Source organism: Bidens hawaiensis, unplaced genomic scaffold, assembly GCF_021521415.1.
Source record: "Bidens hawaiensis isolate Kalapana, Puna unplaced genomic scaffold, B.hawaiensis_p1.1 tig00006520_1, whole genome shotgun sequence".
Classification (NCBI taxonomy): domain Eukaryota; kingdom Viridiplantae; phylum Streptophyta; class Magnoliopsida; order Asterales; family Asteraceae; genus Bidens; species Bidens hawaiensis.
This window is the reverse complement of record NW_027491437.1, coordinates 90,522-162,610: the sequence shown is the minus strand read 5'-3', so window position 1 is coordinate 162,610 and position 72,089 is coordinate 90,522. Positions and strand designations below refer to the sequence as shown.

The following is a 72,089-nucleotide window of genomic DNA, read 5'->3' as shown; positions in this document are numbered from 1 at the left end:
CTCATGGAGACTATATACAAGTGAGACTCAACGCTCCTGCCTTGCGAGAAGGTTACATACCTACCCGCATCATACCCAAAGATCAAGCAAAAAAATCGGGAATTTTTGCAAGTGACACTAGGAAACCCGCGGGAAGAATCCCCACGGAGAACCTTAAAACTAAAAAGCCTTTTCAAAACCCCTTGCTCAAAGTCCAAAAGTTCACCTCACTTTATTAAACATTCATGAGAAGAACATTGGACTGGGGGGACTTGAAGAGGTAGGTCCCAGCAGAGCCCAGTTGGTCCCGCAAGACTCACCTTGAACAGGGACGTCTGCGCAAAGGCCATCTGCTTCCGCAGGACCCACCATGCTCAGAGAACCTTACGCGCAGTACGCAAGCTGTACACGCAGGGAAAGCCTCCCAATGGTGAAGTACCCCGCCTGTTCCCGCAGTTGCGGATACAAGCCATCAGGGAAGGCTACCCGCAGACAGCAGGGCTACACGCACAAGACAATAGATACTTCAGTAGTCACATGAAGGAATGAGCAAGACGGGAACAATCCCGCCAAAATGAGCCAGTCCGTATGATTCTGAAAGATCTTCTGTACTATACCTACCAAGGTATGGATAGGACAGACAATCTGACCAGAACAGCCCATGAGCCAATCACAGGGTGACAGCTCACCGACAACAGTACGAGGAGGAGCACCCTCTAGTACTGTTTGTCACTATTAGCCGCTGCCTACTCACCAACCCTTACTGCAGGGCGTGCGCAGCCTACAGTTGGTGAAATAGTGTTACTGTTGGCCGTAACCTATTCACCAACCAGCATGGCCTGCGTATAATCCACAGTAGGTAGGACGTGCATAATCTACAGTTGGAGGAATAGTGCAGCCGACATAGTTACTGTTGGCCGTAACCTATCCACCAACCAGTATGGCCTGTGCATAGTCCACTGTTGGTAGAACAGGAATACTATTCAGCCGGCTGTACCTTCTAGGAAACCTACCTTCGGCTATAAATACTCCAACATCTTGGAATGGTAAGATCATCTGCTATCCTGTTATCTAGCAATCTCTTAATATACACTTATATTCAGAGCAACCTAGTCTGATTCTCACGCCGGAGGGTGGTCACAAGGAGGAACCCCCCCCCTTCTCAGTGACGAGCTTACGGTGTTTGTTTTGCAGGTCCCCTGAAGAACAACCGTCTCTGTTGGACCTCATTCTCGTGGGAAACATTACTTAACCCCCAGATTATCTATAATCTGCACCGGGTCACTTAGTGTTTCTTAGAAGCCATGATTTCCACCTAAAAGGCCAGCCTTGATTTGTGGAATTGTTATGACCAAGCATTTCCTGAACCATAATGATCTATAGTTAACAATCATAAAGCTGAGTAAGGCAAATTATTAGAATCATAAAACAATAATCAAATTGCCTATTTAAAATATTTTGTTTGTTATGATTGATGTTATGGTTCAATTCATTGTGACATGAAACGATCTAGATTTGAATTTTTATCTTTAATCTTTATCCCTCTTTATGCTTTGTCATCTTTATCTTTTCACCCATTTTACATGGTTTTGTTCTGTATCTTTCTTCGTTCATTATTTTTATCATACATTCAAAAACCATGTGAGAGATAGTCTTTGGTTATCAAAACTTTATATGGTTGAAAGCCAACAACATAAAATAATCCTGTTTTTAGTTGCCCGTCATATCTAGTTTAATAGTAGTTTGTGTTTGAACTTCCCTATCTAACTTGTTTAACAAACTAGTTATGTTCGGTAAGACTAAATTAATTGAGCCAACAATTACAACATGTTAATATGTCAAAAGTTAGATCTAGAAATTACAGAATACACAACTTATAAGTTCAAGCCGACACGATTAACATGCTAACCCTGCCCATTATATACTTTGTAACTTTTTCAACCCATATCATTCATAACCTCTTGCATTTATTTAATTTGTAACAAAATAAAACTTTCATATGTACCTGATTTTCACAAACAATTTCTCATTTTATAATTTACTAGTTATCGTTCATCCGCTAATGGAAGTTCCTAAAGGGGTCATAAATGCGCTTCCTATGATTTTTCCTTTACAAGACTGCTAAGTCATGTTAGTTTATTTTACTACTGGATTATTAATTATAACATGATTCACACAAACTTGGTATTTATCATCCCAAACACTAACAACACCATAACAACCTAGTCTATTAAAAGGCCTAGGAGAATTGCATCATCTTCTTACTCGACTAGGACCATCATGCACTTCGCACTAAAATTTCATACAAATTTTTGAATGGTGATCTCTTCATTGAATTATTTATCATCACAACTTCTTCACTAAACTACTTAAATATTTTAAATACAAATAATAAAACATGTTTTAAGGCCATCACCTATCGTTATCAGGCAGCTGAAACGCGTAATTGTATTTCATTGAAATTACCAACCCAAAACAAGCACAAACCATTTTTGATTAAAAAATATATTATATTTTGAATGCACCACTGTTATAAAAAAATTATATAAAAGGTCTGTTTAATATCATAAAATATAATTGTTATTTTGTAACAAAGCGTATTATATATACAAGTTTAATTTACTTAGTATAATATATAAATATTTTGTAAGAAATTATTTGTATAAGTTAAAATACTCTATAAAAGAAATGAAAAATAGTGTAAATATACACTCTAGAGTTTTTAAATTAAAGTATGATATATTATTTAATATTTTACCCGATCAAGAAATTAAAATATTATTATCTATATCTATATTCCATACTCTCTCTCCTTCAGACGTCGTAGAATTAAGTGGGTGTTTGGGATTCCTTATTTTATCTCCTTGTAACTTTTCATTAAGTTAATAAGTTACAAGAGTGTAACTTATTAACTTTTCCCTCTCACAAGTTATAACTGAGTGAAAATAAGCAATCCCAAACACCCCCTGAACTGCCCCTTGCCTAACAATTACAGCTCCGGCGATAATGTAATATAGATATCTATCTATTATCTATAAAACGACCCCTTCTAACAGAGACCCCGTAAAATTTATTGACATCACCGGCTGCGACGTTAAATTCTTCTCTCTGGCAACCTTAAATTGCAATCAATACGGAATAAGGAGTCTAAAACTGCTCCTTCAATTGCAATTGGTATTCATGGACATAACAGCCCCGTAACAATCTTTAATTGCACCACAAATTGCTCTTCAATTCAATTGGTATTAACAATCTTCAAAGGTGGTCGGTTTTTTCTTACCTCATTTCATGCTTCATGTCGGATTTCGATTGTTACATACTTTATTATTATTATTATTAGCTTTTATATTGCGGTTAAACTGTGACCTTTTTATTAATATTATTATAATTAGTAGTAGTTTTTTATATAACTGTTAAACTTTGATTTCCTTTTTTTGCTTCATACACATGTTCTTAGAGCCGAGGGTCTCTCTGGAAGCCACCTCTTTATTCCTTTGGATAGAGGTACGGTGTGCCTACATCCCACCCTCCCCAGACCCTACCTATAGCTCTGCTGTCGATGGGATTTTACTGGGTATGATTGATTGATTGATTGATTATTCGTTAACTGATTGGTGAATAATCTCATCCAAATAATGAAATAGTTGAGAATGTTTGATTTTCAGGATTGGATGTGCAGAAATTCTGTGTTTGTAAGTGCCAACCGTCTGATAGAGCCATGGTACACGATCCTTTTTTTTTTTTTCCTGTTTTTTGTAACAATGGATACAAAGTGGATGTCATGAGTTGGTATAGTGATGTCATTTTGTTTATTTATTCAATTGCAGTGTCATGACTGAAGTTCTGGGAAGATACATTTATATACTTGTTACTTGAGTTCTGATGGAGGTTTCCAGTTAAAGGTTTGTGTTTTGTGCTCTTAATGACAGAGTATGTATAATAGTCTACCTTCTACATCTCTATATGTATGGTTGTCTTGTGCTTAGTTATATAGAAACACATAATTGTTTTCATAATAATAGTATAAGCTACTACTATTGCCTTGCATTTTTATCTTCAAACAAAGGGTAAAATCATCCATCAAGGTTTTACTAGAATTGTCAGCTAGAAATGTAATATTACCATACCCCAAAAAGCAAATCTTAGATTATTTGATGAATGTTTTAGGAATAACTAAAACACCAAATTTAACTACATGTTTCCTATTGTCGGTTTCATGATTCAAGGTGGAGATATTGTTTACAGTGATGGGTAAGGAGGAAATGAACCAATATACGATGACATGTTTTGTGATGAAACTCTTATCAGCTGTCACATTCAGGTTATTCTTAATTTTGAATTTGTATTTTCATTTTATTTAAATGTTTAATTGTGTATTTTATTATGTAATCTAAAGGTGCATTTGTTTTCTATGTATGGTGGCTATGGTGAATTCATGAGTACCAGATTCAAATGGCTAGCAATTATTTGTCTCCACTGTTAAAGACTACTGGTACGATTTAAGGGCAAAATGGTCCAAGCTTAAGGCCAAAACTGTTATATTTGCTTTACGGGTAAAAATGTCCAAAGTTAAGGGCAAAAATGTTATATATGATTACCTCTATTCATGTTTTGAGTTACAGTTTTGTGAATAACATTGTGTGAATTGCCCTTTCTTTTAGATGTATAAAGATTCTGAACATATTGTCGATTGCACTACTCATTATGCGAAAGGAATCACCCTAAAGTTTGGTTAATTTACACGGCTACAGTTTTCATATATGCTGTGTTTTATACTTTTTTTTTTAACGGCGACTTTCTCAGTTAAGTGATAACGCGATCGCATTCACGGCCTCATCACCCTCGGTCCAGACTATGTTGACATTATCGGGACCCACGCTGGAACCTAAGGATCATTTGGCATTCCCGGTAAAACCCCCGCTCACCCCGCCCGAAGGCACGACAGGCTTTATGCATCAGGGAAAATCCGGTCGGCATCAGAGATTGAACTCGGGTCTCCCCGTGTCTTCCCATCCTTTGCCTGGCCAACTGGGCTAGCCCAGCTGGTTGTGTTTTATACTTGATAAACCCATTTCTATATATAATGAGTATAAAATTAGATTATCGTTGACATAATATTGTTTTAGTTTTTGATTGCAGCTGTAAGTCGAAGGCATGGCTGGAGGATAGTGGTTATTGCTACCAATGCCCGACCCACCATCTTGACGCATTATTGGTCAATCATTCCTTATGTTCTAGATTGAAACAGAATTGAACACTTTTTTTTTTAGTTTTTGATTGCAGCTGTAAGTCGAAGGCATGGCTGGAGGATAGTGGTTATTGTAAGTCAATCATTCCTTATGTTCTAGTTGAAACAGTGGTTGTTGTTTTGATAGTTTTTAGATGGTAACAATTTTTATTTATATTTTACTAGGTTTGCTTGCTGCTGCTATTGATCATTGATGCTCAGGTATTTTTTTTATCCATTAAAGTTGACTTATTTTGACGTTTTCTGTTGACAATTATATGTTATATGTTGTTTTATTAGGTTGCGGTAGAGGTTTATATCTGCTACATTCAACTTGAACTCATATTAACGTAATTTGTTTGTGTGTTTACTTCAGAAGTTTACTTTATGATGTCAAGGTCTAGGTTTGTGGTATGTCTAGCCCCTGCTCTAAGGATAATGTATCAAAGCCTGAATTCCCTTGGCAGTTTACCACATGGAACTCACATTGTAGGGATCCCTGTGGAGACAATTGGAAAGGTGTAACATGTGACAACCGCCAAAAATTAGACTAATCTGGTAATTATCTTAACCGTAATCGTGTATTAATTAGTAAAATAAATACATAGGAATAATATTTTTAGTCAAAGTTTTTGACTTTAGTTGAATTTTAAAATATGGAACCCAAAAAAAATTCAATTTTGTCGTGTAGCTGACACAGTACAGATTGACACCGGGTAATATCTAAAAAACGGATAAATTCATAAACGTGTCAAGATGACCTCGAAAAATAAAATTTTATGTTAGGATATTAGAGATAGTGTATAAACTTAATTTTAGAAGGTTCGAACCGCAAAAATTAGAAAATAAGTAACCGAAAGCCAGTAGAGGACACCGTAAGAGCCCGACATTAAGTTTATCAGAAAATTATGTTTTTAGGCAGACATTGACTGTAATCTAATTTCGCTCAAAATCTGATAAAAATTATTAGAAACGGAAGTCGTTTGGCTAGATAAATTACGAGATACGTTAAACGATAACACCTAGATATTATCACATGTCATTATTCAAAACCACCTCTCCCTCTCCCTCTCCCTCTCCCTCTCCCATCTCTCTCGGCCGCCACATACACATAACCCAACCCACCTCCCAAACCCACCAATGAAAAGCTTGCATGTAAGTATGCAATGATTGAAGATTGAGTTGGAAGCTTCCCATTTATCCACCTACACACTCTACCCCATACACCACATCACCCTATACCTCTCTTTCTCTCTTCTTATAACCGGCCACCCCACCATCACCTTACAATCTCATCTTTTCAAATTCTTATACACACAACACTTGATTAGGAGATCTTTGGTGGAAGGTTAAGCTAATAACAAGAAGTAGGAAGCCAAAGGAAGGATTATAGCCAACACAAGGTCACATTATCACCTCCATAGGCACCAAATCCGAAACCCAAGGTAACCCACTTCAAGATTTGGGTATATTAGTTGCTAGTTGATGTTTAAAGCTTGATTTTAGTATGCTTGGTAGTGTACATGTAGGTATAATATGGATATATACATGCATATGTGTGAACCGTGAGTTTACATATGAATGTATAAGATGGGTTTTGTTGATTATAGAACTTGTTATGGTTGCATTTTAGCTTGTATAGATTGTCCATATTGATGTTACTTGAGTTTGTTTAACAAATGGGTTTAGGTATTGTTTTAATAATGGAAGTAAATGTGTAAATGGTCAAAAGATTGGAAATGGATTATGGGTAAAAACACCCATTAGAACCATAGGTCTTGATTTGGGGTGTTGGATTGAAGTTGTAAGCTTGTTAAATGGTAAAATGGTTAAAAGAAGAATGATAATTTTGAAAACCCACATACTTGATTACTTGAAAAAGTTGTAAGTATTAATAATAATGGTTTTGAAAGGATCTTGGAAAAGGGTTGACAAAAGTGTAGAGATTGATTTTGTTGAAAAGTTACTTACACATGCAAGTAATACAAAAATTTGATTTTTTTTATCATAAAACTCATACTTGTCTTATATGGATTGAAAATGACAAACTAAGTGATTGAATGGGACATATGGAAAGGAATAAAATCTACTAGAAGTGCTATGATGCATGAAACATGATAACTTAGATAAACAAGAGTTTGTGTTAAACTTACTAATAAAGGAAACTTTGTAAATTGTACAAGATGTTTTGCAAAATGATTTGATAAGTGAACATAATCTTGTGTGGATGATTAAAGACTTGTGGTTAGGATTACTTTAGTAAACTCTATTGTAAAGATTGTTAGTATGATAATAAGGTTATTAAAAATTGCTACTTACTAGTAATAGAAACTTTGTTGTTAAAGAAATCAAGAATGTGTTTGTTTTAAAGATGATAATGGGATGAAATAAGAGGTTAATATAGGTTATTAAGATCTGGAAATTTTGGTACATAAACACCTTGTAGAGATTGAAGAAATAACATGTATATTGTATAGTTGAAAACTTAAGCTAAGGCTTGAGCATGTGTAGTTAAAAATTGTTTTGTGTGTATACTTGGTGCTAGATGATCAAACATGTATATGATGATATATTATTTGTAATTATATGTATATTTGCTGTACCAAATGGTTTGGTTTTGACATTGTGACTTAAATAGCTTGTCGGTGACTTTAACGGTCGGAAAGTTCGACTTTTAAGGTGAACCGACATGAGTTTTTGGAACTGAATTAAAACAGCTCCTAAAGTCATACTATTCTTATATTTAACATAAGTTAAAGTATAAGAAAAGTCAAGAATAGCAAAACTTAAACCAACACGGTTCGTGTCGCGAAAACCGACACGAAAACGTTAAAAATTGGCATTTTTAAGAAATTGGCAACAAAATAAAAACCAAAACATTTTATTGAAAAACCAATAAAACTTGACTAAAAACTATATAAAAAGTGTTCTAGATAATTTAAAACTAAAAGTTTCATAAAAATGACAACCGGTTCGTTTTTAAGCTCAAAACCAACGAAACCGACAAAACCGATTATAATAGAGTCAAAATTTTAAATAAAATAATAACATGAATTTTTCAAAACACTCCAGCAACTAAAGGTAATAATTTTTATAAATTTTAATAATTAAATTAAATTATTTAATAAAACAATTATTAGTTGATTATTACTTGTTTATATTTTTAAGTATAGAATTATAAGATTATAAGTAGTAAACTGTATGTGTTATATGTTTGTGTGGATTTTTAGAATAAGAATATATATATTTTAGTCAAACCTAAAATTAACGAACGTGCACTAATATAGGAACGAGCGTTTATTCGAACACCGAAATCAAAGGTGAGTTATTCCTCCGAAAAGCATATTGTATATCTATATTCGTATTTATATATATATGTTTTGAAAACGCATTATACTACAAATTGTCGTTATTGTGGGATGAATCAATTTGGTTAAATAACTGTTAACCGAATTGAGGGCACAGAAATGTTGGTAGATCTATCGGGGTGACGCCCCCCACTTCCATTCGCGTTGGGTTAAAAGTGGGAATATTTCGAGTATGGTACGTTTCGAGTTATCAAATTGGTAGTCATACACGCGTTGTATTCTTAGCTAGTTTACAACTAACGCTTTTTGTGCTTAAAGGTAAAATGCGGGTTTCGTTATTGTGTTATACCGTGTATGATCGGTTTTATTGGGAGTATAATGGCCGTACACCATTATATTCATGTGTTGTTTATATATAAATTGTTTATATTTATATAATAAGTTTTTCTTCTCAGGAATAACTCACCAACATTCGTGTTGACCCAAATATTATTTAAATATGCTTTGCAGGAAGGTGAAGGTTTCGAGGTGGCATGGAAATGAGAGCGTGGGGTGTTTGAACAAAAGTGATGTGTTGTAAACCGTGCATCAGCACGTGTAATAAACTCTGATGTTGTAAAATATTTTCTTATAATAAAAGATAATGCTTTTATTATTAAATGTTTATTATTGTTGACTATTGGCATCTGTCATAACCCGAACGAATTAAAGTTAAGACTTCCGCTGTGTTAAGTTAAGGTTTTTGGGGTGTGACATAACACTCGCTCTATTTTTCTGTATGTAGTAAACATCGTGTATTTTGTTGAAAATATTACTTTTTTAAAGTCAACTTTATAAATTTAGTTTCACTTTATTTATTATTACAAAATATCGTTGCTAAAGTATATTTTCTAAATCAGTATAAGTTATGAAATGTTGCAGGCGTCTCGAATAAGGGACGAGCTTAGTCAAGCCTAACGGAAGAGCTAGCATGCTCTTCATAAGAGAGGTTGACTTTAATGCCTTGACGTTGACTTACAATAATGCCCCTTAAGTAGTAATATTGTGATAATTTGAATAGGTGTTGGCGAGTCACATGGCAGCACAAAATAGACAATGAGTGTTTTATAGATGCCATCAAGGTTCTCAAACTTCATGATGTATGTTTTTCTTATTACTTATTACTGAAGAATAATATAAAAAATTACAATTTTAATTTCCAGTTACAGTTTATACCAATTGATTTAAATTTTATGTTCTAAACTTAATGAATTGTTATTATTTTTATTGCAGTTTTAATTGTTTATCTTTTTTTTAAATTCTTGTATGCGTAGACCCATAAATTTAAACCAACTATGGTTTACTCCATCGATTATTTCGGTATTAGTTCATGCATACCCGCCACAAATCGTGGGCATATCCTTGAACTCAGGGATCCCCATTACCCATTACGTTACAAACCAAAATTTGTTTGTTATGGTTGCCACAACAATGAGATTGTGGTCGTCTCCAAATTGTTAGCATGCGCCTATCACATGAATTGGTTTACTAGCGAAAAAGGAGTAGTCTTTACTGTGACCCTTGTCTCTCATGTTATTTAAGTTTGTCAATGCCTTATGCTTTTCTTAATTCCCGTCACATTCCAACATGTCAGTTTCTAATGCCACAAATAAAAACTTTTGATTTCTGAAATTAAAGTATATATTCATATGCCAGTATGCATGTGCACAACCAAATCACATACGCCCACCACTTTACCCTTTTTACAATTCATTGACCGACAACTTTGTGGCTTTGATTTGAGCATCTCTTTCATTTTCTGATTAAATTTTAACTCTAACTACTCACCAATTAAAACACATTCAATCCTTTATATTGATTAAAAATCATAAAACACATAAACCTAACTTATTAACAAATATTTCACAAAACACGATGCATCCAATATATATGCATACACTAATATTTTATTGCTCACCACCGTATAAAAACCAACATCCAACAAACCATATGCACATGAGCAGCGGTCACACTGATAACCAATTACACACCACACAAAACATTACAAAACCAATATTAGGGGATAATTTGCGCGAGCCCGCGGAAACGCGCGGGCACTTCTGCTAGTTATTATTTTAAGTGTAACAGTTATTAATTCACTCCAGATAAGTACGAAACAAATAATTGATAAAGTATTACAAAATCCCAACCCGCACGACCTACATCGTCAAATCCACCTCTATAGAAGACTATCCATCTACGGGCACTTCCCTCCAGCCGGATGCCTCTTCAGGAATTGCCATATCTAACACGGGCGTCATATCATATTATAATACATCACTTTACTACATAACATTATGTGATACGTTATTGTATTGTATTATCTCGTCTCATACTATTATATCTCATTATCATAATTATCATAGCGCATTATGTCATTTCATTACATATCATATAATGTTAATATATATTATATCAAATATATCATATCATATAAGACCATCTCGACTAAAAACATATTATATCAATTAAAAACATATCATATCATATCATATAATATTATATCTTAGCATATCACATCATATCATATCATATAATGTGTATCGTGTCATAACATATTATATCATATAATATTGGATCGTATTATATCATATAATACCGTATCACATAATATACCATACCGTAACATGTTGTGAGTGTCGTATCTTATTCGTATCATAATCATATCACATAAGATCATATTATATAATTTCATATCAAGTAATATCATATCCTATCATGTCATTTCATATCATAACATATCAATTTCTGAAAATATATAAAAATGTTTTAATTTTATTTATATTCCTAAAATGTATAAAAAGGATGTTTTCAAATGGGTTTAAGCATCTCAACATGGCCATTGAAAGTTGAGGGACCAATAGTACCTAACTATCTATCTTGAAACTTGAGGACCATCATTGCCAAAGTACTAAATTTGAAAGTTGAGTGGCTAATAGTGTCAAACTACCAACCTTAATGTTTGGCAAAACCAAAAATTCATGAATTGTTTTGACATGTAATGCCGGAGATAAGCATGGTCACGGAACTAACCTTAGCATGTAGTGCATAGACATGTGTATGCCAACTAGGGGTGTGTATGGTACGGTTCGGTTTTGGAATTTTGAAACCATTCGGTTTCGAATATTCCGGTTTCTGTTTTCATTTTAGGTTCTGTTTGGTTTAGATTTTTACGGTTTTTGCCATTTGAGCTTGAAAATTTTAAGTCGAAAAGAAAGTTGGCCAAAAATAATGAATTTAGGTACAAATAATTTTCTTAATTGTTAATTAATAGACTATTATACACTTCGCCAAAACTTTTTAAGTTACTTATTTATTAAATACTTATAAATTACTTAAAACGAAAAATAAAAATAAAAAAAATCTAGAAATTCGGTTGGATTTGGTTTTTACAAAAACATAAAACCAAACCGTCGGTTTTTGTTTCGCTTCGTTTTTTTCGGTTTATTACACACCCCTAATGTCAACTACTTGCAATAAGGAAACACACAAGAATGATCATCTCCATGACCATGTTGTATAAAATGCTCAAGCTAGTCAGCCAAAAATCATCATGTTGTGTCAAGCTTGTGCTTCACCAGCGAAACCCATGATTGACATGAATGTCGGCCATAAGTCATGGGCATGTGTCAAGGTGTTGTATGGCAACACAACCCATATTAACACAATCGTGTAAAGTGGCACCACCGTGTCTAAGTACTAATCCCTAGATTAGGATCGATATTTTCACAAAATCCGTATTGCATAATTGCCGTAGAGGTACAATTTATGAACATAATGGCGACCATGTTAGGATGTCTTCTTTATTGGACATCAGAATAATGTGGGTGTGATAGTGTAATTTTCAAGTGCTTAGCAAAAGCTAAAATGAGTTCTATGAAGTCCTTTTTGTAATGTTCGGGTTGGTAATTGTTTTGTTTGTGAACATTGCACGCCTTGTATTAAAAAAAAGCTTTTGTGAAGTACAATTATTTCAACATGTAAATTGGTTATGGTCTGATTTAGGTGTGGGTTAAAATAGGGTGATTGCACCGTAACAATGGCGAATAGCAAATTAAGCATACATAGAAGCATGTTAAAGGAAGTAACCACCTCTAAGCTAAACCTTATGTAAGGCCCCGCACCCGACAACTCTACTTTAGCGTTGGATTTGCTCATAAACACAGTTCTAAAATCAGAATTAATTAAAAATCTTTAGCGGAATAATAAAACTTTAACCAATCAATATTACGAATCATTCAAATCTATTTAAAACAAACATTCAATATGTCTTTTAAACTTCAAACATAACATATTCTTCATTCTTCCGATGCCAACTTCTTATTCTTTTATGTCATGTGTGCTCCCTCAAGTTAGCTGCCTAAACCTATTTGCTTACGTGCATACTAAAAGTCAGCTACGCCGAGTGAGTTATAGTTTAAACAAGTCACAGGTTTTTCTTACACATACATACATACACATTCGTATCCGAAGATACTATTCTTACCTACAACATGTATTTACATTCTTACCTCTTACATAGAAGGGTCTGTCACCCTAACTCTAACTTTAGAGTCTGCCACTATAACTCTTGCATAAATATTAGAAGGATTCACCGCCCTAACTCTTACACATACATTATAAGGGTCTGTCACCCTAACTCTTGCATTCTATCCATTCTACATCTCTTATAATCATATATGCAATAAATCAAAAAACACATACCACAAGTTCTTACAATATACAACTATATTTCAACAACGTATATAAATTCTTTTCTTACAAGTATGCACATAGCACCAAAAACATTTTATGGAGAAGGAACTAGAAACTCACCTAGATTCTGTTACGTTTCGAGTTAATAGTAATTCCCTTCTTCAACTGAGTGTGGCTAATTGTTTATCATAAACAAGCATTAGTTTAACTATATAGCTAACTAATAGAGCTAGGGTCAACTAAGCTAATTAAATAGGCTAACCTTGTTAGTTAGGTCTAGCTGATCTAACGGGTTACTTTAATTAACGGAGTTAGATAAACTAATCTAGCCAAAGTTAACTAGGTTAACTTAGATAACGGACCCATCCAACTTTTCTAACGAGGCAATAGGGTTAACCGAAGTTATTAACAGACTTTATCCCAATAGTGGTAATAATTGGGTTCGTTAGCAAGGTTAACTTTGTCATATCACTTGTTATTCTAACGGTGCTTGCTAACAGGGTTAACAGACTATGTTGTCTCGACTCTCGAGTTAATACTTAATAGAGTGAAATTTGTTTGTTAAGTCACAAGGATAGGCCCATCCGTTACTACCCAGGCCCAACTTTCTTTATCTTTTTAAGAGTTTGCAAGTTGGTTCAGTTCTGCTCACTGTTCTCACACTGGGCTAGGCCCACCTGCTCGCACATCAGTTGCTCGGTTGGTGGGCTCGCTGTTCGGATCACCTTGCTCGCTATTCAGATCAAATCATGGGCTTGCTTAGAGGTGCACAAATCGGGTTTTTCAAATACCCGGGTTCGGGTATGAAACCTGGTTCGGGTATGACCGGGTATTGAAAATTCGGGTATTAGCAATACCCGGGTCGGGTTCGGGCCCGGGTATTCTCTCTAAAAACCATACCCTATGCATCGGGTTCGGGTCGGGTATCGAACCGGGTATTCTAAAACCGGGTATTCGAATACCCTATTTTCGGGTATTGAAAAAACCCTATTTTTGGGTTTTTTGGGGCTTTTTTCTGGTATTTTTCGGGTATAAATTGAATTTTTTTAAGGGGTTATAATTTTTAGGGGTATTTTCAGGTATTTTTCAGGTATTTTTCGGATATAGGTCGGCTATTTGAAAAACCCGGTTTCGGGTATTGGAAAAACCCGGTTCCGGAAATGGAACTAGTTCCGGTTTTCGGGTATTACCGGGTATAAATCGGGTCAGGTTCCGGGCACGGGTTTTGGTATTGAAATGGATACCTTATCCGTACCCCTACGGGTAGGGTCGGGTACGGGTTTGCGTATTAAAAACCCGGGGTATAAAAAAAAACCGGTTCCGGGTAATTTTTTTTGGGTCCGGTTCCGGGTTCGGGTTTTTTTTTCACCTCTAGGCTTGCTTATCCAGTTGCTAGCATATGGGCCTGAAGAGGTAGGTCCCAGCAGAGCCCAGTTGGACCCGCAAGACTCACCTTGAAAAGGGACGTCCGCGCAGAAACCAACTGGATCCGCAGGACCAACCATGCTCAGAGACGTGACGTCCTTACGCGCAGTACGCAAGCTGTTCCCGCAGGAAATGCCTCCCAATGGTGAAGGACTCCGCCTGTTCCCGCAGCTTTGGATACAAGCCATCAGGGAAGGCCACCCGCGCAGCAAGGCTACACGCACAAGGCACTTAGCTCTCAATCACTCAGTGTCACCTGAAGGAATGAGCAAAGCCGGGAACAATCCCGCACAAGGGCGGGAGGGGGAATACTCCCGCCCAAATAAGCCAGTCCGTACGATACGGGAAGATCTTCTGTACTGTACCTGACGAGGTATGGGCAAAAGATCTGACTAAAGATACGACAGCTTATTGACAACAGTATGGCGAGCAGCATGCTCCTGTACTGTATGTCACTATTAGCCGCTGCCTACTCACCAACTACTGCCATACCACGTGCATAGCCGGCAGTTGGTGGAAAAGGAATAGTACACAGCAGGCCTGGTCACTATCAGCCGCTGCCTACCCACCAACTACCAGCAGGGCACGTGCGTAGGCCACTGTTGGTTGAACAGGAATACTATTGCAGCCGGCCACACCTCCTTGGAAACCTACCTTCGGCTATAAATACCACAAATGGTATGATCATCATATCTTAACATATCTCATCATATTATACCTGATATCTGCTCTAGCAATCTCTTAATATACATTTATATTTAAAGAGCAATTTAGTCTGATTCTCACGCCGGAGGGTGGTCACAAGGAGGAACCCCCCCCTTCTCAGTGACAAGCTCACGGTGTCTGTTTTGCAGGTTATCAGAAGAACCATCTTCTCTGGGTCTAACCCCTCGTGGGAAACATCTATCTAACCCCCAGGTTACCCGTAATCTGCCCGGGGTCCGGCTAGTGTTTCTTCAGGGCCGTTCGTTTAAGGGCCTTTAAAGCTGCCAGCTGCTCCCAAAAAATAAAATCTGGAAACGGGATTCGAACCAGCGACCTAGGAGTTGGAAACGACCTGCCTCACCAAAAAAGCTGCATAGGATTCTCGTATTGACATCTCCAATTTTTCATTTTTAAACCAAACCATCGCACATTCCCATTTTCCTTTCTTTTTCTTTTTTATATATTTTTCAAAAAAAAATTTTTAACAAGTTTGAGACTCTATTAACCCTTACCACTAGATCTAACCTTATACTAATTTTTATGCTCAACTGACAACAATCGACCAACCTTTAATCAAAACATACCTTAAAATGAGATCCAGCTTAGTCATGATTCTTAAACGAGCTTGATCTAGATAGATTTCTAGTTGCTTGATGAACACACAAGGGGTTGAATCTTGCTTTAAATTTCGAATCCAAAGCTATGGAGAAAGATGTGTGTGTGTTTTATTAAGTGTTGATAAATCTGGAAAGCGTGACTAGGACTTAAGGGTTTAGGATCCTTTTATATTCAAGGTTAGGACCTCAAGCCTATTTGACAAGGCCCATCTTTCCTTAACCAGGTCCATGGCCATTATCCTATTCTTAATATTTATTATTAGAGACAAATAATAGCACAAAATAATAAAATTCTTTTATTTCTGTTACACCCTAAGGCTCAACGGTAGTCAAGCTGCTATGAACAATCGACATGATAACTTTATTTTCTTGAATAACACAACCATCAAGAACCATACTCTAGTTTTTTCTATTCATGATAATTATGTTTTCTTGAATACAACAGGCTCGACTAACTAGAAATTAACACTGAAAAGAGGGCTTGATTATTGTTCACACTCTTCATTCATATTCTATGATGAAGGATCATAGCTAAACCCAATCTTATAGGGCATCAATCTCCTCCTTTTGTGCTCAATCTTCTGTTTCAAACAACCAGCCGGCGCGATGTCCTCAAACTTCTTAGCGGTTTTCTTCAACTCCATAACCTCCGCTGCAACTTTCTTGATATTCACTCGGGATTCCAAGTTTTCAGCTGTGGCTATCTGAACGGCAGCAAAATCGGCTGCATCTTCTATTGTTTCTGTTGGAGGGGGTTCCACTGGTAATTCATTAAGGTTGAAGTTTAGGACTCGTTTTTGGCTGACGTTTTGGGGCCTGGGATGTTTCACCACGCTTGACCCTGTAACGCTCATGCACCTGAATGTTAAACTGATAAAATGGCAACCAATATTTTCAACAACGGCATATATATATATACTCACCTGATGCTCAGACATCACAACTAGATCTTGGGTGGATATAGTCTGAGAAACCCATCTGAAATGATATTGTAGATCGACATGTTAGGAACAATTAAAATGCGTTAATCAACATGTAATAAAACGTACCTGTTTCCTTGTCCAAAAGGCTATGAATAATCAACATGTTGTTGATAATTTACAATCGCTCTTCAGTTCTCTGCACCATAAACAAAGAAATACTAAGGATGGCAAAGGGTTATAGATGGTGGCAGGCAGGCAGGACGGCGCTATAGCAACAGAAGATATAGTGTTTTATGTGTATATAATGTAGGGCTACCTCTATATAGGCTCACAGGATGTAAATATAATTAACTGTATTCAATTTTCTTCCTTTTTTGTTAATACTCTTTTCTTTTTTTTCCTTTTAAGTTGTAGCTGTGATATTATGTTTTTATGACAAACATTAATTCCGTCTTGGTAGGTTTTGGACTTAATTGTTTCGTTCTAGTGTCTTGCTAGTTCCGTCTTGGTTTTTTTCGTACTAGTGTCTTGCTAGTTCGTTCATTATTCGTTTTAATGAAATTCCACCTTTCAAAAAAGTGACAAACATTAACTGCATCATAGTTGATAGTTTTCTTTCTTTGACCGGCAAAAACGAACTTTCATTTAAAACATCGTTGATAGTTGTAGGCATAATATTTCACTTTTCACCGAATTCGTTTAAAACATGCATCCGTGTAATTAATTAACTACATATATATGCAGTGGCGAAACTTGGGCTTCGTCACGGAGGTGACCGAAGTCACGGATTCAAAAATTTTCGGGTCGACGATTTGGTTCGTGTCGATGATTCGGTTCGGGTTGGATCTAACAATATGACATATATATCTATTTTTATGGCAATGGCAATGGGCAGTAGGCGGTGGACGACAGATGGCAATGGCTGGCGGTCTCCGGTGGGAACATGGGCACAAGTGAGGTGAGGCAACAGGTTTATTAGTTTCCAAAATCCAAACCTTAATCAATCCCCGTTTTTTTATGTTGTTGTTTAAACAATTTTTTATTTTTATAAATAGCCCCCTCCAATTTTGAGCTTTATACAAACAAAGTTTTTTACTATTCAACTACTATTTTGTAACTTTTGTTTATAAAAACTACGAGGTTTTATAATAAAAAATCAAAGGATGTGGCATTATATATATATAAAATCAGTGGTGACTGTAGCTTTTTGGAAAAATACCTCAGAGGTGATCGCATTTAACACCTATAAAAATTTTATGGAAAAATCACGAATTTACCCTACTAACCGAAAAAATGGCAGTGACCGAGGTCACCCCGGGTCCCAAAGAGCTTCGCCCTTGTATAGAGGCGTGACAACCACGCACTTCTCCCACACAGAGTGTGTGTTTTCAACGCATATATCAATATGCGATTAAGCAGGTTGTATAACATGTATTGGCTTGTGTAGGTATGGACACTTACTCTAAAAACAACCACAGATTAAGCGCAAGAGTGAGTTACTAGATTCTACAAAAACGTTAAGATTTCAAGTCAGATTCGCTCAACATTCGTGCTTTCATCTACAGAGTGACAACGAGTAAAGATTGAATTCCATATTTAGAGCTTCCCGTTTTGTTGGTCCGCTCAAGATTCATGCTTTCATCTACAGAGTGACGTAAAGGTTAAATTCCATAATTAGAGCTTTTCGCTTTTGTTAAGATTCTTTATCACTTAATTAGAAGGAACATGTGAAAATACTTGAGGATTAGGTTTTGCTTTATAATGTACGTGGCATAACCTCCTTGTGAAAATTTCTAATTTTGAACCCTCGAGTTTTACTTTCTATATATTATGCCTTTCATTATTTATGTTCATTTACATAAGGTTAATTATATTTAGTTTTGTAAAGTATTGTTGTTTGTTACTCTATTTATTTTCTTGTTTTGTTTTTAATATTTTTCCTATTTAATATTATATGGATATATGAAAAACATATGTTCCATATATATAGAAAAAATATCGTCCTTTTTCAAATGATCACATAAATAATATTAGCTTAAGGTCTAAATAGCAATTGAGTGATCGCCTAATGATAGACGTGCTCGATTTTTGTTCAAGATAGCTAGTTTGAGTCTACGATGTTTATTTGCTAAATAACCAAAGCAACATAACATGCCATGAAGATGTGCTCGGTCATCTCCTCTGCCTTGCCACAAAGTGGACAAGAAAGTAATGGTAGAGTAATTCTCCTTTTGTTCACAGTAGTCAAAGTCGTCATCCTCGGCAATGAAAAATGTATACCTTCATAGCAAGCCACAAATTCCACCTAAAAGACCAATCTTGATTTGTGGTGTTGTCAAGCTTAAGTATAGCCCACGAGCTGTAACTATTTGTAGTTGGCCAAAGTTTGTTTATTTGTCTACAGTCAAGTTATTCTATAAAGTGAGACAAAAATAAAAAGAACATGTAGCAAAAACCCTTAAAAAATAATAAAAAAATCATAACTCAAAATTTAATAAAAAATAAAAAAATAATAACACCAACATGTTTCCACCGTCTTCATCGTTCTAAAAAAAAGACACAATGCTGAGGAAAAAAATATCATTGTGTTTTTTTGTCATTAATTGTGTTTTTTGTTTGTTTTCGTCATTAATTGAGTTTTTTTTTCTTGACATTGTGTTTTTTTTTATTATTATTATTGTGTTGTATTACTCAGTACTGTGCTATATTTTGTTCAGAATTGTGTTATATTTTGTGATCTATTGTGTCATTTTTATTTATTTATTGTGTTTTTTTGTTTATTTTTGTCATTGTGTCTTTTCAGTGCTATTATTATTATTTTTGGAACGGGAATGATGGTGGAAATATTTTGGGTTTTTTAATCTTTTCATTTTTATTTATGTTTTGAGTTATGATTTTGAATTTTTTTTAAAAGTTTTTTTGTGTGACAACATATCCTTCTCTAACTTCTCATTTTTGTCTCCGTTTGAATTTTAACTTTTCCCCATTTATCTAATAGTAATCGTCAATAGTTGGGCAAAGTGTCAACATATTTTATTCTAGTAAAAAATAATTTGTTTTGTTTTTTTTTCTTTTTAATGTATTTCTAGTTAATTATTATATGTGGTTATAATATACTTCACATTACACATGTTTACGTTACTTTTCATATCACATGGTCTCGTCTATCTCTATGTGACCGGATTTCTTTCAAACACACATTCACTTATGTAAAGGTTTACATGTATAAGTGTGACAAAAAAAGATATAATTTATTCATCAATATATGTTAGTTAAACCAAATTAAATTGTATATAATATTTGATTTAGCTTGTAATAATAAACAAATACTCTGTTAATTTTTATATAAAATATTATTGTTTGTTATTTACTCAATTATTACATCAAATTTAAAAATAGATGTCATGTACATATCAATAATGCACATAGTTTACAAACCATAATTAACCAACTACGCTTATATGACACACAAAACAAAAAAAGGAAAAAAAAAATACTCTCAACCGCTGCACTCACACACGACAGACTCCATCCTTTAGGGCATTTCACTCATGGGCACTTACTCAAGTTGGGTGCCTTTCCCACCAATGACCACCTCACCCATATGCGCCTCATGGGTCATAATCGCATATCATATCATATAAGATGATACAAATTACCTTATACTATGTTATATTACATCATATCATATAATATTACACCATATTATATACTATCATATCATGTCGTACTGATATCTTATATCTTATTGGTCATATGATATCGTATCGTATCGTATCATATCGTGTCATATCGTATCGTATTATATCATCGTACCGTATCGTACGTATCATGTCATATCGTACCATATCATATCGCATCACACCACATTACATTACATTATATCATATCATATTACATCACGTCATATTATATACATTACATCACACTGTATAATATATTGCATATCAGTTCAATTCATATCACATTACATCATAATATGCGGTCTAGCTCTAGAAACGAAAAGAAAAAACTTACACAATAATAACCAAGTTATCCAAGTAGCTAACATACATGACATGACCAAAACATGGAGGTAGAATTGAAAAACTCACCAAAACTAACATGTTGACCAAAAACATTACAAAAATGACCATAGACTAGTATTACTTTATCAAAATATACAAAAGTGTCTTTAAGGCGACTAAAATCTAGCATATGCCTTCCCATGTGGTCTCTTGGCCTTAAAGAAAAGTTTTGGCTTAGGCTAAAACTTTAGCATGCTCTCTAATTCGTAGGTAAATTTAGCCTACGCTGTTTTTTAGATGAAGGCTAAAATAGGAAGTCTAAATTTTGGTTGCTGATTTAAACAAACCTCACTCTAATTTACGTGTGTATTATTTTAATTGGTTCTTGTTATGCAACCTTCGATCGGGTTACTTTCATTACAATAGTAACACTACGCAAATGTGACCCACGATCACACTCTTTCAAAAAACGCCATGCCACACTTTCCATAAAATGTGTGGCTAGGTCATCAATAACGTTTCATAACCCTCTAGCCTACTTTTAGCCACATATATCATTGGTTCATGTGACCATTGTATAACAGGCCGAGAAATTGTGATCAAATGTGATCAACTGCCAATGCTGCCATGGCATTTGTTTAATTTTTAATTCATGTGCTAAACACATATTTTCGAACCCTTTAGCCACACTTTCACAAAAAAATATGACATTTAATAGCGACTGTCGAAAAGTGTGGCCAAATGTGACCAACTGTCATAGTATGTTTATAATCATGTGGCTAAAAGCTAATAGATATGACAACTTATATTGGTTTGTGTGACCAAATAGTAGTGTGCATTAGCCATTTACTGAAAGAAACAAATAGAGCTAAAAGTAATTGTAATATTTATTGGTCACAATTAAAGTTTGTATGTGCAGCTAAAGGTAATTGATGGTCACGATTAAAGTTAATATGTGGGTAAATTAATCATTTCCACTTCGCATTTATAATCGATCCTATCTCACCAAAGTTGATATTGGCTTGCTCAAACTTGGCTTCTTAATCTAATTAGACGTTATTATCATCAGTCCATTTGGTTCATAATGACAATCAAAGGTGTACGAAAAAAACCAGTTTGTGCCTATAAAACACCTGTTTGAGCCTGCCAACCTGGCTTATAATGCGGCTTACTTCAAAAAAGAAAGAATGCTATGCCAAAATCGGTTTGGACACACACCAACTAGTCAACCGATTTGCAGTCTCGTTCCACTCAAATTAGTTTGGACCCGATCCGATTTGAAAAACATGCCAAAAGCTTTTTTTTTCTTCTCCAAACTGGTTATTACCAGATCCAATTGATTTGATAGGTTCGAACGCTTTTACCAATAAACCCGTTTATAACCTAAACCGATTTTCATTTTTTGTTGACTAACCCGGTTTGGTTTATAACCCGAACCAGTTTGGAAAACACCTCTATTGATAATCATAAAGCTGAGTAAGTCATGTTAAAAATACATGCTCTTCTTTCAATTTTAGTCTAACTCTTGTCATCTTTCTCACTTGGGCTATTTCTTTCTTTTTGCATATGGGTGATGCGTTGGGCTTATTGCACTTTTGGGCTCTTATTGGAGTATGATGTATGGGCTTCTACTCTAGTCTCCTACTTCCCATTTAATTCGCTCCTTGTTCTCAAATTAGCTGCTGATTGTTAGCTTTCTCTAGCTCCAGGCTAGGCTGTCATCCTATGAGCTTGGTCCGGTGATTTGGTTAGTTGATTCGCTCCTCCTCCTTGAGTGTCTGCGTCTCGGCTATAACTATTGCGAGTTTGGCTACTGGAATTATCACTCAATCACAAAATTAGCTTCCATCTAATAAATTGGTGGAGAAGTTCTAACCTTTAATTTGTAGCAAAATTAGTAGCCCCCAATTACAATGAAACTTGCATATTGCAACAATAATCCCATGCATTTTAATATACAAACTAGTTTTGTGATCCAAATTCACCATCCGTAATACATTATGCAAGTTTCACGAAGTAATTAACCTATTAGTAATTAATCTATTGTGATAGTAATTAACCTATCACAATGTCTTCTTCTGCAGGCTTCTGGAGAGTTGTGTTGAGGCTGAACTTGTGTGCATGTGCAGTGACATTCTGATGGCAAAACCTAGAGGTGGTATACTCAACATACTTCAAAAAACTTTTTCTAGATATAAATTCACCGTATGGAATATTAAAAAGGGGAAAGAAGCAGTAAGGTTAAACCAGACCTTTGGTAGTACACTAAGCTCTGTAGGAATACTAAAAAAAATAGAGTATTCCTACATGCTGCAGTTGAATTATTACCAGCTGCTGCAGTTGGAACAATGTGAGAAATTGGATGGCGACAGAAGCAGATAATTGAGAGCCATGAATTAAGGTTAGAGATTTGAGCGATTAAAGTCACTGTGAATTCGGTAATTATTGGTTTTGAATTTGACAAATATTTCTTGTGGCAAAAGTCTAATGAACTAAATTCAGTAAGTTTCTTGCGGCAAAAGTCTAATATATAATTCGCACAATAAAGATGTTTTTGAATATGCTCTCCCTAATCTATTCAGCAACAGTAAGTTTCTTGCAGCAAAAGTCTAATGAACTAAATTCAGTCAGTAATTTAGCTGCTACTGCCCAATCGATCTAGGCCCGTTAGTGCTACCGAGCGACCAGAACCAAATAATTATTCCATATGGGCTAGACCTTCTGGAATTATTTCCAAGCCAGCACGTTACAATTAATAAGCAAAAAAGATTTATATGAAAGTTGAAGGTTTACCAAATATCTTATTTTTATATATTATGTTTTAAATTTTGATTATTGTAAGGTTTTCCCTTATCCCTTATTTCCTATAAATATTTTACTTTCATTATCTGAATACAATAAGTTATTTGGTTTTCTCTCTCTCTTCTATGTTCTAGAGATTAACAGTTGTCTTGAATAAACCGTATCACATACTCGGTCTTATGCCCATCGGGTATACTTGTCACGTATGTTTTGGAAATAACAGTGGACATGGGTTGGAGATAGTCTCATATCATATTATATTAAAACATACACATTATCTTGTACTATGTTATATTACAGTACATTACATTGCATCATATTATGCCACAATATTATATTTGTTGATTCAGTCCTCCCTCTTCACACACCAATTAGTTATGCATACGTGAATGTGCAAAAGGTTGAAAGTATTAAAAGGGTAAAAGTTTTTGTATTCAATTAAAGCAAAGGGGTACACTATTCAATAAAACAAATGAATATAAATAGCCTAACATAGAAAGATAATAAAATAAACTAAATTAATATCCAAAAGAGATCTTCCAGATATGCACTTCCTAGAAGATTGGTCAAAGCATTACCAGGTCCAACTAATAAACGTGCATCTTCAAACCATGGGTACGATCCCTTTATTATGCCGCCTATTATTGATATGTTCCATGACCCGTAACCCATTGACCCCTGATCCATAAACGAACCTGATTAACCCAATAATTTACACTATATTAATAATATCATATCATATCATATTATATCGTGATGGCATATCGATATGATATGATATGATATAATCATATCATATCATAATATATCACATTATACTAAATTATATCACATCGCCTCATATTAACAGAATAATGATTGGTAGATTCACTTATGGCCGGTATTATTTTAGAACAAGGAATACACTCTTACTAATCGAATCATGAAAACTGCATATATACAAAAGAAAGGAAATGAACTATGGCTTATAAAGCCTTACAAAACAACAGAAACATAACGTAAAAAAATAACTACTTATAAAAGCTATGCTAATAAATTGAACAATATGTTAAACCAAACTCATCACTTATTGAATTCACCTTTAAATCTATCTTCTTATGCACGTGTACGTTTACTTCTTTTCGATCACATGTGAATTATCCATAACATGCTTTAGTGAGTATAAGACTCTTGTCATTCATATAAATCCTATCTCAAATTTTCAATCTGTGAACTATAATAACCTAGTTTGAGTGATCTTTATAAATTTTTAGTATATTTTTACATAATTAGACCTTCAGCAGTCAGCACGACCAGTTTACCTTCTCCATTTTTCTTCTTTCTTATAATAGATCATTATTCAACCATCCAAATCAAGAACAAGAACATATATTAAGAACAAAAAAAATAGATAAAAGATAAAACACAATTCTCATTCATCAATCATCATTTTTTACAATCACGTCATTGCGGTATATAACCAACCACCGTATAGTTTCTAATGGACACAACCCTACTTAATATTCAATTTCTAATTTACAAAGGTTACATAATGACTTCCTAATCTATTAATAAATAGCACCAAACACATTTTCTAGCCTTGAACACCATATTCCTTCATCACCCAAACATCAAACTTTGTTTTCGTTGTGTGATTATCAATATCCCGTCAAGCAGAACCAAGCTCACATTGTCAGGTAAACTTGCATGGGTCTTGGTCACGTGAGCGGGCTCGGAATCTCCCCAAATTGGCCCGTTACAAAGTTGAATGACTAATGAGCCCTTGAACATTCTCGTCACCACAAAGCTAGTGACTAGCATTGCTCAAGTAGCATGGAGAGTATATAGAACGAGGGCAAAATGGTAAATTACCAAGAGCCCATCGTAGATACTCTCCCGTTGTATCACTTTCAGAATCAGGCTTCACCTATGAACAATCGACATGTTGTGTTAATTTACATGCGTTCTTTAGTTCCCTGCATAATGAATCAGAGTTCTCATAAGTACTATAACAACTGAAAACAGTATAAACAAATATAGATACGACCAAACATGAATCAAAGAATACTAACCATTAATTCCCAACTAGGCGATTGTTGTTACTCCGTAAGGTTACAGATAATTGCAGGAGCGGCGGCAGTGTAGTTAGGGTGTGGGATTGTTAAGGTATATGAAACAAAAGGAGATTGTGGGATTATTTATAATTGAACTTGGTGTAGTTAGGGTATGGGATTTTTCCTTTTAACCCCTCATTATTTACATTCTATCTATTGCATACCCCTTTCATATTTGTATGTTCATTTACATTTGAGTAATTTGATATAGTTTTGAAAAGGGTCGTGATTTTTAGTCAATTCCATTTTCTAGTTTTTTTTAAATGTTTTTCATGCTTAATTTTATGTGGTTATAGCAAACATTAGTTTTCACATACATTATCGAATATGTCACTTTTTACGGAATAAACGCATATCCACCTACATGAAGAATCACATAGGCGTCACAACCCCGCACTTCTCCAACATGATTGTGTTTACAACTCACATATCAATGTGTGATTTATTGGGAGGTGATACAACATGTTGTGGCTTATGTAGATACAAGCACTTAATATACGCTAGAAGCAACAAAGAAAGAATCACACGAACAGTTTCTTAGATTCTTCATTAATACGAGTTTTATATACGGACATTGTTGTTTCAACAACCATGAAGGAAACACATGTACAATTCCTTAGATTCTTCGCGTATTTCTAGATTTCAATTTAGATCCGTTCTAAATTTGTGATTTCATATTGAGAGTAACAAACGAGTAAAGATTTCTTAACGATGTTTGGAGCTTTTTTAGTTAATTTTGTTTACATATAAGGGTGAATTTTTCCATGAGGCATGATGTTCATGATGCGTTTTAACGTTACGATAGAAAAACATATGCATGATCAAGATGTTTTTGTGAAAAATATAGCAACACTTAATTTGAATCCAGTGTGAAAAATGAATGCGTGGTCTTTGTTTTGACAAATGCCAAATTTATCCTGAAATAAAAGTTTTATGACCTATTCTAAGATGGATCCTTTAACAATCCCAAAAGAGAATATATACATTTTGACTTTAAACTCATTGCTATCTTTAAAAACATCTAGTAATAGACAAATTTATGCTAAATAAACAAAGAAGATCACTTTTAATCTTATAAATATTGAAAGGCCAAGACAAGATAATAACTACGCCATAGCTTAATGATAAATGTGCTTGATTAGACATTCCCTCGTAACTTCTAATATTTTAATACACATAAACACCAATTTGTGCTATAAACATAAATGGAAACTTCCTTCAAGAGGAGGCTATCCGGTAACACCAAAAACTTTAATTCAAGAAAAGACAAATACTTTTATACATATTTTCATAGAAACCATAAAGGAGGTAGCTGTGTAAACACTTGTACGCAATGATGACCAAATATAGAAACATAGAAAAACAGTGCGTTATGTAATTAAGACATCATCTTATTTACCACAATTAAAACAATAATTACATGGGGTTAAGCTAATTTTCATAGTTTTACTTGATATTGGTTTAATATTGAACAATTTAATTACATATTACCTCTTTGAAACTCAGAAGTAGACATTTAGTAAGAATCGTATCGTTTCATATCATATTGTATCGTATCGTATCATATCATATCATCATGTAATCTCATACCATGTCATACCATACCATATCATATCATACCATAGCATACCATACAATACTATATCGTATCATCATACCATACCATGCCATACCGTACAGTACCATATCGTATCATATCGTTGTATCGTATCGTATCATATCGTATGGTATTATATCGTATCTATTCGTATCATATCTAATCGTATCTAATTATATCATATCTAAATATACCGTATTACACATGGTATCGTATCATAACATATCATATCATTTCGTGCCATATCATATCGTATCGTATCATATGTATCTAAATGTATTGTATCATATCATTTCACGCCTTAAGATATATCAGGTCATATCATATCATTTCGTATCTTATTTTATCACATAGGATAATATTGTATCACATCATATCATAATGTAGCATATCTTATCATTTAGTGTCATATGGTATGATTTGGTGTCATCATATTTAATACTATCATATCATATTGTATTAAAAAAAATATCATATCAGGATGTCATGTCAAGATGTGTTATGTGTAACACCCCGACTTTAAGCGGAATACGCCTGGGTGTAACGTGTAGATCACTCATAAGCTCTAATTTCCAAACAACGAGTATTATTTTTGAAAATGGTTAATGAGTTTTAAATGATTCGGGTTTTAAACTTTGGTTGGGCTTTTCTTTGATTGAACTTTTAAATTGGTTGAGCTTTAAACAAATAGGGGTAACGTCATAATTTTTCAGGGGTAACGAAATACGAAAACCTGCCCAAAAAAATAATTTTTTACACTATCGACGAAAAATTGAGGGGTAGCGGAGGCTACCCCTGCTAAAGGGCTAGATCCGCCCATGTGAAAATGGATATTTGTAAATTTGTATATGAAAATGGATATTTGTAAACTTATGCAACTTAAAGTATATTATAACCACATATAAATTAAATTAGATGATATATGATATTTTTTTTTGTGAGTATAATTAAGATGTGTTTTTTTACTTTAAAGTAGGGAATGGGTTTAATACACATACACAATGTCTCCTCCTTACAACTTTAATTGTACAACATAAAAAAGTAACACTCAATGACTGCAAATGAAAGCATGATTAGTGTTTTCGCGAGAACATCTTGATTATGAATATGTCGTTCTATCGCTACGTAAAGCACATATTACGTTCATGTAAAAATTTACATTGGGATTTAACCAAAAGTGAAGAGCTCCAAACATGGCTATGAAATCTTTACACGTTTTACACGCCGTCAATGTGAATGAATCTTGAGCAAAATCTAAGAAATCGCTCATGTACTTCTTCATGGTTGTTGCTAGAGTAAAGTGTCCCTAACTCTCTAGCTAGCATATATTTCTTAGTGATTTAGAACATAATCGTGTGTGAGAAGTGATTGTCACACGTATGTAATCCTTTATGTATGGGGAAGTGTTTAAAATATATTCGATAGGAAGTGACTTAGAGGTAGATGACTTAATTTGGAATATAAGGCTGAGGGGTGCGGAGCGCTAGAAGGGGCGCGAAAGCCATTCCGCTCGCGCCCCGGGGCGCGAGCACCACACCACCGAGGCGCGAGAGGGGCGCGAGAGGGGCGCGAGCGCGGAAAAAGAGGCAGGCGCGGATGGGCTAGCGGCTGAGAATGGCGTGAAGGTTTCTTGGGTTGCGTGAATAGAGCCGTTGGGCTCGTTTTTTATTAAAAAAAAAAATTTTTTAACATACAATTTTCCTCTATATAATAACCTATATCCAACACAAACCCACAACAATATAACATACAATTTTTTCTCTCTATTAAACCTATATCAAACCCAAACCAACACCAATATCACATACCAATATCACATACCACACCCAAAACCCAAAATAACCCCATCTTCCAAACCTTTTTTTAAAAACATGGCTGGAAATTGGTACCCAAACCTAGATTCAGATTACAGTTACGACGATTTATGGTCGGCACCGGACCAAGCGATGTTTTATTCGGGGTCGCAACAATCATCCGGCTTTCAACCATCCAACATACAACCGTCTCCTAACTTTGTAGTTCCGGAGACACAAGAACCAGAAGGTGAAGCTGCGGGACAAAGACGACGCGTCCACTGGAAAAAACAAGTTGCAACGGACGGGTCGGGTTCGGCTTCGACTGGAAGGACGAAACGGAAAACCACTCCGTGGTCATCGGATGAGAAGGAAGCCCTGTGTCGGGCTTGGATAGTCATTTCTGAGGATCGGCGTTGCGGTAATTGTTTTAACGTTTTTAAAAATGATTTTTAATAAAAAAGTTAAATAAAAAAGTTAAATGACTTACAAATTTATTTATGCATTTTGCAGCGGACTACCAAAAGAGCAAGGTCTTTTGGACAAAGGTTAGGGAGCCGTTCTATTCGCTCGTTGGGAGTACAGAGCGGAACGCCGATATGATTTCGGGTCGATGGACCGAAATCAGAAAATTTGTCGGCTTGTTTTTACTAATCTGTTCAACAGGAACGCCGGTCGTATGAGACCAAGTGGCAGTGACGATTTGGCGGTTTATAATTTCACTGTCGAAGAGTGGAAGCAGGAGTGCCTGCGGAGGTATGGGACGGTGAAGACGTGGGACGGTTTAAAGGTGTGGGAGAGGTTGAGAAGGTGTTCTAAGTGGGTTGAGCTGGTGGCGCCGGACCTTGATGCGGAAGTAGGGCCGAAACGGACTAAAACTAGTTCGTCTGGAGCGTATAGCACTTCCGCCGGGTCGGATTGCCGGGTTGGATTCGACCTAAACGTTGCGGGGGAGGAAACGTCTTCACCGCCGAGGAGGCGGCCATTGGGAAGGGACGCCAGGGGCAAAAAACCGGCTGAGGGGGAAGCCGTAAACATCAACGATCTTGTTGAATCCCTCAATAAATTCAACAAAACCATGGAGGTGGTCTCTAATGACAAAAAGGAAAAAAAAAGAATGAGAGATTTGGAATTCCTTACAAGAGACTTCAGTAACCTAAATCCGGTCGACCAAATGCTGATGGAAAAACAAAAGGAACGTATCCGGAAGAGGTTGATCGAAGAAGACCAAGCCGAAGAATAAGAATAATGTTTTTTTTTAGTACTTTAATTTTTTTTTAGATATTAATGTGTTTTTTTAATTAATGTGTGTTTTTTTAAATAATTTATGAGTTTTTTTAATAATACGTTTTTTTAATACATTTATAAAAAAATAAAAAAAAAAACCGCTCGCGCCCCCTCTCGCGCCCCTCCACACCATGTCCCGGGGCGCGAGCACCACTACCAACACCCATCTTATCAAGTTTCTCTCTCTGCCACACGTCACAATATTATTGGCTGGCGCCCCCACTCGCGCCCCCTCTCGCGCCCCCCACACCCCTCAGCCTAACTATATATTAGTGTAAACATGTCTAGTTTGAATTATATCATAACCACATATCCAATTGGAAAGAAATTACAAATAGATAGTGACATTTTGCACAACTACACATGGATGTAAAAGTGAGTGGTTTAAATGAAAAACATCACATCAACACCCATCTATAGATAGAACCTATATCAGATGCATATGCACCGTCTGTTATAACCTAATTCTTGAAATTACAAATAGATAGTGACATTTTGCACAACTACACATGGATGTAAAAGTGAGTGGTTTAAATGAAAAACATCACATCAACACCCATCTATAGATAGAACCTATATCAGATGCATATGCACCGTCTGTTATAACCTAATTCTTCAAAACAGTTAGGTTTAGGACGAAACCTAGAAATCGATCACTGATACAGTCAAATCAATTTCTTTGCAACGATTTGGTCCAATAAATTTATCCATAGATGAAATCCTTACTCAGCATCGCTGCGAAGATGAAAGCATGAATCTTGAGCCAAATCTATATATGGTAAAGTATCCCTACCTCTACCGTCTGTTATAACCTAATTCTTCAAAACAGTTAGGTTTAGGACGAAACCTAGAAATCGATCACTGATACAGTCAAATCAATTTCTTTGCAACGATTTGGTCCAATAAATTTATCCATAGATGAAATCCTTACTCAGCATCGCTGCGAAGATGAAAGCATGAATCTTGAGCCAAATCTATAAAAGAATATATGAAATCAACCGAATGCTTCTTTCATGGTTATTGCTATATATGGTAAAGTATCCCTACCTCTACCTAGCAAACGTTATATAATCGTGTGTGAGAAGTGATTGTGACACCTACACAATCCTTTATGTACATGGAAGTGTTTGAAACAAATTGGGTGCAAATTGACATGGAGATTTATAGACGATTATGTAATATGAAAACTATCGTAAACATGTCTAATTTGAAGTATACAATACAATTTGAAAAAACTATGGACGACTCATACGGAAATGGACAAACAAACAAAATGAAAGGGGTAATTAGATTAGACAGAGAGTAAAAAGGAGGGTCCAAATGAAAATTTAGCACAACTTCGGTCTATAAATATTAAATAAAACCTAGTTCTTGTTCATCAGACGCCCCAATCTGTCTTTTCTGTTACAACCTAATTCTTATCGATGGTCGTGATTCCATTGTAAGTGTTCTTAAATTCTTGGTTCGTCCGATCTATATTTTTTGATGTTATTATGGTGATGAAGCTTCTGATTTATGATGCAGGTGGTCTGAAGAACGATTGTTAATTAACGTTGACCATGACATGTTGATTATTCATAGCATCTTGACAATTAATCAGGTATCCGTTTTTAAACGAATTCAGTTTTATGTTTTGCTTAATTAACAATCACCCAAATGCATCTGATTTTGTTCATATCTAATGTTGATCTCTTTTTGCATGTCTGGGGTTTTCTAATCATTGAGGTGGACCATTGTGGGTTGTTATGCCCAACTGGGAGCTCTTGAAATGGTTAAAAGCCGCAACGTAACGGTAGCATTCGGTAGGTATGGATGTGAATTAGCGTTTTTTTTTCTAATATGTTTACGTCTAAAGTCTAAAATAGTAGATCTGGTACTAATTTGAACATTTTTTGAAGTACAGTGGTTATGTTGGCATGGGCAAGATTGATCCAAGCCGACGCATGCCTGGTCATGTAATACAATATGGTCGTTCAACCACGGATGCATGCCTGGTGATGTATTACGATTTACAATACAAGACACTCCTTTTTTTATTTTTTTATTTTTTTGGTAATTTGTGAATCTTGTTTAGATGAATCAAAGAATAAAGCAAATGAACAATTTTTCCTTTTTTAGTCACACTTTGTACATGTCACATGTAACTCTATAGAGTCATTGAATTATAGTGTATTCATAAATCTTATTTCTTTTTCTTTTTTTTATAGGCACAAAAGTAATTATTAGTGATAAATAGTATATATATAGCATGTAAATATGTGATAAATAATTAAATATGCATAATGGCTTATGCTGTGTATTGTATTACGTCAATGGTGTAATCAATCCAAAAACATCTGAAGATTAAATGTTCATTTTGCATTCACATCAATTTTACAATCTTCTAATAGTGTGATTGTAACATAAACATTTTAAATTTGAAAGAAAAACATCTTATTCAAAAACTGAATTAAAGTTCTTTAAAATCTGTGCTTAAAGTAAAATAAGCATGCCCTATTTTATATATATGTTACTTTAAATGCCCAATATAAGTTGTTTTTATCAATCCGTATATATTGTTTTTTTAATGACTAAATATTTGCACAACGTGGGATTTGAATTCTTGACCTTAACACCCTGTCACCTTACCACCCCACCCCACCAAAGTGGGAATGGCAAACCATATATATTGTGCTTTACAGTTTTGCAAAAATTTTGTAACCATTTAAACTTGTAATTGATTAATTTGGCAAACAATTTCACAGGTTTGACTTTTTAGTCAAACTTGAGTCTCCATTTTCCAAATTTACTAAAAATAAGCACAATTTTACTAGAATCTGTATCCAGCCGCCATTCAAGGATCGTTACCAGTTACCACTTATTTAACAATTAAAACATCATTATTCCTAACTAAAAGATAAAAAACTTTCACATCAAAATTGACCAATTTCAAATGAATTTACTTGCATGCAACACTTCAATCAACTATATAATCTCAAAGCCTTGAAGCATGTTAGAAACACCTATTACAATATTAATTTATATTGTATTATATAGGATTAAAGGGCTTTGCAACCCAATCCTACTTGGCTCATTTTGATTAAAAAAAGAAAAAAAAATCGTTTCAACTTGAACCTGCTGATCGCCTGATTCAATATCCAACCTGCAGCACATGTTTCTACTGGTATCTTAATTAAGTGCTTTAACTTTAATAAAACTTAACCTAAGGCTATGAAGCTACCTGGAATACACAATGAAATCTTGCTTCTAAACTTTGGCCACACTCTGATTAGTACAGCTCTCTCAGCAGCAATGATGCTATGTGTGATATGAGTAAAGTACAAGCATACCATATATTTAACAGTGACTATCCAACAAAATATAAGAATGTTTACGTATACTTCGGTAAACATGTACAATGGTTATGTTTTCAGAAAAATATGAATGCTACACACCTGAAATTATTTTACATCAAGATCTGGGATTTGTGATATAACGGGCCAGTACTTGCCTTTTCTACTATGACATTTTTTGCTCAGTTTCGGGCAGTATTTCACCCAAAAACGTGAAAGCGAAGGGAGCAGTGTTACAGGCAGATCTTTAAGCATTGGGCATGAGTAAATTACAAGTTCTTCAAGGCAAGTGAGGTGTTGCAAGCCCATTGAAATGAATTCCATGTCGGTAAAGTTAGAGACATATAGATAAGTGAGAGATGATGGAAGAAGAAATGATGTAGTGGTCCTCGTATCATCTGCCTTTGCGAATGGAATTGCTCCTGAATTTTCACCATATAAGATTAATGTAACGAGCGAGGTGGGGAAATTTTGTTTGCCCCATTCCGAAATCGGCTTCTTTAAGCCTCCTATTGAGAGGTTAGTTAAATTGGGAGGCCACAAACCACAAGGAAACGAGTAGCTCATACTTGGACAATAACTTATCCACATGTATTCTAACGATGTGAGACTTTGCAAATGCTCATGAGGAAATGACTTTAGATTCTTACAGTTATTGATTAAAAGAGATTTGAGGCAAAGAAATGGAAGAAAACCGAAACCTTGTCCGGGAATGGATTCTAAGTTATCACAACTTGAAATTATTAATGTGGTGAGATGAACTAAGCATCCTTCCGGAAGCAACCTCAGATTCGGAATTCTGTAAATCACAAGATGTTCAAGTGATGACAAGAAGTTGTCGAGAAGCCAATTCGCCTCTAGATTATCACAATCCTCAATGTTGAGAATCTTCAAAGGGGATGGAGCCTCGTGTGTTGGGAACGTTAAAGATTTAAGTGAGCCACAGCCGGATATCTTCAATTTCTCAATACTGTTTGGACAGGAGTAGGTCTCTAACTTTGGACAACTAGTGATTTCCACTTCTTTAAAAGAATACATACTAGCAACCACTTCCGCCTTTTTTTGTCCCAATGATACCAAATTTACACACCTGCTTACTTCCAACTTTTGCAAACTCACAAGAATCTTACTTACCTCAGCTTCTAATTTCCACAAGTATGTGAGTTCATCACATTGTAAAATGCGTAAATATTCTATTGCTCGAAGATGCTCTAGAACATTTACATTTAGCTGAGTAAGTCCTTTGACATCCCACACTGTCAATCTAGTTACTGATGAAGACACACTAACCATGCTTGTTAACACCACTACAGAACACTCTCTAATATATAATGCCTGAAGTGATGGTACTAACTCAACTTCTACTACATCCAGTTTTGGACAATTTATTATAGATATCTCATGAAGACAAGGAAATGAACCAGTTTTGCCAGTGCCGCTAGTTGACCATTCCTCCCAGTCCTGCATATCTTTAAATTCCAGAACTTTAAGTGATGGAAATGAAACACCACCGCAAGAGTTAGGAAGTCCAAGTAAGTCTGAACCTAGCCTTTTCAACCCATTCATGCTTTCAATGTACAACTTTTGGAGTGACGGTAAATGCCCAAGTGTTGGTAAGCATGTACATCTTCTACAACCACGTAATGTAAGTTTGGTTAAGCAAACAAATGAGGAATGCCCTACCCAACTAGGAAACTTTGTTCCCGCGTAGGATGAAATCATGAGGCTTGTCAACTTTTCAAAAGGCCTTAGCCCTTCAAGTACTTCATATTCAGTTACTTCATCCCGAGAATCAGCAAATGCATCACCCCATGTCATCTCCAAATCACGAAGACCAATCTTTTGTTGTAAGTTTGCCTCCTTCGCGTGTATTGCGTTTATCACTTTGTGTAACCCCTCAATGGTAAGTTGACCTTGAAGATGTAGTAGGCCCTTAAGATCTGATATTTTAAACTGATCATCATCTCCTCCAATAATGACTTTGGATATACTTTGTATGCCTTTTAATTTTCCGATTCCCATGGGCATCTTGTTCAACTGTGGAGTGTCACGTATGTCAAGATGTCGCAGGTTTATCAACTTTATAGTGCTATTTGGCAAGCTAGATAAGAGACGACAGCCTGAAATCAACAAGCTTTGTAAATTGTAAAGGTCACCAATTTCTTCGGGTAGACATGTGATGTCAGTGTTGGAAAAATTGAGGTACCGGACATGCTTGAGACTACCAATGGACCGTGGTACCTGTGTAATATTATAATTAGCTAGACTCAGCACCCTTAGGAATTGTAGTTGCGGAAGTAATTCTAGAAGAACCATGTTCGATAAGTAGAATCTTTGCCAAGTAAATAACCTTGTGACAGACATTGCAAAGAAAGTTCGCAAGCGTCTCGCTCTATGTAATGCCTTGAACTTTCGATACACTCCATATCTTTCACGAACAATTGAAAGGTGGTGGGACTTCTCCAAAGCTTCATTCATGTCATAAACGTCTGTCTTATCACTCAACATAATAAAGAACTCTCTTGAAACACTTGTGGCCAAGTCATTAATCAGCTCATGCATTATATATCGCGATTTATCATGGGGTGATTGCTGGAAAAACGACCTTGATTCTAGCTCTTCAAAACACTCCCTACCCAGAGTCTCTATCGGCTTGCTAGCATTTGCTTCATACAAAAACCCTTCTGCCATCCATAATAGGACTAATTCATCTTTGTCAAACACGTAATCCTTAGGAAATAAGCAGCAGTATGCAAACATTTGCTTCAAGTGTGGTGGGAGGTCATAGTAGCTTAGCTTTAGAGCCGGGAGGATCTTACTTTCATTTTGTAAGTTCCATACCTCACTATTCAACAACTCCCTCCATTCTTCATCATTTGACTTTGTTCTCAACACCCTCCCTAGTGCTCTCAAAGCTAAAGGCAATCCACCACATTTCTTTACGATACCTTCACCATATAATTTAAGGGTGGGATGTGAATCGAAGTTTTGTTCACCTAGCGCGTGCTGAGCCAATAGTGATAGAGATTTTTCATTTGACAATAGCTCAAGAGGATACGCTTGAATGGAGTCCATCACTGATGCAACCATGGTCTTCCTTGTTGTGACAATAACTTTACTTCCTAGCGCTCCAACAACAAAAGGTCGTTGGAGGAGTTCCCACTCATTGTAGTTTTCGTTCCACACATCATCTAGAACAAGTAAGAATCTTTTGTTTGCAAGTTTCTCTGTAAGGGCTAGCTGAAGTTGATTAAGAGTTTCAAATTTCTTGTCCTCCCCGCCCACATCTTTGAAAATGGCCTTGCTGATATTAAATACATCAACCTCATTGAGACACAAACCCATGACATGAGTTTAAAGTTATCCTTCACTTTCCTATCGTTGTACAATACTTGGGCCAGAGTCGTTTTGCCTATCCCACCTAAACCAACAATAGACATGATGCTGACATTTTCATTACATGGTTCACTGCCTAACAACTTCTCCAGCAATACCTCTTTATCCCCATCACGACCTACAATTCTCGATAAGTCAACCAATGAAGTTTCCTCTAATCGTTTACTTATGTTATTTGACCTCTCAACATTATTATTGATCAAACCAAGAATATTTCTCTCCTCAGCAAGATTATTCAAATTGGTAGTAATCTCATCAAGCTTAGAAGTCATCCTACTATCATACTTAATGGTATGAGGAGTGAAATTAGTACAACAATAAGTTGGATTTGAACACAATAACTTACTATTGTTGATGTTGTTGGCAGTGCCACCTGATTCTTGTTTCAGCTTGCGGCTCATAGCTTCGGTTGCCAAGTCATCGAGTATATCATCTATTTCATAAGCCAAATGTTGGAGTTTGTTTAGCCACAATTGAATCGATTTGTCTTTTATGTGCTTGTGACCCGCATCAACAAGTGCAGCTTGGATTTGGCACAAGGTGTTCTTCCATTTGTCAAGCTCAGAATATATTCCGGTAGATCATGCCAGTCTGATCGAGTCAGTAGATGCCAGTTTCTCAAACAGCACAGTGATGAATGCTCCGATAAAAATTTCAGCAACTGCCATCGGAATTTGGGAAAGGAAAGATGGAGTTGACTAGATTTATGTGGATCAAGTTAAACTTCTAACTCATAAAAATAAATAAGTGTGGCTCATTGGCTCCTTTGCAAATATGATAATAATAGATGTAGTAGCTGTCAGTCATAGGACCATTTGTAAACTAATCAAGTTGTGCAGACGAACACCACAGTGACCGGACGGTTCGTTCGTATCCACTTGGAGGAGAGAGAGAGAGAGCCAGATGGAGAAGAGGGAAGGAACCATCCACAGTGCCGGACGGTTTTGTGAGGGCGAAGAGAGGTGAGAGGCCATGATGATATCTTTCATAATATATAAACAAATTATTACAACTTCAAGTCGTAACATAGCTAGTTTTGACACATACATTCAAGCATCCTCAACATATCTAACTAATACTTGCTTAATAAACTCAACTCATACAAAAAAATATTAAACTTACAAACACCACATTTCTCATAATAACCTCTCATACTTGTTGCTTCTGAGTGGTTGGTGGCAAGAAAGGCTCCCACCAACCGTACTCGTACTTGGGATATGGTGCAACCCATTTATCCGGTTTCTCAAACTCTAGGTTAACCGGGTTAAATGCCAATGCTTCTTCAAGACTCTCGGCTTCAAAGCTTTCTAACAAAACTCGGTCTAGCCTTAATTTCATAAACCTGTAAACAAATTGGGTCCGTTTATCTTAACAAAATTAAATGGGCTAAAGTAATACTAGAAAAGGGAACGGATTGGAAGTCGCCTCAAGTGAAAAGACTGATTTTCTTTTCACCTTTGCAACCTCCTGAATCGCGTTATTAAAGAGTTTCAATATTTCATAATCAGATGTAAACAATAATAGTTGTGAACCGTTCGGTGGGAAGTTCATTTGTGTTCGTTTATTTAATAAACGAGCAAACATGAACAAAAAAATTTGTTCATTTAGCTGAAAGAATGAAGATGAACACATGGCCCGTTCGTATAATTATGTTCATGAAGGTTCGTTTATGTCATTTCATTTAAGTTGGTTTATGTCTGTGCGTTAGTTTACGTTCATTACAAATCATAATCACACATTTAAACACTATTTTTTATAAGACGTTCTAAAAATGAACAAAAAGAAAGTGTAAGTGGGTCAGCCCAACCCAGCCCGTTTCTAAAAATTTAGTGTTGGCCAAACAGAGGCTGGGTTGACCTGCCAACATTTTTTTGCCTATTATAGTTTATAAATAATCAATGTATTATTGCAAATGCAAAACTATCATATAAAAATATTATCTAATTTGGTTGAATAAATCGATTTAACAGCTTGAAAGCCTGTTTTAGTCAAGTTTTTAAATTGACCTGTTTGGGTAAAATGTTATCAACCCGTATTAAGATACGGTAACGGGCTTACTTGATCCATGTACCGTTGGTGGAAACCAAAGCAACTGCGGGTCTCTTCAGTCTCTTGGTGATGTTTGGAAACTTGTCTAAAAACTTGGGTTCAATCACTAGCCAAAAATCCTGTTCCAGGTTTCGTTCTTTAAAAAGGCGGGCCCGTTCAAACAACTGTTCTTGAAAGTGTTCTTCTTCATCCAACATGAATTTTGCATTTGCAACCACAAAATGGTATTTCTTGTTACTCTCTGTTTCCTGCATTTTGCAACATATTATGATTTCAAAAGCTATATTATCGTATAACAAATTAAAAATCTGTTGATTGGTATTAGAGTGATTTAGAAGGTTGTAAACATGTGAAGCAACTCCAACCGTTGACCCGTTTGACCAGCGTTCTTAAGAGTTATTATTACAACTTTAGAGGATTCTACAAGTTGAATTTTATTAATATAACCCTTTGAGGATTCTAGGTATATATTCATTTATTTCAAATCACAAAAAATACACACTTCAGATAACCAAAATAAAAAATAAAAATAAAAATTTAAAGGCCTAAAATCAATAGGCAAATGCATTTTTGTAAGAATCGAGATTAGTCACCGATCAATCACTAATTGCTATGCTACCGATCCAATTTCAGCTAATCGTACCTAAAAATCAGTAGTCGATCAAAGCCGGTCCAAATTGGCTTAAATCGTTCAAAACCGGTCAAGATCTATCTATCAAAAATCGTTCGAAATGGGGGTCAAAAGCTTTGAAGTCTTTGAAAATTAATATATAAAACTTTGAAACATTACATGTAAAATTCCAATGCGATTAATCCTTATTAATCGCAAGTCTGTGTCAGTTCTATATTCTACATTACAACCCAGGGCAGATGGCAAACAACTTCTTTTTTTTTTTAATGAAAAAAAATCCCAAAAATGATTCACAAATTACATAATTTAGCAATTAAAAATCCTACTCTATTGAAAACCTTAAACCCCTTTTCTGTTGTAAATTAGTTAAGAACAGAAAGTGGTGTTGTGAAGAAAAACTGACCTTTTCTGCGGTATCGGAAGAATCGGTGGCGGCGACAGCTGTCTTGACGGAGGTGGTGGCTGATAGTGTTAGTTTTTTTATTGGTGGTGTTTAGTTTGGGTAAATGCCGTGACGATGGGGAAGGATTGTGAAGAGTGGTGGAGGTGAGTGGTGGGGACGTTCACCACCGCCCAGACTCATAATAATATAATTTGATGTTTTGAGTTGAAGAGGATGCCGGGTTATGTAATCTGGAAATCTTATCTTCTAATCTGGAGTAAATATGTTATTGTCAGTCCCTTGTCTCTCACCACTTCAACCCCTCTTCAAGAGTATGATATTCCGACAGATTTTATATCTATAATTTAAAGAATGAATAAATGACGTAGCTAAACCATGAAGGACACCTTTGGAGATCAAACCATGGCAAACGACTAAAGGATATATATTTCGTTTGCCAGTGCAGTCTTGTACATGTTGTTATAAACGTGTTTTTGGCTAATTGATTTTAAGAACCATTATCATATACATAACATACTTGTATAACCAATCAAAAGTTTACCGTTTTTCAAACTTGAATACACGTAAAGTGGTTAAGGCAGGAGAGGAGATTATGAGATAACGTGATGGAGGAGAAACTGCCAGTGGAAGAGGATGAGTAGAGAACAACGATAACCATCATGTAGAAAGAGACCATATACCTGTGAGGGGTTTGTGAGTGAATTTGTGTGTTTTTTTAAGTAGGAAATTAGGAGACACATTTTAAATAAATCTCATTAGCACGCGTTTCTTTGACATTTATCTTAAGTAAAAAAATCAAGAGAATCATATAAGCATTTGCACTTACGTAAGACAATGACATAACTGTTTATTTTCCTATGTAGAGTAAACACGACAAGAATATAACCGTTTATCTTGGCAAAATGAAAATATCCAGAGAAATAGAAAAAAAAAATGAAATTAATATAAATTTAGAAAGAGAAAAAAAAGTAGAATAATCATTGACGAAATGGCGCGAAAACCCCAGAGCCCGTCTGTCTAAGTACATAGAAAGGAGGTTTTATGATTTTCAATTTCTAATTCAATTCAATCCGGACTGCAAACGGCATGAAGATGGAAGTTACTCTGAAGGTAACTTTGGATCATTTACATTGTTTCGTTACTCGTAAACCCTAAATCCCCAATTTTTGACATCGTGTAATTATTCCGTCAGCGACGAACATTTTGACTTACTCATATGTTAATGTTTGACTTAAACAGGAATATTTTGGGTTTTCGGCGTTTCGGCCGTACCAGAAGGAGATAATACACAACATTTTGGAGGGAAAGGATAGTCTGGTTGTTATGGCTACCGGCAGCGGCAAGTCCTTATGGTAAATTTGGAACCATGCATGCATTAGGGTTTGGCAACTGTAATTGAAATAGATTTACATGATTAGGGTTACTTACAATTCCTACAAAGTAGAGGTGTAAACTACTTGAGCCTGAGCTTGACTAGGTTCGAGCTCGGCTCATTTTGACTTACAAGAGATTGGGCTCGTCTTGAGCTTTTCGTTTCAAAGTTTGGGCTCGGCTCGTAAGTTGTGTTTTCAAGCTCAGACTCGGCTCGTTTATTATTTATTATTTAATTTATTTACGTTTTCATTATTTTTATATATTCTGAGAAAAATCTTAAACGAGCCAAAGCTCAGCTCGAGATCGGCTCTGCAATGTGAAATTAATACATAGAAGTTCAAAATAGGTATAAAGGCTCGACAAGCCTAAACGAACTTCTCCCATACAATGCTCGAACTTTATTTGAGGCTCTGGCTCGGCTCGTTTTGCGCTTTTTATCGATCCGAGCTCGAGTAGTTCGCGAGCGGCTCTGCTCGTTTGCACCCCAGTAGAAAGTAATATAATCCTGGATTGGGTTATTATGAATATCAGAGTTTGGGAGTGTTTAGATGAAACAAAATGCTGCTTATTTTAGGGTGTAATAGCTGTTATAGAATACGAATGGTAAAACTGTCAACTTATTTGTGATTGAAACTCGGAGTGTGCATGAAACCCAAAAAACCGATATGAAACTGAAACAATCAAGTAGACAGTTTGGTTATATGTTTTTTTTTTTTTGTAAAAACCAAACTTACGGTTCGGCTTTGGTTTTGCATGTAACAAAAACTAAAAAACCGAGCCGGATTTATGGATTTTCGTTTTTTATTTTAAGTAATTTATAAATATGTAACCCAAGTATTTTAGCTCAACTGAATAATAATCAATTACTTATTAATTAACATAATGATTTAGGCCCAAGTTCTTTTAGGCCCAAAATTTACAAGCTCAGATGGCAGAACTGAAAAACCCAAGCTGAACGGTTTTCAAAAGCTCAAAAACCGAAGTTTTGGTTTTTGGTTTGATTTTGCCCAAAACCAACCCAAACCGAACCGTATACACCTCTAATTAAAGCTTTGCAACTGACTTGATTTTGTGATATACTCAATAAAGCTACCAGGTGCCTCCATTAATATCAAACAAGACTGCTATAGTTATCAGCCCACTCATTTCTTTGATGCAAGATCAGGTAATTGCATCATCACTTTTATAATTTTTCTTCAATCAAATGTTAATAAATTAACAAATTTTAACACACAAGTTGTTTGTTTATAGGTTATGGCTTTGAAACAAAGAGGTATTAAGGCTGAGCATCTTTCAACTGCTCAAACTAACACAAGTGCACAAATGAATGCTGAAAGAGGTCAATATGATATTCTGTATATGACTCCAGAAAAAGCGTGTTTTGTTCCCAACAGGTAAAGATCATTAAATAATAAACATTTTTGTGGATGATAATGCTATCTTGAGTATGATAATTATAATAAGTAAAATGCTAATGTAAGCTGTTTTTACTTTTGATTTAGTTTCTGGTCAAAGTTGCTTGACACAGGGATTTGTCTAGTGGCAGTTGATGAAGCACACTGCATCTCTGAGTGGGGCCATGATTTTCGGTACGTTTCTTAATATGTATTGTTACATTTTCAACTTTTGCTTCTTGCTTATATAACATTCAGGCCTTCAAGTGTTGGTATAAAATGTGCGCATCAAGAGCACACTGATGCGCAATTGCATAATGTGATGCACACGATGCGGTCTGATGCGTACATTTTGGAGTTAAAGTGAGTTTTTGCATAGATTACGTGTACCTTATGCATGGACTACTTGTACACATAGAGTTAAAGGCTTATTTTGGTTATACGTAAAACTTTTTTGTGGTCCTATAGCTTTTTTTAGTTTATTTATTTTAATATTTTATTTTTAAGCGTTTAAAAGTTAATATATTAAAATGTTATCTATATATAATTTTGTGTAATATTTTTTTAATAACTAACGCCTCACATACTAACATACGTAATATGTGCGAATCACGCTTCGACTTTTTGGATCAAAAGGCATCGGAGAGCATTACGCATTTTAAAACCAAGGTTTAAGTTGACTTGTGTGTAGAACAAAATATATGATATATGCATGATCATATTTTAAAAGCAAGCTCTAAGTTAACACGTAAAATATATGATAATGCATGATCATATTTCGGGCTTTCATGGGTTTTATGTATTTCATTTCTAATTTAACATTTATGACATTTTTTGTGCATCAAATAGTATTGTGTTGGTTTTATAGGGTGGAGTACAAACAGTTATATAAGCTGCGTGACGTTTTACAAAACGTTCCATTTGTTGGTTTGACAGCAACAGCTACAGAAAAGTATGTTATATTCATTTTTAAAATTTATTAAATTGTGAGAATTGAATGTGATATTAATAACTGTTTGCTTGTCATTCTAGGGTTAGAAAAGACATAATAGATTCGCTCAAGATGAAAGACCCTCATATTGCAATTGGATCGTTTGACCGTAAAAACCTTTATTATGGTGTTAAATCTATTAATCGCGGGCCTTTGTTCGTGAACGAGCTTGTGCCACAAATTTCTAAATATGCAGCAGATCGAGGGTCCACCATTGTGTACTGTACAACAGTCAAAGATGTTCAAGAGGTTAGCTTTCGTATGCTCTTAATATATAATTCGTTCTTCAGACTTGTGTATCTTTTAGCTGACTTTACTTGACCAATAATTGATTCTTTAGATTACCAAATCACTATGCGAGGCTGGAATTAAAGCCGGAATGTATCATGGTCAAATGGGTAACAAGGCCCGTGAAGAATCACACAGGTTTCAATATTTTCTGAACTTGATGTTTAGGCCTGTAACGAACTAGTGAACCGTTCGATGAGAAATTCGTTTATATTCGCTTGTTTAATAAACGAACAAACATGAACAAATTTTTTTGATCATTTTGTTAAACGAACAAACATGAACATGCGCCATTTACGCTCATTTATATTCGATATCTTTCGTTCGTTTACGTTCATTTATGCTTGTCAGTTTACATTTTTTAAGTTCGCTTTCGTTTATATATTCCAAATTTTTTTTTGGGCACATTTCAACTTAGTTTAGTTTTATGAAATTAAAGTATCACCCATTACAATTTAGCCTAGTTTTATCGTTTCTTAAAACCAAACAGAGTAATGCTCACGCTTACTTTTAATTGGTGTTAACTCTGTTATGTTTGTTTGTTTGTTTGTGTTCATTTGTGTTCATGAGCTGTTCATTTATACTAATAACAAACAGACATAAACAAACACGAACACGCTCCTTTTCTTAACGAATGAAAACAAACAAGAAAACCTCGTTCGTTTAATTATCTATATTCTAGTGTTAATCATGTTTTTTAGCTGTGCATCTTTTTTGTTGTTAGGTCTTTTATAAGGGATGAGGTGGATGTGATGGTTGCAACTATTGCTTTTGGAATGGGAATTGATAAACCGGACATACGACACGTAATACATTACGGGTGTCCCAAAAGTTTGGAATCATATTATCAAGAAAGTGGAAGATGCGGTCGAGATGGTATTGCTTCTGATTGTTGGCTATACTTTTCAAGGGCCGATTTTGGAAAAGCTGAATTTTATTGTGGAGAAGCAAGCTCGGTAAGTAGGCTTGGCTTGTAAACGAACCGAACATTCAGTGAACTGTTTGGCAGAAAGTTTGTTGATGTTTGTTTATTTTATATACGAATGAACATGAACACTAATTTTTGTTCTTTTAGTTAAACGAATGAACATGAACACATTTCTTGTATGTTCATTTGAATTCGTTTATGTTCATTTGTTTAAGTTCATTTTTGTTCGTTCATGAGCATAAAATTTTATTCATTAAGTTAAATGAACAAATATTAACACATCTCTCGTTTGTTCATTTATGTTCATGAACCTTCAGTTACGTTCGTTCATTTAACTTCGTTTATGTTTGTTCGTTTACTTCATTTATGCTCGTTCGTTTATTTTTGTTAATATTTTAACTTAAGTTTTAGGCCAATAATAATTTAGTCTAGTTTTGATAACATTTATGTTCATGAGCCGCCCACGTTTTTTTCCGTTCATAAGTAGTCTGTGACAAATACATTTAGGAGATTGTAAGAAATATAAAGTATAGATCAGGTGACTTTATTTAAACCCATTTTAACTCATTTGATCCATTTGATATGTTTTCTTATATAGCTATTTTTTGTCTTAATATGATATTGTTTGACCAGGTCAACCAGAAGAAAGCTATTATGGATTCATTTATGGCTGCTCAACGATACTGCATGCAAACAACTTGCAGAAGAAAAATTTTACTGGAGTATTTTGGGGAAACATATGCTTCTAATAACTGTGGTGAGTAATAATTTTGATTATTTTTAATGTATTTGGATAATCTTTCAACAAATCTTTCTATTTTCAGGAAATTGTGACAATTGCACCGGTTCTAAAGAGGAGAGTGATATGTCTCAAGAAGCGTTTCTGTTGATGGGTTGCATACAGGCTTGTGGTGGTTACTGGGGCCTTAACATGCCTATTGATGTTCTTCGTGGTTCTCGTGTAAGATTGTACTTCTGAATTTGGATAACTTGTTTTAGGCAATGAGGTGGAGGATGACATGGCAAATGTTAATCAGATTCTCAATTGATTATGTTTGTGATAATATTTCTTGTGTTTTGCAGGCTAAAAAGATTACTGAAAACCAGTTTGATAATCTCCCATTTCATGGACTTGGGAAAGATTATTCATCAAATTGGTGGAAATCCCTCGGTTTTCAACTAATTTCTTATGGTATGCAATACATTTTTTTTCTACTTAGATTTTAGAGCCAAACACAGTTATTACTTATTAAAGTTATATTATTTCAATGATAATTTTTTTTATGAATTAAATGATTTATGTGGTTTTATATATTGAAAATAAAGTGTGAGCGACTTTTTACCGTTTCAATTCATTTGGACTGTTTTTTTTAGTTTGTTTTTCATTTTATCTGTTTGACCCATTAGAGATTCCGTATAACTTGAAGTCTTGAACTAACCCATTAATTATGCAATTTGATGCAGGTTACTTGGTTGAGACTGTTAAAGATACTTATAGAACTGTAAGGTATATAACTATATATTATAAATCCAGCGATGTTTTCTTCTTCTAAATTATAAATATGCAAGTTGTTGTTACAGCTTTTTCTTTCATTTATTCTGAAGATCAGACTGTCTCTATATTATATTTTCTTGCTTGTGGAAATTCATATGAAACTGACGGAATATTGTTTCATGTATCAGTGTCAGTCCAGAAGGTGCAAAGTTTCTGAGATCATGTAGGCCCGATCACCAACCTCCATTACTTTTGCCAATAACTAGTGAATCGGGAGGTGCTAGTGACATTAAAGCTGGCTTAGAATACGATGGACTGTCACAAGTAGGTTAAAATCATATTTAAGTCAATCTAGTCATTAGTTCTTGTAGGTTTTTATATATTGGTGGATGATTGCATCATTGCATGCTGAGGTGGAAAAATTGGCAGGGTGGTTTGTGTCAGAAGCCAATATGGATAATTTCCAGTACAGATTGGGCAAGGTTGACCAGAGTAAAAATTTTAAACTTCTAAGTAACAGTTAATATTGATCATGATTGCAAAGATTATATCAGTGCATTAACAACTGATTTTTTGAATAAAAAATTAAAACGACTACGAAGGTTTTTTACTTCCAGACATTAAAAAATGCACTTTTGGGCGACTTTTGCTTTTTCTGTTCCTTTTTGTCAATTTAACCTTTATAGATATAAAACATAACCCAAATTGACCAATTTATAAACAGGTAGAAATTGCAGCATATTCGTTTTACATATTAATGCTCATGCTTAAGGGTGGCAATCTTGACCCAAACCATTCTAAATGGGTCAATTTGGGTTGTTTTAAAAATTAAATGGGTTGGTTTGGGTCATAAGTTTTAACTAAGTGGGTCAAAATGGGTCATTTAAAATTTCATCTTATAATTTTCGGGTCAAATTGGGTCTCCATATTCAAAGAAATGGGTCGATGTGTATTAGACAATATAGTTTAGCTAGAATAGGCCCTGCCCTATAACTATTATAGTCGGCCCTAGTAGAATGTACAATATCTATATATAGTTCTATATTGCATTCATATCAGATACAATCAATATACAATTATTTACCAAACCTATTTTGGTATCAGAGCCTAGGGTTCTGTACGTTCTTCTTGCCGTCACCCTACCCTACATCTCAAATTCTTCCGTCTTTTTTTTTTCTTTTCTTTTCAAGATGGCCAACCAGCTTATTCCCTTCACCACAGCAGAGAAAACATCACACAACTCTCACAAATTCGGATTTACCCTATCTCCTTCAAACTATGGCCATTGGAAACTTATGATACAACCCTTCCTCACCACACACAGCCTCTTTGGCTACGTTGATGGAAGCATTCCCTGCCCTCCATCAACGATCCCAGCCTCTTCCGGAAAAGACAAGGACAAGGAAGGAGCAGCACCATCCACCCAACCCAACCTGGATTATACAACCTGGTTGTGTAATGATGCCCATGTTCGTATGCTAATCATCTCCACAATATCAGAAACTTCTTTTCAACATGTTCAAGGAGTCACCTCACGCGATCTTTGGCTCGTTCAAGACCGAGCATATGCCCCGCACACTTCCTCTCGAGAATTTACCTTGAGGACACAATCTTAAAGATCCAGATGAAGGGAGATGAGACTTCGACTGCCTATCTTGCTAGGGCACAAGAATATGCCCTTGCAAACATTGGCCATCCCATGCCAGACAAAGACATTGTTATGCTGGTTATTGTAGGTCTTCGCGACGAATACAATGGCGTCAAACAAACTTTGTTTGCTAGGCAATACACGGCTGTCTTTAATGAACTTCCAGGCCTTTTGGAAGATCACGAGTTCCTAATACAAAAGCCGAGTTTTGCACCTACATCTGTCCAAGCCTTCACGGCTGCAACTGCAGCAAGTTCATCCTCAGCTTCTGGTGAAACAGTCCAGGCTATTCAGCAGTTGGTTGCTCGTTTAGGGTTTCAATTACAACCCTTACCAGGTTCTTCACAACACTCCGTGCCTCAAGCCTTCTATACAAACAGGGCTGGACAGTTTAATTATAGCCGTGGTCGTGGCAATCGAGCTGGCCGCGGTGGTCGAAACAACAACAATAACAACCGCAGCCAGGGGACTCGAAATTCAGGTCAGTTCAGTTGGGCATCTAACCAAAACACTATCTATGGAACTTGTAACAGGTGCGGGATCGGACATGTCCCATCTGAATGCCCAAACAGAGACCCATCCACAATCAGATCAAGACAACCTTCTGCTAATTATGCGGACTATCGGTCACAGGCCTCTACAACCTGGCTCCCGGACACAGGTTCTAATGGTCATGCAGCGCCAGATATGTCAGGTTTTGACTCTGCTGAGCCTTACTTTGGTGCTGATAATCTTCAAGTTGGTAATGGTATGCATCTCCCTATCTTACACGTTGGCTCCAAAACAGTTACCTCTCCTAACAAAACCTTTTACCTAAATGATATTCTTCATGTATCCGATCTTTAAAAAAAATCTCCTTTCTGTCCAAAAATTTTGTCAAGGTAATCATGTTTATTTTGAATTTCATGCCACTTTTTTTTCTGTGAAGGACAAGTGTACACACATTACCCTCCTCACGGGTCCAAGTGACGGTGGACTCTACTCTATCAAACTTCCATCAAACCAGCCAATTCCAAAGTTTGCTTTTTCAACAACTCGTGCTACCACAACAACATGGCATCAACGATTGGGACACCCACATTCTCAATTATTCAAGACAATGCTTTCTAAATATTATTTACCTATTTCTGCTAAGACTTTTGATTTCAATTGTAGTTCTTGTTTGGTTGGCAAATCTTCCAAACTACACTTATTACCTTTTGATTATAAAAGTACTCATGTTTTGGATTTAGTGTTTTGTGATGTTTGGGGTCCCGCACCTGTGACTTCTTATGATGGCTATTCTTATTTTCTTTTATGTGTGGACCATCTCTCTAAATTTATGTGGTTGTTCCCTTTGAAACGTAAGGCTGATGTCTTTGCCACTTTTAAACAGTTTGTCATTATGGCTGAACGACAATTCTCCACCAAACTTAAGATTGTTCAATCTGATTGGGGAGGGGAATTCAGAAACCTTTCATCTTTCTTTGCCTCTATTGGCATTATTCACCGCCTTTCCTGTCCCCATACTAGTGAACAGAACGGTACTGTTGAACGGTGTCACTGTCACGTCGTTGAGACCGGCCTAACACTAATGTCACAGTCACAAGTTCCACAACGTTTTTGGCATTATGCCTTTGAAACTGCTGTCTACCTGATTAACCGCATGCCATCTCGCACACACTCCAGCATGTCTCCGTTTGAGCATCTATTCAAACGCAAACCTGATTTGTCATTCCTTCGTGTTTTTGGCTGCCAATGCTTCCCGTATCTTCGCCCCTACAATCCTCATAAAATGGATTTCCGTTCTACACCATGTATCTTTCTTGGTTATAGCACTTCTCATTATGGATATCGTTGCTTTGATCCCATCACCGAACGCATTTACATTGCCCATCATGTTTGGTTCCAAGAAACAATTTTTCCTTTTCATGTCGCCCTCACCAATCACTCACCTAACCCTTCACAACACGATCCTTATGTTTCCTTTTACCCTACCAGCTCCATTCCCTTACAAACTGAGTTGTCACCAGCCCAACTAAACTCAACCATCTGAACCACCTTCTGCTCCACAATCACCACCACCCACTATCACACAACAACCCACTACTACACCAGCAGCTCACTCCACCCAACCAGCCCACTCACCACAACCAGACACCTCTAACACAAATCAGGCCGCTACTACTTACTCCCGTCGGCCCAAACAAAACCCAACATCCTCCCTTCCAGCCTTTGCCCGCTACTCCGACCCTCCTGAACCCACAACCTCCACACCGTCTGATGCACCCCCACAACAAACCCAAACCGTTCCAACTACATCTCGTCAGATCCCACCAAACCTACGTCCGAACCCTAAACAAACCAACCCTTATAAACCTACCGCCTTTCATACCTCAACCGCTTCCCCTGACATTGAACCAGCCTCGTTTACCATTGCCAACAAAGAATTTCATTGGCGCAAGGCTATGGCAGATGAATACTCTACGTTTATTCAAAATGGTACGTGGTCTTTGGTTCCGCGTGCTCCTAACACAAATATTGTTAACTGCAAATGGGTTTATAAAGTCAAACGGGATCAACATGGGGCAATCAAGCGCTACAAGGCGCGCCTGGTTGCTAAAGGTTTCAACCAACAGGCAGGTCTAGATTATACTGAAACCTTCAGTCCAGTGGTCAAGGCTACTACCATTAGGGTTGTTCTTTCCCTAACTGTTACAAAGGGGTGGTCCCTAAGACAACTTGATGTTCAGAATGCGTTTTTACATGGGGATCTAAAGGAAACCGTTTATCTGAAACAACCAGAAGGATTTGTTGATCCTATGAAGCCGAATCATGTGTGTCTCTTACGTAAGTCTCTATATGGTCTTAAACAGGCTCCTCGAGCATGGTTTGAAAGGCTCTCGGCTGTCTTGATTGGTCTCGGCTTCAGGGGTTCTAAAACTGACCCCTCCTTATTTATCTATACACAGAGGGATACTTTTGTACATGCTGGTCTACGTTGACGACATTATTTTGACAGGAAATAACAGCCGTGCCATTGATCACATTGTTCGGTGTCTCAGTCAAACATTTGCTATCAAAGACATGGGGCCTTTGTCTTATTTTTTAGGTATTGAAGTGGTTCGTAGTGGGTCTGATATTATTCTCTCTCAAAAGAAGTAGATTACAGAACTGCTGACACGTGCAAATCTCTCTTGGTCCACACCGGTTACCTCTCCTTACACTACCAGCGCCTCACTTTCCCTTGGTGATAACTCTCCTTTTGCTGACCCGGCTAGATACAGACAGATGGTTGGGGCATTACAGTATGTTACACTCTCTCGACCAGATATTACTTATGCGGTTAACAAAGTTTGTCAGTTTATGCATTCTCCCACTGAAAATCACTGGTATGCTGTTAAGCGTATCTTACGCTATTTACATGGGACATCTCACCATGGGCTTTTAATTTCCAGTTCCTCATCTACTGTCCTGCATGCCTACACGGATACTCACAGCTTAACAGCCTTTTCTGATTCAGACTGGGCTGGTTGTCCAGATGACCGTCGATCCACGGGGGGATATGCCATCTATCTTGGATCAAATCTTGTTTCTTGGTCAGCCATAAAACAAAAGACTGTTTCTCGGTCATCTACTTAGGCAGAATACAAGGCCCTGGCTAATACGGTTGCCGAAGTGACTTGGCTTGAGACACTTCTGACAGAACTTTGTATTCCTTTGAAGATGACTCCAATTCTATGGTGTGACAATTTGGGGGCCACTTACTTATCCGATAATCTGGTGTTCCATGCCAGAACAAAGCCTGTAGAAGTAGACTTTCATTTCGTTTGAGAGAAGGTTGCTCAAAAGAAGTTATCTGTCCAATTTATTTCCACACGAGATCAGATTGCTGATGTGTTCACAAAACCTTTACCATCTGATCGCTTTCTCTTTTTAAAGTCCAAGCTGAAAGTCCAGTCCCGGCCTTAGCTTGAGGAGGAGTATTAGACAATATAGTTTAGCTAGAATAGGCCTGGCCCTATAAGTATTATAGCCGGCCCTAGTAGAATGTACAATATCTATATATAGTTCTATATTGCATTCATATCAGATACAATCAATTACAATCAATATACAATTATTTACCAAAGCTATTTATGTGGGTTAGTGTCTTAAGGAAATGTGGCAGGTTTCGGATCGGAACGGGTTTCAGCACGAGGTAGGTTTCGGCACGAAACGAGTTTGATATTGGAACGGGTTCGGTTCAAGTTTCAAGCCAACACGAGTTTTCACACAGGACGGATTGGGTTTTGGTTTCTTTTTGGTCGATTCCGAACTCGTTTTTGGTTTTCTGTTTCGTTTTTGTCCGTTTTTTAGTTTCATTTTTGTTCGGTTTCAGTTTTTTTAGTTTCGTTTTGATCGGTTTTTTGATTTGATTGATTTGGTTCGGTTTTGGCTTTTTGTTTCATTTCCGTCTTTTTGTTTCAGTTTCGTCGACTTTTCGGTTTCGGTTCGATTTTACAGTGGTTTTTTTTATTTTTTTTATGGAACGAGGACAACGAAGGAAACATTTTAGTTTTTGTACTTTTTTTGTTTTTGATTTATATTTTGAGTTATAATTTTTTTATTATTATTTTTGAATATTTTTTTGAGGGGTTTTTGTTCTTAATAGGAAACCCCTTAGAAAAAAATTCAAAAAATATAATAAAAAAATCATAACTCAAATATAAATAAAAAAAATATAAAAATACTAAAATGTTTCCGCCGCTATTCTCGTTAAAAAAAACCTTTTCTGACTCGTTCCGACCCTAACCCATTCTGACCCAAACCAAAATAACCCTTTTTTTAGTTGACCCATTCTGACCCAAACCCGTTTCGACCCAAACCCGTTTCAACCCATGACTCGTTCGACCCAACCCAACCCATTTGCCACCTCTACTCATGCTATTATCACTTGTACAAATTCCGATTATTAATATATTAACATTCTTGATCAGTTTTTCCACCTAGCTGATTGTTACTTGTTTCTTATTATTACTATTATTTTGGTTAATCATTTGGGAATATTTTGTCTTAAAGTTTTATTAATTCTTATCTAGGTGGAAGTAGAGCTATATAAAATGCTTTTAGAAGAGAGAATGAAGCTTGCAAGATCTGCTGGAACCGCCCCGTGAGTGTTTTTTTTTCTATTAACATTGCATAACTAATAGACAAACAATATAGGAATATATTTTATTATTAAAATAAATTTCTACTTTGCAGGTATGCTGTATGTGGTGATTTAACATTGAAAAAAATAGTAGCAACAAGACCATCTACCATAGCCAGGCTGGCAAACATTGATGGTGTCAACCAGGTATTCTTAATATTATTGTCAGATGTTTGGATTTGCATATAGACATATAGTGATAATTTGATTGCTGCAGTTTCAAGTTGTAATAATCAGTTTTTAATGTTTGGATGTTCAAGTTTTGCTTTTGATAATTTGTTTATTTTATGTAATCAATCTTGCATAATCGATTTCATTTCAACTGTGATACAAAAATGACCAATGTTTTCTTTTAATAATAATTCTTTTTCAAAAATGTCTTTTCAGTTATTTTATAAACCAAACACTCAAAACATTTTATTATCATATTTTTACAACTTTCCATAGCAGAAGTAAAGGTGTGAATTTCTAGCACGACACAAACATAAGTCAAAATTCGCAGCCTTTGGGTTTAGTACAAACGGGTTCGGATCGAATCCGCAAACACATTTAACTAAACGGGTAATTTCTGTGTCAACTTGGCGGGTTCGCGGATTGACTCGTTTAACCCGTTTAATTTTATAAAATATGTTTTATGTCGTAAATCAAATTGATTGGATATTTTATGCCAAAATTTAAAACTCTAAATAGAAACTTAAATAAGATTTTATAATTAAAATGTAATTGTTTGTATGCATTTGCATCTTTGGTTTGTAAAGTTGCAACTGTAAAACATCGATATAGATATTCTAAAAAAACATTTCGGTTCACATGTCTGACACAGTTTTACAGTTCGTGCCGGGCAGGACTTGCGCAAACCCACTTTGTTGAACAGCTAAATATCTGATTCTGCTTATTTCTATCAACTCTTAATGATCTGTAATTGTTTTAATAATATAATGCAGCACCTTGTGACAAAGTATGGTGATCATCTTCTTCAAAGTATTCAGCAGTTATCAAAACAACTGGATCTTTCGTTGGATGGTGTTGCAGCCATGGAAGTTAATACTAATAATAACTTCAAAACTTCCCCAATATCAAAACAACCCAAAGACTTACAGCCTGCAAAATATTCAGCTTGGAAAATGTGGCAAGAAGATGGTCTTTCTGCTGAAAAAATTGCTGTACGGTTTTAATTACTGGTTAAACAATACTAACTGCTTAGGTGACAAGATGGACGGGCCAGATGGGTTGGGTAGCGGGTTAGGTTGACCCGTGTCCATGTTATGATTACCAAAAACAATCTAAATCGTTAAGAAAAGATTTGGTGGGGGTGTGCATGAGTTGGGTTTGGGCTCAAACCGAACCAAAAAACAAAAATACAGTTTTGATATTTGGAAAACTATTCTTTTTCAATTTTCTGGTTTTGGCTATTCCTGTTTTCAGTTTGGTTTTGGGCTCAGACTGAACCAAAAACACTTTTTGAAAACCGTTCGGTTTTGGTTTTCCTGGTTTGGGTTTGATTTGATTTTCCTTTTCTTTTTTGGTTTTATCATTTGGGCTTGAATTTTTAGGGCGAAAAAAATTGTACCAAAATTTTGAATTTGGGCTTAAAACTTTAGCCCTAAATCTTTTGTGTTAATTAATGATTAATTTATTATTATTAATTAAAATGAGAATATTTGTGCTACATTACTTATTAAATTTCTATAATTTACTTAACATTGCAATTAAAAATGAAAATTCATAAGTTCGGTTTCTTCGGTTTCAATTACATGCAACCAAAACTGAACTGAAAATTCGGTTTTTACTTTTTACATAAACGTAAAACTAAGCTGTAGTTTTTTTTTGAGTTCGGTTATTTTGGTTCGTTTTTTTCGGTTTTAATTACATTCAAAACTGAAGCCAAACCGAAAATTCAGTTTACACGGAAACATCAAAGCAAATCATCGGTTTTTGTGTGGGTTCAGTTATTTCAGTTCATTTCCGGTTTTATGCACACCGCTACTATTTATAAGGTTTTATGTGTTAAATTAGTTTTGGAAGATTTTTAATCTGTGCAACCCTTTCGACTCATTCCCCTTTTAGCTAAATTTTTGGGTTTGACCCGTTATACTTGACCATTTGAAAAAAAGCATAATCAGATTCGACTCAATGATAAGTAAACGGGTTCAAAATGACTCCTTTAATGTTCAACAAACTTCAGTTATATTGTTTGATCTTGTTCTTTACCACCTTGAATTTGTTTTCTAGAACTTTCCTGGTAGATCTGCCCCAATAAAAGTAGGAACGGTTCTTGGATATGTTCTAGATGCGGCCAGAGAAGGATGTGTGGTTGACTGGGCCAGATTGTTTGAAGAAGTTGGGTTGACCCCAGAAATTTTTGCTCAAATACAAACTGCAATTTTGAAAGTTGGCTCAAAAGATAAACTCAAACCTATCAAAGATGTTCTACCAGAAGAGGTAAGAATAAAAGTTAATAAACAGTTACATTTTATGTGTCAAACTGGCTTGGTTGACCATTGTTAGACTTTGACGTATCAGGTTGAGTATTTTCATATCAAGGCGTGTTTGACAATGCTAGATCTTGGGATGTCATCTGAAGCTATTTCTGGTAATAAAGCTCAAGAATCAAATGAAACACCAGGTTTTGTGAAAAACGAGGTTGTAATTATTGATGATTCTCCAAGAAAGCGAGCCAAGATTGATGCAGAAGAAGATAAGCGTGTTTTAGTGAAGATTAATGAAGCTTCCTTTTTAGCCTGGCTTCAAAATTTTGAGAATGGGGTGAGCTATATTATTATTCAAATAATATAATTTTGGCACACTAGTTTTCAGAAAAATAATGAAAATGTTTTATTGACGAAATTGGTATGTTATGCAGGTTACGTTAGCAGACGTATCGAAGCACTTCAATGGATCAACAGAAGCAGAAGTGGTGGATGTGCTGAATTGCATGGAGGGTGACTTCTTAATCTATAAGAAGAACAATATGTATAAGCTTATGTGATGCGGCTTTTAATGTTTAGCAAAGATGAAATCGGATCAATGTTATTTATGTAGTTATGCGACTAAATGCTTTTTCTTTTTTCATTTTAGAATAACAATGTGCTTTTAGTTTTCGTCTTTTTTATGCATGGTTCTTGCAGCTGCATTATGAAGAAGTTTTGTTACAAAGCATATTGCATACTATGGAGAAAATTAAGTATGCTGCTTAAAAATGAATACGGTTATCACCATTAAAATGATAACTCGCTCGCTGGGGTGGACTGAGCTCAGATTTAGTTTTAACCAGTTCGAGTTCTAGCTTGATTGTAGCTCAGTTTGCCTCTTAAATGTACACTAGAATCTACTGTTGTCCCACCTCCGGCCACCCCTTTCCAGCCCGAAAATATCCGAACAGCTGGGTTCGAGCCTCACAGACCTCCTAGTATCCTTTATAGGTATTTTGTTCAGGTGTATTACAATGTTGATTGTTTTAATTGAATGTTTAGATTGATTATTTGATAGTTAAAGTTTAAAACTTGATTAGTTACTTTACTTGAATTGAATATTTATGTTATTATTTGTTGGCTCATTTGAGTTTTGATTTTTTCAAATTTTAAGGGATATGGAAAGATATGAAAGTTAATTCACGTTTTGTTTCATAACTAAAAACAAATTTATTGATTGTTTATTGGATTACATCGAAACAGAAGGCAAGCGGGCAACAAGCTGCGCCGCTACCCCTTTTTGAAAGATATTAAAAATGATTATTGGAGCTTGAATCTTCATCTTCACATGATGAATAAATTGATTTGGAAGATCTTTCACTAGACCAAGTATTTAGGTGACTCAACTTGACCCGAACTGTAAAATATGTAATCGATTGATGGAGATCCAAACATAAAAAAATTAGCCACATGGCACCTATAAAAATGTGTCCACAGAACTTACTTAGCGTATGTTATTGTTCTAGGGTAAGTTCACAAGATCTTGATTAAATCGGGGTTTAAATATGCAGGCATGTGATGCATGGCCTTCAGAATATTAGCAATTAGGGCGAGTATGTTGCTGTCCAAAAAGATTTGTTAAGCGCATATGTTGACTGCGTTAAAAAGTAATTCGTTGAAACTTGAAAGTTGACGGTGCATAATTTGAATGGTGTGTTTTTAGTATGAAAACTTTTTCCCCACAATATGTTCAATCTACCCATTTTATTCATTTGTTACTTTGTGAATCGTGTGTTACTTTGTGATTCACAAAATAATGCACGAAATAAAATATGTTGATTGAACAGATTGAGAAAAAACTTTTTATAGTAAAAACACATCATTCAAATTATGCACGTCAACTTTCAACGAATCTTCTTTTAATCATTTGAAATGATTTGCCTAAAACATTAAGCAACTCAGATAGATAATAACAAAACAAATAGTTATCAATTCTATATTCATTTAATAATTCAAGTCATAATCCATATAAATCATTGCCATTAGATATGTCCATGTAACCACACTTGACCAAAACCCAAAATTTTGTGCATATGAATCAGATGGCCAACTGTCATCAAAAGTCAAAACACATGTCCATCAAAAGTCAAACCCCTTTATGTTAGCATTTACCCCTTATGCACCAAATCCTGAGTTTCCAATTCTACCCCTGCAAAATTATGTTTAGCTAAAGGTGGTGCATCCAAAGGTGACTTGCATTTCTTCTGCAACTCCATAAATCTTTCAACATCAAAATTATGTTTTTTCATCAACTTTTTTCTCCGCAACAAAAACAGCCGTTTCATCAAATCTTGGTATGTCGGATCGCGTGATGTTATAAGGAAATAAGCATACCCGACAATAATGCCAGAAGTTGTCACGAAAAATGTGATTGGCTCCATAACGTCCCAAGAGAATTCCCAAAATGTTAAACGAAAGAAAAGTCCGACTTGGGCTAGTGAAAACCCAAGCCCGGTGTAGAGGATCCGTCTAACCTGTTTATGAGCCAACCGGTCAATTTCGTCTTGTTTCGCTTGTAACTGTTTTAGCTCTTCTCGCCTCGGGTCATCATCGGGTGTTAGGGCTAGTGGGACCGCCTTTCTGACTAAATCCACCACCTGATTATTAAAAAAAAAAAAAAACCATTAGATTTCAGGTTGATGGGTTAACAAGGTTCAGGTTGGTGGTTAAATTGTTTCAAACTTGAACATGGCATGTATATTTAGTTGTGTTGAAGATGTTAAACTCTAACTTGAACGTGCTTAAAAATTGTGTGGCCTGAACATGACCCGTTTAATTAGTTTTATCTAAATGAATGAAATAGCTGGTGGGTTGTAATCAAGTTGTTAACATGTTGAATGAGTTAGCGGATTGTAATGCAAATGTTAGACGGGCTAAACAGACAACCCGCGACCCATTTAATTAAGTCAAAACTGCAACATCTAGTAAACACATTAAAACTACAATATCCTGCGAATCAGGTCAGCAGCAGGTAAATAGTATTTTTTTTTAATCAATTTATGCCCTTTAAAAAAGTAATAACAAAAACAAATGCTTAATTATCATAAAGAGGGAATCAGATAATTATATTAACATCTTGTGCAAAAGGAACCCAACATGTTAAGCATTATGCCTATAAAGACAACTTGTTCCAATCACCTTTATTCTTAAGCACCTTCTAGTAGCAAATCATACAAACAATTTATTACCAGAAGAAACATGTGACATTAATAAATGTCTAAAAACACATTTTAATAATGAAAAATAACAGATAATTTGTCCATTCAAATTCAATAGGCAAGAATATTATATAGAGTGTGACAATGTAATTGTCAAAATGAAAATTGTTACAATTCTTACATAAAACCATATGTGACAAAACACTATTCAAATAAGATTATTCAATAAAGTATTAATTTTGTGCTTGACAAACCAAACTCTTAAAATTTTTGGCTCATGAAGATCATCACTAAGGGTACAAACGAGCCAAGCGACTCATAAGCTACTCAAGATCGATTCGTTAAAAGTTCAAATCAAGTTGAGCTTAAACGAGCTGAAGTGCGAGCCTAAAAATAAGCTTTTTTAAGAAACAACCCTAAGCTTGAGCTTCACATGTCGAGCTCAAGCCCGCTCGCAAGCCTAAAAGAGTCTATTATTTATATATAACTTTAAAATTTAATAAAAATAAGTAAATAACATATATTATGTTATATATAAAAATTATTACTAATTTATATAAAAAATTAATATAAAATAAGTAAAATAATTAATAAATAATAAATGAATGGAGCCCAAGCCGAGCTCGAGTTTGAAAGACTACTCACGAGCTAAACTTGAGCTTTCGAAACAGAGGTTGAAATGATCCAAGCTTGGGCTTGAAAACCTACGATCTTGGCTCCTTAATTCACACCCCTAAATTCATCATCAATAAACACATTTTGTAACACACAGATTCAAACAATGTGCGTAAATAATCATGACTAATTAGCTAAACACTTAACCACAAATCATAGAAACACAAACATAAGTAGTCCAAATTAAACAACAATATGAATATGACCTTATTCGGATGAAGGTAAACTTTTTATCCCTAAACAGAAGCACAACACCGGCCTCATCAAGCACACTCGCAAACCTCTTGGCCTCATCAACCGTTTTGGCAACACCAATTCCGATCCAAACTTGGCCTCCACGTTCACCAGTCTCATCAGCTTCTTCGCTTCCGCAACCGATATATCATCATTATTGTTAACAACTCCACCAGGAGCACTCGAAAACAAACAACGGTTACAATGCAAGTGCCATCGATTCAAAAACATCTGTGGTGGTTATAGATCCAAACCTGTATACAGCAGGAGGTTTGGACCTTGGTTGTTGTTGTAACAGGAGTAATGAGGATTTGAGTTTATGTATGTCTCCACATGTTTGACGTGTGTTTTAATTTTAATGTATTATATGTGCAGCATATTATTTGGTGTTGGAGTGAGATTGAGGATGGAGGAATTGATGAGAGAGAGAGAAGTACGGGGTGAGAGATTTGACCCTTTTTAAATGGAAAGAAAGACATAAATAATTTAAAGAATTACAAATTTTGTCCATTAAACATACTTAATTTATGGATCAAGTTCTTTAAAAAGTTTATTTTCAGTCATTGTCCTTTATGTAACAAAGTGTCTCGTTGTTAGTCATTTACACTAACGGTCATCTATGCTTTTATTTAAGTCTAGGCACATGAGGATTAAAGTCATTTTACTTGTAAATATATATCATTAAAAAAATCTAATTAATAAATGAAAATAAATATAATAATATGAGACCCACCATCAAATCTATCATCTTCTCCACACCTATTCAAAAGAACCCTCGTGTGCAGTGTACATGAGGTTATTTAATGGAAAAACTTAACGTTCATTAGTGTAAATGACGAAAATCGAGGAAAGATGTCATATAAAGGACAACGTCTGAAAGTAAACTTTTTAAAGGGCTTAATTCATAAATTGACTATGTTTAAAGAACAAAATTTGCATTTCTGTCTAAATAAAATAAAGGCTTAATTCATAAATTGACTATGCAAACCGTGTGCCGACCCCAATGGAGATCTAGTGTTATGGCTTTTAAAGAGGTACATTTTTATTTTATTTTATTTTTTGATAAAATATTACACTAGGATAATATACCATACCAGGTGTGAAATCCCATTGTATTCGAGGAGTGAGAAAATTAATGTTTGTGTCCCTGTGGTTTTAAGGCGTAGACATAATGAGTCTTCAAAATTTTTTTTGAACTGGTTGAGTCCCTGTGGTTTCAAAAATGAACCATTTTAGTCCATGAGGTTTCATAAACGAACAATTTGAGTCCTTGTGGTTTCAGTAAAATGAAAACTTACCCTGAAATTTAAGTAACGGCATGGACTCAAATGGTTTATTTTTGAAACCACAGAGACTCGACCAGTTCAAAAAAAATTTTGGGGATTCATCGTCTCTCCTTTAAGTCTCCCCTTAAAACCATAGAGACACAAAGAGTAATTTTCTCCATAACATATTTGTATTCAGTAAGATTTGAGCCATTCACTTTTTGATTGTGGGGCACGCTACTTCAGTTTTGAATTTTGTTGTTAATCCATTTGTACATTTAAACACATGAGGCTTGTTGGGATTGAGCAATTTATCTTGTTAACCCTAAGCTCGCCAATGTAACATAATTATCAACCATAATCTTTTTTGTTTTTGGTTTTTTTTTGAATGGCGACAACCAAAATCTTTAGTATAGATGTAATTCTCTCTCACAGACAAGACAGTTTCGAGTTGAATTAAGTGGGCCGTTTTGAGTTATGGAACTAGGTCAGTTAATTAAATCAATTAGGCATTTATTAAATAAGTTTTATTTAATTTATGATAGTTCGTTAGATTAATAGATAAACATATATGCTTTATTTATTATTTAATTAGAAATTGAGTCCCTCTACGTACAACCCATGATCTATATAGCCCATCATCTTTAATTGAGTCTATCTATATAACCTAATCAAAGTTATGATTATTTGTAATCATTTTATAGTTATATTTTCCTGATTAACAAGATTCAAAGTTATTCAATCAAAACTCATCGTGTATATTTTTCATTTTCATGAATTATATCAGTTTGTTCTTGAAAAAGTTTTACTATGCCTAAAAGTATAGTTCATTAAGTATTTTTTTTAAATATGGTTGATAAGAAAGTATTTTAATTAATTAAAATCACTAGTAGACAAACTAAAATGTATTGTAAAATATTTTGTTTTAATATAATATGTTTAAAAAAAATTAGTTGTGTACGCTTTAAGTGGAAAAAAGAAAAAAAAGGTAAAAGAAAGAAAAAAAGTTTAACATATATGGAGTTTCTCTTTTCCGGTTCTCTACTTTTAAAAAAGCCGAACTAGTATGATTCTATAATACGTGTTTTTTATAATTTTAAATTAAAAGTGTGGTTGTGTATGTCTAAATATTCTAATCTCACCTGGTGTTATGTTAACTTTTAAATCATGGAATAACGTTTACAAAACTAGTTTAATAATATAAATATATTTAACAAAATCATCTAACTTTCTACATTAATATATAATATTATTTTATAAAAAAATATATTTTTATAGAATACACCGCTTTTTAAAAACCAAAAATTTATATATCTATCTTAAAACAAGTTAAAGAAAAACATAAAATTTTATAGTTCTCACATTTTGTAAATGTTGCGAGCTGATTTAGGTTTCATTTAAGCTAAGATTAATCATTTAATTTCATGCTTCGACTAATAAAGCCAGCTTGACTTGTTCATTTAGTTAAACGGCGACAAAACGAGAAAACTCATCGACCAAAGGGAATACACATCAATGGTTAAAAACGAAATCCAAACAAAATAATTTGATGGAAAATTTGCAGTTAAAAAAAAAGCACATAAATATGAAAAGCAGAACTTCTACAAAAAGACCCAATTATTCAACCAGCCCACAACTCGTAGGTCAACTTTGGGAAAGGAGCAAGAGCAGTAATACATTTTGAATCATCATGAATATCATTATTTTTTTAACTTTATCTATCTAATATCTTCTTACTTCATTTTAGCCTGGTTATTATGAAGGGCTAAAAAGCCCGAGTTAAATTGTCATTTTACTGTCACGTATGTAACAAGCAATTCTTTTTAAAGTCTCATAGTTAGAAGTTTCAATTTTCTTGTTAAAGCTATTTAAAGCCTCTATTTCGTTGTTAGCCTTATGGCCCCACCTTTTACTCCATTACCGCCTGTTAACATGCTACAGGCTCCCCATTAACAGCCCGACATAATGTAACGGGCTTTAAAGTCGGCTCATGTCACTTTGCCGTCCACCAATACAACCCACAACGACCCGTCTTAGTAAAAGTAAAGCGAACAACCATGGAAACGATGTAGTCTATTTGGAAAACAAGAAATTTTAAGAATTTTTTTAATTAGTAAAACTGTAAAGAAAATATGAATTAACACGTATCTATGGATAATAGATTGAACCCATTTAACTTGGATTGGTCTAGTTAACACGTACCTATGGAAATTGCAAGTACATATTTTATAATTATTCAAAAGCTCAAATAATTTTATTAAGAAAAGAAAATTAAAAACTTTGATATCTCGAGCAACAAAAACTTTTATTATGGATTTACTAGTATTGATTACATAGAACATACGAAACAACGTAGTTTAACTTGATTATAAATAAAAAATAAGTTTCTATACTAACAAACTACGAAAAAATAAGTTTCTATACGAAACAACGTAGCCAATTCTTAACTTGATGGGAGCTTTCATCATTCCTTTAGCAATCTTCCAAAACCAAAATAAATTCATCATATTCCTATTTGCTAGCATTGGTCGGATTGCCAACAAGGTGCCATATCCCGTTGATAAAGCGCGAGCTTCACCTAAAAACATGTGCTGAAACAAAACGTTGTAGGCATCAAAGATACCTTTCGAACAAATTTCAACCCACTTAGACCAATCATAAATAAATGAGTCATATCGTTGCATATAATATTTACCATACCAAAATGTATAAACATGTGGTAGAAAAAGAAGGCGAACAAGATGACCTTTGCCACGTGCACAAACTCAAAACCATCAATGTTTATCACCAAAATGACAAATATGCCACTACGCTTTGTCTATAGATTTAGGGTAAAATAAACATTACCAACCGCACTACAAACATTGCAACACCATTCAACAGGTGTGGAGTCCTTCCGGTGTACATCTATATAACTATATACCTGCATATATATATATATATAAAATAACTGATTCTGGAATTTTATACGTATTATTAAATAAAATAATGTCCATTATTACCATATTAAATTCACAAATAAAAGAACAATAAGGATGCTTTTTTGAACATCTAATTTTTTTATTCTCAACCTTAGGCCTCGCCTCATGTGGTGTAATGGTAAAGGTGTTGGTGTTACTTAGTAAACTAATTAAAAGGAAATAACGTGGTGGTTCAAACTTCAAACTATCTTAATAGTTAATTTTCTATGTATAGGTCAGACGAGCCAACTTGTCAAAAACCTTGGTATGTTTAATCAGCATACAACGGGCTAGGCCGGGCCGACCAGTGTCATTTTAGCAAATGGTCTAAAATGTTTAATTGTTTGACTGAAGTCTAAGTATATGACGGTCGGGCCCGACCCGTGTCATTTGATCAAAATATGGTCTAAAATAACTAAATCACCCCTGATTTGTAAGCGTTTGATTTGTTTGACCCAAGTCAAAGTATACAACAGGCCGAACCACTAAAGTCCAAGTCAACGTGGACCATGTCGTTTTACCAAAAATGATCACTAATCACCATCTACGAGCCCAGATGTATAAATTCATTTGAATTTTAATATTCTAGTGAGATTTTAAAATAACATTTGAAAATAAAAACTGATGGATGGAATTCGAAGGCACCAAACACCAAATCATGTTTCATACTTTCATCTCTAACCAACCAACATGTCTTAAATGAAATTAATTCGATTTCCATTTTTTACGAATTTTGTGAAGATAATAACTTTAAATATATCTATCTAGTCTGAAAGTGATCACTGAGAAAATAAAAAAGTAAAAGATAAAACTTAACAGTAAAATTCAAGCAGAATCAATTTTAAAGATGGTCTGAACCACGTTTAGAGCAAATAGGATGATTCCAACAACCAAAGCAATCATATTCCATGGGCTACTGAAGTAATTTTTCGTCTATGACAGATATTATAAGGGTTTGGTCCATACTATCACAGATATTATAAGGGTCTGTTCCTTATTATCACAGACATTCAGGGTCTGATCCCTACCATCATAAATATTATGAGGGTCTGGTCCTTACCATCACAGATATTATGAGGGTCTGGTCCCTATCATCCATACTATAATTAAACTAAACATCCATCCCATACTTTTAATTATATTCTTTCATAGACCTTCCTGTACATGCTCTTAACTTTTTCTATAACATACAAGATCATTTATAACACATACCTGTGGCACACGCATACCGCTTAAGGAAAGCGTGTTAACTAATCATATAGGAGTATGCACACCGTGCCGAAAAACATAACAAGGAAAGGGGCTAGAAACTCACTTGAATCTTGTTTCTTTCGGAATTAATTGTGATGTCTTTCTTCAGCTGGACACGGCTAACTGTGTACAAATTACGCGCATCACTTAACTACTCCTAATTATATCGTAATTCTAAGGTAGTGAAGTCCCTAACGAACGGGGGTTTGGGGACAGCGCCCCTAGCAGGGTCCAAGGGGCACAGCCCCTGGCTGGGGTCGAGCTGCTAGGTTAGCTTGGAAAAATTTTATTTTTGTTAATAAGCCTTTATTAAAAATTCAATAGAAAAACGTGGCGAGTTGAGTTATTACAAACAAATCGAATTGCATATGAAACCAATCGCATCGCACGGATGAAATCTAATCGTATCGCATGGATACAATCCAATCGCATCTCATGGATGAAATCCAATCGCGTCGCATGGATACAATCCAATCGCGTCGCATGGATGAAATCCAATCGCATCGTATGGAGCAATCCAATCGCATCACATGATGCAATCCAATTGCATCACATTTCTTTAAACTAATTGCATCGCATTACTGTGCGATGCGATACTTTTTTATGCGATTCCTACTGTTGTTTTCTTTATTTTACCATTCTTCAGTCATTTTCCTCCGTGACGCTTCCTTATGACCCGATTTTACCCTTTTAATGAGTTCTGGGTCGTAACAACTTTGTCTACTCGCTTTTTTACTAGGCCCGGATGTTGCTCGTTCATCCTATATAACACCCGTTAAGCCATTTACTACAAAGTTTACGCTTTTTTACCACTACGAGGTCCGATTTGCTCTCGTAGCAAATCTTAAGACCAACCGATGTCTAAAACTTGTCGTTTTCGTCAAAGCATACCTCACGGGTTCCAGGTTGGGTTCAGATCTAGACCAACCCATGGATCTGGACGTGATTCTTGTTGTTTGAGGATACTTGAACAAGAAATCTTCCTTCCTTTAACTCGAATATGGATTCGGGTTTGAAAGAGAGTGTTTTTGTGTGTTCTTGAAGGTGTTTGTGGGAATAAGGTGGTGGAAATGAGGTTTTAGGTGGCTAAAGGGGTTTATATAAGAGGTCCATGGGCCTTATGGCCCATAACCATTTCTCAACCCATTTCCATGTCCATACCCAACATAATCAAACATTAATACATCATTAAATTAACAAAATTTCCTGTATTTACTATAAATAAAAAAATAGGATGATGCAAACTTTCTTTTATTTGTTTCTTTTCGCTAGCGAGTGTGGCTTGCAAAGTGCTGGGCTGCACACTTTGTTCACCTTGAGCAGTGGCCCAGTAGTTTCAAACTCTGGTGCAACAATAGTTTCCTTCTCATCAACCAAAGTTGATGACTTGGAATCTTTCATCCTAGCAAAAATCTCATCACTGAGAATTTTAATTTGGATGGAAGCTCCTTGTTCAAAAGCGTTTTTGGGTAATACCTTGTGTAGGTACATCATGAGAAACCTAGGAAACATAAAAAATGGTTTTCCTTTTGTTATGGTCATTGCTTTTACATTAGCTACCAAATCTTTAAAGATTGATTCGAAAACTAGTATTGTTCACTAGCTAGAATAGATATGCCAGATTTTCAACATTTAAAGGCAGCTCATTCCAATTTGTGGTTTTACAAGACATGCACTGAAGCAGAGTATCATGCACTGAAGCAGAGTATGAAAGAGAAATTTTATTGGAGAGGGAAAAGTTTTTGTAAAATGTGGTTCTTTGAGTAGAAGTCAAGATGCTGAGAAATGAATGTTGCCTCAGCGTCAAAGACCTTTGATCGAATGAACAAAGGAGTTTTTTCATTAAATTGAATTCTAGCACTCTTCAAAAAATCATTCAAAGAGCCGCTTCTGGTCAGACAAACTGAGCAATTGGCTTATGAAAAGAGTGATGATAAACGCAAAGCATATTATGCCACGCGTCATAAAATCGTTCGGTCACTAGAGAGAGATGAATATATATGGGATTATCTCAGAGTGTATGTTAGGACAAGACGATTATCTCAACTATTTCTGAGACTACTTTAATTCCACGACTCCTCAGTAGTATTTACACAGTGAGGAATCTGGGCATGAAATGTATAAGCAGGTAGCGCAAATGTAAACCCAAAATTTCAAAGATATGCTTTAAATAGTTAATAATTCATTTTAAATAGACAATCAATAAAAAATTATTTATTCATAACATTGAAAAATAGGTTCTAATACAAATGCCTGAAATACAGAAAACGTTTCAAAAGACAATAATGATAAGCACTCATCCAAACTTACATAATTCAAGTACAACATTACACAAAATAAGCACCCTGCCTCCATGTAAGAATACCGAGATGCAAATTATTTGTTCGCGCGACCTTGAAGATGTACAACCAAGGACAACTTGTTAGCGTAATGTTAAGTACGCATGCACATTATAAACATTCGGGGAAGATTTATGTGCATTTTAGTCTTAACATGAGAACGTAGGAAATAATACCAATTTATAAAAAAGTAAGAACGTAAGAAACAATACCAACTACAATACCAATCTATATAAACAATTATTTATAATAATAAAGGAAAAAACCTAAAAATTACAACAAAAGAATAAAAATCAAGAATAAAATAATAACAGCAAACACCAACAAATACTTATATCAGCAAAAGAAAAATCTAATAATAACAACAAAATATAATTAAGCAAATATTTACAACGTCTCATAATAAAAATTAGCAAATACAAACAAAAATAACAGCAAACACTTATAAAAATAAACTTAATAATAACAGCAAATTAGTTCTCACTATTTTCATGTTAAGAATAAAATGTATATGATCCTGTTTCATAAACATCCTACCTTATAATATGTCAAAATTCAAAAATCGTTTCTTAATTAGTTGAAGCAACCATCCAAGTTTCCAATCATAACAATCGATTCTTGGGTAGAAAACACTTCAAAAAGTAGAACTTGAGAGTAGAGAGGTTTACAATTGTTTAAAACGCACTCCAAACTGACTTCATCTAATAAACCAAACGCTCCATTGAGAGACTTGGATTTCTTTGGAATTTAAATTCTTGTTGACATGTTGAAGTAATTTAAAAAGGTAATTGATGCAATTTGAGGGAACCAGCTCCAATTCATGTTTCATTTGCAACCAATCAAACAAGTGTTAAATTAAAGTAATTATGATTCTAATTTTTGTGAATGATATTAAATCTTAACTGCATCTAGTCTAATAGCTAGTGACAAAGAAAAAAGAAGATAAAACTTACAGTAAAATGTGCTTGCTATTTTATGGAGGAGGATTAACGGTATAGATGGTCTGAACCACTGTTAGAATAAATAGGATTATTGCAGCAACCAGCGCAATCATACTCCATGGACTGCCAAAGTATTTCCTCTTCAACTTCGCTATATTTTTTGTCCAATAACCTTCATAGTGATCATTCAATGTTTCCCACTGAGTTTTGTAAAAGAAATCCCCCAATACAACATCTTTGCACATGCTGTTGATGAAGATAGCAAGTTCTTCATCTGAGCCCAGAAAGTTAAGAAGGACTTTCGAGTCTACCAACTTGGCAACATCTGCTTGAGTATCCACCAGCGTATCCAAGGCAAAGACATATGATGTAACATAAGTATCATCTGAACCCGACTGCTCATATGCGATGAGATTCCTTAAAACCAAGTCAGCGTTATACCTTTAACACCGGCATTTTCAAAATTGGTTTACTCCAAAACCGAAAAAAACATTGCAGCCTATTTAGTTTCACTTCCATCCCCATAAGCCATTTTGCATTTTTGTTCGGTTCAAAGCTCACCCCTGCCCTGTCAAGATCTGTAACCGAAGGGATTGTCGGGGGGAGCCCACCTTTTGTGATATCAACCGGAGGCTTGTAACATAGATGTAGAAGACTGAGGATATGATGAGGTTCACTTGAGGAAATATTGCTGATAGGGTTTTCTGTTTCAAAGACGTTGACGAAATTTAGAAGTGGATAGACAAAGTCAAGAAGGGAGGCATCAGGATAACATTTCAATAAAGTGCACTGAAATATTTGCTCAAGAACAAAGAATGGGATCTGGTTTTCTAGCAATACCAAATCATACAATAAGTTTCGGTATTCCTTCCTTATTTTGGCTCAAACCAGTTTGTTTAAAAGCAAATAGGAACTCAAGTATGAAACAAGCATCGACAATCATCATGCTGGCAATTATTGCCTCATTAGAGATCTCCGAAACATAAAAAGCCTTGATTCTTTCCATTGAAGCGCACACCTTTAGTACACATAGGTTTAATATACCCTCCTGTCGGTATTCTCCTGTAAGTCGCATTAGGTCATACAGGTAGCTTGCTTTATGCCTTTCAAATGCTTGCAACTTCTGGTCTTCTCTGTGGAGAGGTCCAATAGAGACCACTCGAGGCTCATAAGATCTTGGGTTAAGATCTCGTAGTATACCATGTGTCATGTTAATTGATGGGCGAAGCCGGTCATTATTGCGCGCTCCATCGTTGGCACAATCACAAAGAAGTTTGAAGGCTCTGTCCTCGGTGCTCGGCATGATCCCTAAATGAGCAACAATACAAACGATCCACCAAAAGATTAATAAACCGTTTGGTGTAAAAGCTAATAAAAAATCTTACAACGTACTCATCACCTGAATTGATCGTGTGCATGCTTAAAACTTTTTTACAACCTATTTATGGCATGCTGTCCCATTAAAATGTTTAAAATTTTATTACAAATTAATCATCAACCGGATCTAGATTAACTTATTGCATGGACCATGTTCAGGTTATTTGGCTTTAAGTGTCTCAAGATTAATATTGATATCTTTGATGACAATAATTATATGAATAATGTTCGAATTCATCAATTTTAACATGCCAACCCACTCATGACCCAACCCATTTAACACACAAAATTGTCACCCCTAAGATGTTTCATCATCATCATCATCGATCATGATTGAAAATCAATGTTTTTCATAACTGAGCCGTGCATTGATCCAGCCGCCTTAATGGACCATAGGTCTGCCCAGGTCAAAGGTTGGACCTGATTTTAGAACCAACGATTTCATAATTAGGTTTGAAAGGTGCATGTATATAAGTAATGTTGGATTAATATTGATCATTCGTAAAAGTTAACGTTTAGGGTTGAAACTGTAATTATTATAAGTAGAAGGTTAATTGTGTAATTAGTGTATTTAATTGTAATTAATCAACGCGTTCGTTAGGAACTGACATGACTATTCGCCGGAGATGTACCGGTGTCTATAAACAAGAATTATGTATTGATCTAATCCAATGGGTTAGTGACTTCAATAAAGAAATTTATAATTCACTAGCTTGAGTACCTATGTTATGGGGGTTATTTTGCCTGTAGATAAAAGCTGAGAGCAATCTGTTATCATATGAATTCATGTTTGCAATTGAAAACGTGGTCTGAAAGTATGCAATCTGAAAACATAATACTGTTTGTTTTATTAACTGGATATCGTCTGCATAAGCTGAAAATTAGTTACCTATCATACATATCGTAGTAGATAGAAGTCGGTAGATAGAAGTCATTTAATGTCGGTAAACTGCTAAATAATTGGTGGTAGTGTATAAACTGTGGAAGTGGATGGTGGTGGAAAATTGGTGGCAGACAATTGTGGTAGACGGTGAACGATGGTGGTGGACGGTGAGTGGTGGTGATGGACGGTTGTGGTGGGTGATGTACGGTGGTGGTGGCCGACGGTGGGTGGTGGTGGTGAGTGGTGGACGGTGGTGGTGGATGGTGGGTGGTGGTAGTGGATGAGGGTTTGTGGCCGACGGTGGGTGGTAGTGGTGATGGACGGTGGTGGTGGGTGGATGGACGGTGTTGGTGGCGGACAGTGGGTGGTTGTGGCAGACGGTGGTTGTGGCCGGCGGTGGGTAGTGGTGGACGGTGGTGGTGGTGGTGGACAATGGTGGTGATGGCAGACGGTGGGTGGTGGTGGTGTTGGACACTGGGTGTTAGTAAGATATTAAGAAGTGTGAAGAAGTTGAACAATCACTTATTTTTTAAGACTAAAAAGCATTTTTCAGATCTTAAAAAAAACAGTCATCAGAATCTTATGTCTGTGCGCCCGCAGACGTAAGCCCCTTGCAGACGTTTTTTAATCGTTTTGCTTTTTTATATTTTGTTTTATTTTTTAACACAGTTTTGTTTTGATTTAATACGTCTATCTTAATTTGTTACGTTCATTATGTTTTTTAATTTTGGCTCTTCAATTTAGATGTGCAGACTTTTTAGATTTTTAACGAACGAACATAAACGAGCACGAGCATGTTGATTTTTTTAAACGTACAAACATGAACATAAATATTTGTCTTATGAAAAAGGGGAGGTTGATGTAGGTGACGATGGTGGTTGATGCATGAGAGGGGAGGTTAACGAAGGTGGGAGGTAATTAGAAGTTAACCGGTGATGA

At 35.4% G+C, this 72,089-nt stretch overlaps 2 protein-coding genes and 3 pseudogenes across 2 annotated transcripts; 1 reads left to right on the top strand and 4 right to left on the bottom strand.

The window, feature by feature from the left end:
* Positions 1-33,871: 33,871 nt before the first annotated feature.
* LOC143632617 (putative disease resistance RPP13-like protein 1) lies at positions 33,872-37,942 on the bottom strand (annotated as a pseudogene).
* Positions 37,943-38,199: 257 nt separating this feature from the next.
* Positions 38,200-40,984, bottom strand: LOC143632677 (protein YCF54, chloroplastic-like). The gene is made up of 4 exons (XM_077101136.1): positions 40,870-40,984; positions 40,309-40,367; positions 39,284-39,522; positions 38,200-38,567 (listed from the first exon to the last, which is right to left on the bottom strand). The coding sequence occupies exons 1-4, from the start codon at positions 40,982-40,984 to the stop codon at positions 38,375-38,377; spliced, it is 606 nt and encodes a 201-aa protein (XP_076957251.1). The 3' UTR covers positions 38,200-38,374.
* A 398-nt stretch (positions 40,985-41,382) lies between these two features.
* LOC143632618 (uncharacterized) lies at positions 41,383-56,587 on the top strand. The gene is made up of 20 exons (XM_077101089.1): positions 41,383-41,418; positions 41,548-41,660; positions 42,772-42,847; positions 42,934-43,076; positions 43,185-43,271; positions 43,945-44,028; positions 44,109-44,316; positions 44,408-44,493; positions 45,080-45,311; positions 45,917-46,040; positions 46,108-46,244; positions 46,367-46,475; positions 46,748-46,790; positions 46,967-47,102; positions 53,487-53,557; positions 53,650-53,743; positions 54,541-54,759; positions 55,829-56,038; positions 56,120-56,362; positions 56,460-56,587. Exons 1-20 carry the CDS (start codon positions 41,395-41,397, stop codon positions 56,583-56,585), a joined length of 2,565 nt encoding a protein of 854 aa, XP_076957204.1. The 5' UTR covers positions 41,383-41,394; the 3' UTR covers positions 56,586-56,587.
* A 1,392-nt stretch (positions 56,588-57,979) lies between these two features.
* Positions 57,980-60,365, bottom strand: LOC143632676 (calcium uniporter protein 2, mitochondrial-like; annotated as a pseudogene).
* An 8,552-nt stretch (positions 60,366-68,917) lies between these two features.
* LOC143632675 (UPF0481 protein At3g47200-like) lies at positions 68,918-70,193 on the bottom strand (annotated as a pseudogene).
* Positions 70,194-72,089: the final 1,896 nt, after the last annotated feature.

Excerpts from the sequence above, each read along its gene's own strand:
- LOC143632618 (XM_077101089.1), top strand. The coding sequence starts at position 41,395 with ATGAAGATGGAAGTTACTCTGAAG. Across the intron at positions 41,419-41,547 it reads AGATGGAAGTTACTCTGAAG|GAATATTTTGGGTTTTCGGC; the intron begins GTAACTTTGGAT and ends TGACTTAAACAG. Across the intron at positions 56,039-56,119 it reads AAGATGTTCTACCAGAAGAG|GTTGAGTATTTTCATATCAA; the intron begins GTAAGAATAAAA and ends TTGACGTATCAG.
- LOC143632677 (XM_077101136.1), bottom strand. The coding sequence starts at position 40,984 with ATGGTCTCTTTCTACATGATGGTTATCGTTGTTCTCTACTCATCCTCT. Across the intron at positions 40,368-40,869 it reads CTGCCTTAACCACTTTACGT|CCACCACCTCCGTCAAGACA; the intron begins GTATTCAAGTTT and ends TAACACTATCAG. Across the intron at positions 38,568-39,283 it reads ACCAACGGTACATGGATCAA|GTTTATGAAATTAAGGCTAG; the intron begins GTAAGCCCGTTA and ends ATTTGTTTACAG.